Source organism: Geotrypetes seraphini, chromosome 1 (assembly GCF_902459505.1).
Source record: "Geotrypetes seraphini chromosome 1, aGeoSer1.1, whole genome shotgun sequence".
Taxonomy (NCBI): Eukaryota; Metazoa; Chordata; class Amphibia; order Gymnophiona; family Dermophiidae; genus Geotrypetes; species Geotrypetes seraphini.
The window spans coordinates 173,186,986-173,259,074 of record NC_047084.1 but is presented as its reverse complement, the minus strand read 5'-3'; the positions used below and the strand labels follow the sequence as shown (position 1 = coordinate 173,259,074).

General features: G+C 43.4%; 1 protein-coding gene across 14 annotated transcripts; it reads right to left on the bottom strand.

The window, feature by feature from the left end:
* Positions 1–24,707: 24,707 nt before the first annotated feature.
* On the bottom strand, positions 24,708–59,808 carry NPY5R (neuropeptide Y receptor Y5). 14 transcript variants are annotated; one of them, XM_033941639.1, is made up of 5 exons: positions 59,566–59,707; positions 59,317–59,449; positions 29,909–30,070; positions 28,625–28,864; positions 24,708–26,188 (listed from the first exon to the last, which is right to left on the bottom strand). In XM_033941639.1, exon 5 carries the CDS (start codon positions 26,179–26,181, stop codon positions 24,823–24,825), a length of 1,359 nt encoding a protein of 452 aa, XP_033797530.1. In that variant the 5' UTR covers positions 26,182–26,188; positions 28,625–28,864; positions 29,909–30,070; positions 59,317–59,449; positions 59,566–59,707; the 3' UTR covers positions 24,708–24,822. The 14 variants fall into 14 exon arrangements, with proteins under 14 accessions (XP_033797530.1, XP_033797560.1, XP_033797578.1 ...); XM_033941669.1 differs by having other exon boundaries at positions 28,668–28,864; XM_033941687.1 differs by having other exon boundaries at positions 28,709–28,864.
* Positions 59,809–72,089: the final 12,281 nt, after the last annotated feature.

The following is a 72,089-nucleotide window of genomic DNA, read 5'->3' as shown; positions in this document are numbered from 1 at the left end:
CAGAATAGTTAAGCTCTGGAACATGTTGCCAGAGGATGTGGTAAGAGCGGATGATGTAGCTGGTTTTAAGAAAGGTTTGGACAAGTTCCTGGAGAAAAGTCACTGCTTGCCCTGGATCGGTAGCATGGAATATTGCTACTTCTTGGGTTTTGGCTAGGTACTAGTAACTTGGATTGGCCACCGTGAGAATGGGCTACTGGGTTTGATGGACCATTGGTCTGATCTAGTAAGGCTATTCTTATGTTCTTATATGTGAGTTTGGGGTATGTTTGGGAAGAATGGTCTGGGATATACGTGTGTTTGTAGAGTGTGGTTTGTATATTTGTCTATGTGTGCTTGTAGAAAGTATGTGTAAAGTGTGTGGGACATTTGGCTGCTTCATATATAAAATGTGTATGTTAGATAGACGTTTATGCAAGTGTGTTTACAAAGGGTATATGGGAAGATAGTAACATTTATATGGTGGTATGCTTATGCTTGCTTCTCCTTATAGTCAGTATATATATATGGTATGAGTATATGTATATAGGATAAAGATATAGGTGGGAGTAGTGTGCATACATGTGGATATTTGTAGTGGATTACTTCATGTATGGGATAAGGTTGAAATATATTTGGGGAGCTGTTTAGATGTTTATATTTGGGGAATTCTGGGGAGTGTTAGGAATGGGTATTTGTGAGGCAGTTGTGGGTATATGACAAGGTATATGAGGGGTGTATGGGTATGAGTTGTGAGTATGTGTCGGTAAGTATGTTTGGCATGTGTGGTGCAAGTAAGAAAATTATACTACAGATTAGCGTATGGGGGTTTGAAGTAGGAGTTTGAAGAGGGATGTAGTATGTGGAGATATGTGTGTACCAGTCTTAGAAACTGTGGGGTCCTGTGCATACCATTTCACTGGGGCCCCCTGTCCAGCCCCACTCCTGCCTCATGTAGACCTTGCCTATCCCCAGCTGACAAGAATTTTTTTAAATTTCAAATACTTGTATACAGAAAAATTGATTCAAATAAGCACAAACCTAGTATCAAACACTCTTCCCCAAATCAGCCATCTGTCTCTGCCACTGAATACAATTCAGAAACATCTATGGTGCCCCTATCCAAAAGCTAATATATTCCTGCTAATAAATTCAAAATAAAACACTCTTTTCTGCCTTTGTTGTCTGGACATTTTGCTTTTCCATCATCTTGGTCCCAGTTTCTCTTTTCTGCTTTTTTGTCTGTCTTCTTTCCATTGTCTTCTGACCATTTTTCTTTTCTCTCTTATTCCATTACCTCACTACACCTGTCTCTAAACTATTGTCTTTTCTCTTTCAGTAAATGCCACCTTATGGAAGCTAAGATCCATCAGAAAATACTTTGACGCCCCCTCATTCCGCCTACTTGTGCAATCCTCCATCTTAAGTCTAGTCGACTATTGCAACATTATCTACCTGGGATCTTTCAAAAAAACCACACAAAGATTGTGAATTATTCAAAACACGGCAATCCGACTGATCTTCGGACTAAAAAAATGGGAACACATAACTCCCTACTACCACAAACTTCACTGGCTACCCCTAGAAGCAAGAGTGCTATTCAAATTTGCCTGTTTCTGCTACAAATCCATCCTTGGCTCGGCCCCCCTTTACTTAGTACCCCATTTTATCCTAGACCGCCCATCCAAACTCACACGTAGAACCCACCTGTTTAGCTACCCTACCCTAAGGACCTGCCGTTACAAAAGATATCTAAATAGAACTCTTGCCTTCCAAGCAGGTCATCACAATAACTGGCTGGCCCACATCATCTCACGCACTTCATCCTACTTAAACTTCAGGAAGCTACTAAAAACTAATCTTTTCACCCGATTCATACCCTAAGACCCTATGCTCACCCTGGCCCCTTCTATCTCTCTTTGTCCTTTATGCAGATTGTCCTGACCTTCTTCCCTGTACCATTTCATTGCCATAACTGTACCCATCTTTCTTTCTGTTTGTACCATTTTTTTTCTCTCTGTTGTACCATTTTTTCTCTGCCACCTAATTTTCTCTGATTGTAGCATTGTACCATTTTCGCTGATTGTCCAGCCCTTCTTCGTTGTAAACCGCCTAGAACTACTATGGCTTTGGCGGTATATAAGAAATAAAATTATTATTATTATTATTATTTCAGCTCTTTCCACCCTTTTTGTCTGCCTCTTTCTCACCCTCTCTCTCCCTACCCCCAAGGACCAACATTATTCTCTTTTTTTCTGTTCTTCTCTCCCCTTTGATGCTGAACAATGGGACGGAAAGAGGAAAGAGATGCTGCATCTCTCCCTCCCTTCTACTACCAGACCAAACATTTCTGCCTCTCTTCACGCCCTTTGGCTGCAAAAACTCAAGGGAGCAGTACAGTTTAGGGAGTGAAAAACAACAGCTCTGTAGAATTTCCTCTTGTCTGCTAGCTTTTAAAGATTTATGAGAAGGGCCCAATATATCTAGGAGATTTCAGTTGTGTTATTCCTTGTCAGATGGGTCTGAGAACAGTCTTCAAAATAATCCTGGTGCTAGAGCATTAAAATTGTATTTGAAAGATTTAAGGTTGTGTGATGCATGAACTAAGGCACATAAAAGTAAAAGGAATATATAATTTTTGTGTCTGCATAAATCCTACTCACATATTGATTTTTTGGTGGGTTTTTTTCACTGACCTGCTGGGTTTGTTAATAGCCTGTGATATTTCTTATGTTTTATTCTTGGATCACAGTCAGATTTGTTTGCATTTAGATGGATTAGGAGGCAGCAATTCTTAAAACTTTATCGATAAACTAATTGATTCTTGGAATGTGGGATGCTGCTAAAACTGTCTTACAGGAACAATACATTTTTATCTCCTGCTTAAAAAAAAATATTAAACTTGTAGATTGAGAGACAAGCTTCCAGAGCGAGAAAATGCCCATAAAAAGTACAAAGGTGATGATCTGTTGAAGAATATAATTAATACTAAAGGAGAGATTTAGAACTTTAGAGAAAGTGCAGATGGCTCACAATTTGAAATTAATTAAAAGGCACTTTTTATGAGTATGCACAAAGTTGAATACATGGCTGTTAGAGTAAAAGTAAGTTGACAAGATAAAAACCAGCGTTGCCAAAGTAAACTGCAACCGTAAGCCTAACTAGACTGTAATGGGGTAAATTCAAGAAAGAGTGCCAAAATTTAGGTGCTGGGATGATGTACACTAAGTGCAAATTCTGTAACGGGAATTACTTATGGAATTGCCATTATAGAATACTCAGATATCAAAAAAGGGAACAAATTAAATTAATAATGAACCCTGCCAAGGATCACTGTTTCCAATATCTCAGGGTTTCAACAGTACAAAATAAGTTAAAAATAAAAGTGCAAGATACATATAATTTGTGAAAGAAGTGCTCAGTGCCACTGGTTTCTCCTACTGAGAGGAAAGGATGTCAACATTTGCCGAGCAGCAATATGCCGAGCAGCTGCTTTACAGGTTTCCACGTTATTGTCCTTCTTAGGACAGACGTTTTAGGTTCTCTGCATTGATGTACCTCTACATCTTAAACCCCTGACGAAGGAGTGTTTTCCGAAACACGGACCGTGTTGGGTCCTGAGGACCATTTCTTTGGAACGCTACATATGACTTTTATACCTTGTACATTGGTTCTGCAGTATTTTCTTTTTGTTTTGTTGCTTGACTTTTATACTGCAAATTGGTTGGATTGTTTTTTTGTGCCTGCCCCCATTCCTGCAAGCTCTGCCTGCATCCGCACAAGCCTCAAACACTTTAAAATCATGTGTTTGAGGCTTGTGCAGTTAAGGCAAAGCTTACAGGAATGAGACAGCGACAAAACTTGCGGGGATGGGACAGTGAAATTGAGTTCCTGCGGGGTGGGGATAAATTTGTCCCCGTGCCTTTCCCTAGTCATGAGCTTTCAAGGACCAGCATCCACTTGGTCAGATGCATGAAATGAACTTCTGGACATTGGTACATACGTAGGAGAACATTTGGGGAAGAGAGGGATAGAAAGATAAAGTATTTGAAAAGGTAGGGCAGGTTGTTGAAAGTCTCCTAAGGAAGTCTGATGGGTGGTGGAAGGGGTGCTACTATGCACCAGGGATATTTTTTTTTGGGGGGAGGCTGGATTGGAGAAGGAAGGGGGTACTAAACTTCCCAAGAATAGTTTTCTATTTTGGGGTGGGGGAGTAAGCAAGAAGGGGCCACAAGACTACCAGAGATTATTGCAAAAATCTATTTAGGGTATGATGGTTGGACTAGGGGGGGAAATGGGGTTCAGCTAGACACACACTCCTCTCAACCAACCCTTCTATGATACTCTGGACCTGGCGCAAAGTTTTTCATGTTGTGCACGCATCAAAAACTTTTTGTTTTAATTGTATGGCCACAGAATTGATAATGACCACATTGCCATTCATTTCAATGTGGTGTGCATTTGTGGTTTCTGCACTAAATACCTTTCTCCATTGCTTGGCCAGTAACAATCATTTTAAACCCATGGTAACCACATGATTAGATTTGTGATAACGTTCCCCATCAACCTCTGAGACCTGAGGAAAATAGTCCACTATGAAGCAGGTGGAAGACAGCGGGAGGCTGCCCTCTCCTGGTGCTCTCCAGAGTAGAAGTACGTGGCTCTTCTCTCATCAGCTGAAGTCTCCTAAGGAAAGATGAGTCTTAGTATCGGTATCAAGGTGGTACAAATTCTCAGGTCAAGGAGATAGGCCAGGTTTTTGGTTTTGTTTTCAAGTTTCAAGTTCAAGTTTATTTATGGCTTGAAATACCGACCATCACATGTATCTGGATGGTTTACAATATTAAAAATTAGAAAAATTCTGTTTTTATCAGCAATGTGAAAGAGGAGGATTTCAGCAATTTCCTGTGTGGTTAAGGTAGAAAAAAAACAACAAAACTGCGAGCATTGGAAGGTCTGATTTCCTGCTACTGTGCTAAAGAGGCCTGAGGACTTGCTTGTCAATGGATTTGCTATTTTTCTACTCCAGAAATAAATTGCTGAAGATTTGAAACTGTGGGAAGAAGATTGTTCTTCTTGTAATTTTCAAAACATTTCTTCTGTGCTGCCAAACAGAAGTGAGGTGTCTGTGTTAAGAGCTATCATCGTGGCAAATTTTTATTCTAAAAGCAGCCCTGACCCTCCCCCCACCCAGTACAAGCAGTGCTCACATAGGACACACAGACACATATACTCAAGAGGGTCTGGAAAGCATATGCCATGCTCTGCATGCTTTCACACTCCTGTATAATAACCCTTGTTACTTCCCAATGCAAATATAACTTTACTGTATCTTTTGTTTATTCATGCTCTTCATTGCTTGGTAAGAAAGTAGTAGCCTAGTGATTAGAACACTGGGCTCCAAGCCAGAGAAGCCAGGGTTCCGATCCTGTTTCTGCCACTGGCACTCCTTGTGACACCTGGTAAGTGAGAGGATTTTATTGTCCAAAGGGATTGCTTCTCTGCTGCAGACTTATGTACCTTCTTGTTCTTTGAGATCACAAGACAGAGCTTTTTTGGCTGTTCCTACTCTTCGTTTTGTCACCAAAGCTGCAAATCGATCACATATGTTCCAAGTAGCTGGACCTTTACTATGGAACTTGGTTCCAGATTCTGTCCATTTGCCCTCTGATTTTTTGGCATTTCGGAAAAGTTTGAAAGCTTTTTTTTTTTTCACTTGCCTTTTCAAATTTGGTTACTTTGTAATCTTGTAATTGCTTGGCTTTTTATTTTAAGGCATATGTGCAAATTGTTTATTGTATGCTGTTATTTTAATAATCTGCCATGTTCTGTTTTAGTATGTATGTAATGTTTTGTTTTAATTATGTATATATCGTTGTTATCCGTATAGATCAGTGGTCTCAAATTCAAACCCTTAGTGGGGCCACATTTTGGATTTGTAGGTAATTGGAGGGCCGCAGAAAAAATAGTTAATGTCTTATTAAAGAAATGACAACTTTGCATGAGGTAAAACTCTTTATAGTTTATAAATCTTTCCTTTAACAGTTAAAGGAAAGATTTATAAACTATAAAGAGTTTTACCTTATGCAAAATTGTCATTAACTATTTTTTCTGTGGCCCTCCAAGTACCCTATTTTTTCTGCAGCTCTCACATTTAAAGTTTAATATCTTTCTTTTCTCAAAACTGACACATTTCAAACACTATATTGAAAATAAAATCATTTTCCCTACCTTTGTTGTCTGGTGACTTTATTTTTCTGTGCATTTAACTATGTTTCCAGGGTCTTCTTGTCCTTTGACTGGTTTTCTCTCCGTCTTCACTTTCTGCCTTGCATCCATCTTTGGCATTAACTTAATATTCAATTTTTCTGCTTTCTTTTCAAAATCTACATTTCCATGTCTTACCTTTCCTTCTATCTCTCTCTTCTTCTGTCCCTATTTCCATGTTCTGACATCTCTTTCTTTCCTTTCTCTCCCTCCCTCCTTCCTTCCTTTCCCCTGGTCTGGCATCTGTCTCCTTCCCTCCCCAAACTTTTTATTTCTTTCACCATGCCCCCTTCTTTCTTTCTCTCTCTATTCATGCCCCCATTCTTTCTATATGTCTGTCTTTCTCTCTCTCTCTTTGCCCCCTTTCTTTCTTTTTTTCTTTCTCCATGCCCGCCCCTTTCTGTCTGTCCTGTTTCCCTTCTTTCTTTCTGTCTCCCTGTGCCCCCTTTCTTTCTTTACTTCTCCCTGCCCTCCCCCAAGCCACCACCATTGGGGAACAGGCCGCCACCGCCACAATCGGGGAACAGGCTGCCGCCACCACAATCGGGGAACAGGCCAGCGCTGAGGTCTTAACTCTCCCTGCTTATCTTCCCCAGCGCGGGGCCGACCAATCCACACCCGGAACTTCCTCCCCGACTTTAGAATTGACGTCGAGTGGCGAGAATTGGTCGGCTCCGAGCTGGGGAAGATATGCAAGGAGAGCTAAGACCTCGGGTGCTGGCCTGTTCCCCAATTGCAGTGGCTTGGGGGAGGGCAGTGAGAAGGGAAGCATATTGGGGACTCCCTGCTTTAGGCGAGGACAGATTGCGGGCCGCAAAATAGTCCCTGGGGGGCTGCATGCAGCCCATGGGCTGCGTGTTTGAGACCGCTGGTATAGATGGATGATATGCGGGCAATAAGTGTTTTAAATACTACTACTATTGCAGGGTCTCAAACATTTTTAACTCTCGCACACTAAATGGAGCAAATGTTTTTCATGGCACATTATAATTGAAATTATAAAATTGCAAAACCAACAAAAAATTAAGAGGTCCTTTTATCAAGGCACAGAATACCACGCGTTAAACCGCCTGCCATGCTAGTCGCTAACGCCTCCATTGACAAGGCATTAGTATTTTGGCTTGCCGCAGGGGTTAACGCGTGATGAAATGTCTGACGTGCTAACCCCCGTAGCGCGCCTTGATAAAAGGAGCCCTAAATGTGAGAGTTATTTATCTAAAGTTCATTAAACTATATATGGGTAATTGTAACAACGGTGAAACTAAAGTAGATAGAACAGAATTTGCTATGCGATGAATGTGCTTGTTTTTCAGTGCAATTTAACTCATAATGTGACTCAATAGTTGACAAGCAAACATACATTTCAATATCCACCATCTGCAGTTGTTCTCTTTTTTTAAATTTAATTTCTGTCGGAGCTGAAAATCCAAGTTTGCAAAGATAAGATTCAAATGGAAACAAAGCCTTGAAATTGCTTTGTTGCTCAAGTTAAGATAGCTACTGCATTAAAAAAAACCTAAAATTACTTGTTGTTAGTTTTCAAGGACCAGTTACATCAAAGAATGATGCTTGTTGGGCGGTTGTGTCCTTATGCACACATTAACAGACTCTTGCATATGCAATGTACATGTCATCTATTAAGAACATAAGAATAGCCTTACTGGATCAGACCAATGGTCCATCAAGCCCAATAGTCCGTTCTCACAGTGGCCAATCCAGGTCACTAGTACCTGGCCAAAACCCAAAGAGTAGCAACATTCCATGCTACCGATCCAGGGCAAGCAGTGGCTTCCCCCATGTCTTTCTCAATAACAGACTATGGACTTTTCCTCCAGTAATTTGTCCAAACCTTTCTTAAAACCAGCTACGCTAACCGCTCTTACCACAATCTTTGGCAATGCATTCCAGAATTTAATTATTCTCTGAGTGAAAAAATATTTCCCCCTTATTGATTTTAAAAGTATTCCCCTGAAACTTCATCGAGTGTCCCCTAGTCTTTGTAATTTTTGACGAGTGAAAAATCGGTCCACTTGTACCCATTCTACTCCACTCAGGATTTTGTAGACTTCAATCATATCTCCCCTCAGCCGTCTCCCCTCAGCCGACAAGCTCAAGAGCCCTAACCTTTGTAGTCTTTCCTCATACGAGAGGAGTACCATCCTCTTTATCATCTTCATCACTCTTCTTTGAATCTTTTCTAGTGCCACTATATCTTTCTTGAGATAAGGAGACCAGAATTGAGCACAATACTTCAGGTGAGGTCGCACCATGGAGTGATACAGGGGTATTATAACATTCTTAGTCTTGTTAACCATCCTTTTAAAATAATTCCTAGCATCCTGTTTGCTTTCTTGGCTGCTGCTGCACATTGGGCAGCAGGTTTCATCATATTGTCTATGATGACACCCAGATCCTTTTCTTGGTCCTCACTAGCTGTTTTTGTACTGATCCCTGCAGTACCTGAACCTATAATCATAACAGCTCTGACACTCGTAGGAATTTTATGAGCGTCAGAGCTGTTACCGCCACGCTTGGCGCTAAAAAGCTGTGCTACATTTTTGTAAAGGGGGGCGAGGGGGGGGGGGTAAATGAAGGAGGCACTGCAGCCCATGTCCTAATCGGACGCCATCTTGTTCTCAGTCACACATCCATTTCTCATGACAATACTCATCCAGCTGTAAAAATGAGCAGTTTAGAATATTTCTTTTGCAGGCTTCAGCATGAGCTGTCATTGACAACTTATTGCAGTCTTGTGCTCACTTGCCCTGCACACATCCTCAGATAAATTCTACACACACACATGCTTCCTCAGCTATCCTTTACCTTTCTAGAGTTGCCCAGTTCAGTTCCTTTTCTTATAGGTAAATGCTCCGACGTTCACAGGAATTCTATGAGGATATGTGTGAAAATCGTGAATGCATGGAGCAACTCTAGCCAGGCCCATATGCACAGCCTCAACCTCTCCTGTGGCTCTCTTCTATGCATTCATGCATGCACACAATGCTTCTAATGTAGATGATAATGACAATGATGATGATAAAGTATTTTTCGCTAAAGTGTTTGTAATAGAAATTCCCTTGATTGATATCTGCAGACCCAGTCAAAAGACATCAGTAATATTTCAGTCTTGGCCTGATTTGACAGATCATTTTATTCAGACTGAGCAATCCACTTTCTGCCCGTGCAGTTGTTCAACACCTTTTTAGCTGTTCTGGTTTAATACTCGTAATGACTCACAAGCACACTTGCATGAGTGGCAGTCATTTTCAAAATTTAGTTTTACTAAAAGCAAAGTGGATTGAATTGTAGAGCAATAAAATTGTTGGGATGAAAACATTAACAATAGTTGATTTCATTGTGGTAATGACAGTTTTACTTTTTATTCAAAAAGAATTTTATTAGACAATAACATTTTATTAGGCAATAAAATTTTTCTTTTATGGTTTATATTTTTTTAAGTTAACTATTGTAAACTGGCTCGAGCTTTCTTAGAATGAAGACTCGGTATATAAAGCTAAGTATTAAATTAGATTAGATTTTTACTTTTAAGTACATTTTTATAATGCATTCTTCACTGTACTTTTGCTTAGTATTAAAAATACATATATTTTTACTTTTACTTAAGTTCTTTGATCAAGTACTTTAAACAATACTGGTCATAGCATGCTGTCCCTGCTTGGCTTTTCAATTTAAACATTTCATTCACATCTATATGCTTCAAATGATGTAAACTATTTATAGGTCCTTTTACTAACTCCCTCTTTTACAAAGGTGCGCTAAGCTTTTTAATGCACGCTAAATATTAGCGCAAGCTAATCACATGCTAAACGCTAATGCATGCAAGTTATCTTATGCATGCATTAGTGGTTAGCGCCCACGTTGATTTAGCGCATGCTAAATCCACACTAAAACGCTTAGCGCGCCTTTGTAAAAGAGGGCCTAAGTGCGGTAGCTGATTTAGCATGCACTAACTGATTTAGCGGATGCTAATCGATTTAGCACGCACTAAACACTAACGCGCCTTTGTAAAAGAGGGGTTTTTTTTTCAAATGGTATAAAAAAAGTTTTAAATAAAGTGCTGATTTTTGAAGCAGATGGATATCTCAAAACGGCCAAAAATATGTCCCTTGGCCAAAAATGTCTAAAACAAGATTCTTGAATGTTTTCTATAAGGTTTGCTCAAAAAGCAAGGGAGCATGTTGCGGGCATGTTTTGGGTAGGATTAGGGTGGCCCCAAAATTAAGACATCTTTTTAGACTTGGATGTGTCTTCCTGTTCCGTTATCATTGAAAGAAGTGCATTTTTATCTGGACCTGTTTCAGATTTTTAAAAGATGCTCTGAATGACCGCTGGCCACTGGATGGATTTAGGCTTGAACCCTCCTTAATCTCACAGTGGATGCTGTCCCTCAAAACTGAAAAAGGTTACAAGACACAATGAAAGTATCAGGTATTTTATTCTGTTCCTGGAGACTCGGAATAGAAAATAAAGGAAATATGGTGGGAATTATACCTGAGTGCCATTGATTAAAGTCCACTACACTGACCACTAGATTTCCCCCTATGATCTTCAGGGATGTCTTTTGTCTGTGTGGCCTTTTCTCTTAAAATGATGAAAGAAAGATGTTCTAATGCTTGGGGGGGGGCATTGGGGGAATTTATAATTTGGATGTGTCACTTTAGAAAATGACTCTTCTTTGCAGACATCTTCTGTGCAAATATTACATTACATTACATTAGTGATTTCTATTCCGCCATTACCTTGCGGTTCAAAGCAGATTACATAAGGAGTTATCTGGACATCTTAGTCATTTTCAAATGAGAAACCCGTGTTTTTCCTTTTCAAAAATAGCTCTAAATGGGACCTTTTTTTATGTAATGAGCAAAATGTCTCAATTTTGACTTGGATGTGTTTTTTAAAAAAATGCCCTTCCACACATTCTATCATTGCAAACTGAGATAGCCTATTTCTATATGCATACTATTTGCATGTAATGATTGATTTATAGGGGGGGGGTGTTAAATGGTTTTACTTTTTTTTCTCTGATTAGACAAAGTGTGAAAAATTGCACACATTTTCTTTCTTTGTAGCAAAAACACTACATCACCACAGTCTGAGTTCTCTGTAGCTTTTGTGATGTGCAGTAGATCAATTAATTTCTTGCCCTTTTGTAAAGCTTTTTGCTTTCATTTCACTAATGAGCATGGTGAACTTTGTTATGTATGCAGACTGGGATGGTTACCATGGAAACCTTTATTTGATAGGCAAAAATGTTTTGAAACTCTTTTATCATTTAGTTGGCTTTTGTTTTGACTTATCAAGGTTTTAAGAAAATGTGGAAAGTTCCCCTTTCTAAACACCAACTGTCATCGTCTGACTACTGGTACACATTCATATAAGCCATTTGCTATAACCGAAAAATTTTTGAGCATTCCCATCAAGCTGTTCACAATTAGTCTACTACAGAATACCATGGATTTTATGGCATCTGCAGAACAGCATGGTTACCATGACAACTCGTACCAAATGTTATTTCTTCACACTTACATAGTAATAAAATGATTTTTCTTTATTTTAGATTCTTATTTTTCAGTTTTGTTTATATTTCTGAAAGTTATTTAAAACATTTTTGTAAAATGAGTAGTTTTCCTTTCATAAACACTGGGAGTTGTGGCTACTGCCAGTATGTCCTCATGAACTCCCACTAGCAGACCACTGTATTTTCCACAAAAAAGTAGAGTTCATCAAAGTTTCTTTGTTCTTATTATTATTACTGTTGTCAGAATGCACTGTCAGTCAATCAACATGGCATATCAGGATTTCTCCCATTTTTACACTGGGTTTTCTAGTTCCAAACAAAAACATGCTTCATTTAAATTCAAAAAGGAAAAAACACTCCAGCAATTAGTCCAAACCACAACTCCCACAATGCCCTTCATTTACCTTCTGATTTAGGCACTTGTACAGTTTCATTGATTAGCTCAGACCACAATTCCCATAATGCCCTTCATTCACATTCCGGTTTAGGCAGCTGTGCATTTCATTAGCAAATTCAATAATTCATTCTGTTTTCTCAATAACAAATATCGCAGTTCAAAAAGAAAACTTTTTTCAAAACAGGATGAGGCTTTCAGTAGCCTAATACTGTCTGCGGTCCAGCCAGCATGGTGGAGCAGAAGGAAACCTCCCCCCCCCCCGAAGAAAACACAATTTATGTTCCATTCTTGCCTTTAGGCTGCAGCCTGCATCACTCAAACCCACTCCATGAATTTCCAAAATAGCACTAATGACCCCTAGTGGTAGTCTCATGGTACTATTACTGGGGGCATCCTTCTATATAAAACAATTTTATTTCAGTAGGCATTTGTTGAAAGTTTAAATTAATCTGCTTAATGCCAACAATTTAACAGATGTTTAAATCTGAGGCCCACCTTGATCTTCAGTTCAGACCCAAGCCAAACAGCCTTCTGTCCCTCCCAACCTCATTGGCCCTGAGGAGAGATGCTTAACTAATCCTCTTATCTGAGAATTAACTGTGCATACGTTCTGTTTTGAAGTTTTATTACCGTAGTTGTCACTAAGTGAATCATGGTTATCAATGTGGTACTGATATATAGTAATAGTGTCTGGGTGTTTGACTTTGGCTAGAGTCCTGAGCATCCACAATGTCTATGTGCTTGAGAAGATAAAAGGTGATGAGAAAAAGGATTTGCATATATGTGCATACTGCAGATGGGCAGACTGGATGGGCCATTTGGCCTTTATCTGCCATCATGTTTCTATGTGTGAAATTCAGTAATATGCATAAGAAGATGCGTATAAGAGATGGTGTGACACGGTAGATAATAGAGAATATTCCAGACCCCAAGGGGAAAGGCAGCACTGACTAATTTATTTAACACTTTCTATGGTTTTAAGAAGGGTTTGGACAAATTCCTAGAGGAAAAGTCCATAGTCTGTTATTGAGAAAGACTTGGGGGAAGCCACTGTTTGCCCTGGATCGGTAGCATGGAATGTTGCTACTGTATGGGTTTTGGCCAGGTACTAGTGACCTGGATTGGCCACCATGAGAACAGGCTACCGGGCTTGATGGTCTGACCCAGTAAGGCTATTATGCAAGATCTAAAAACATTTCTCTTTACAGAAGCATATAAACAGTATTAAGCTGTTTCAACTTTAAATCAATTATACCTTTCTTGCTCTTCTACACTACTGGAAGCAAGTCCTTGGATAAGAATGCAAAATGTTTGTGGTCTCCCCTTTCTCCCACTCAACTATTATTGTACTGTAGTTCTACCTATTACCCCTCACTATCATGTATTGTTCATGGGCAGTGGAATGCTGTCTTGTCTGGCCACAGCAAAATCCTGTAGCATCTCTCCTGATTCACCCATCCACCTCCTCCCAGCACTGTAGTTTTAAATTTTTGGGCAGCCGCTCATGGGTGGGTAAAGTGTACATGAATGATGGCACATGACGCAAAAGGGTCCAAAAAATGTATTAAGTTTATTTATTTCCATAACAAATCATCAAAAGATTATTTGCATCACCGGAAGGATGTTTTTACAGGCGCCAAACGCTGGCATTTCTGACAAAGAATCCCCACATGATAATTCTTTGCTCACCAATATATATTTTCTATCCAGTCTGACATCATACTTGCCAGCCAATCACCTAATAGAGGCTGTCCTTAAGTTTGAACAAATAAATTCTTTTTTGACATCGAAATAAAAGTTTCAGAAATCATATTTTGTTTACATGAATTTCTAAATATGCATAAACATATTATAACATACCCAATACCCTTTTTGTCATTCTCAAACCTTAAATCAAACTGTTTATCTATTTCAAGAGAGCCTGCATTTGTTTTCAGCATCTGCTGAAAAGTTCATGTCCCTGTCAGCACAGAGGAGGAGGAGGGGCTATTCCCCCCTGCTCTGAGTCTCTCAAAGACTGGTACAGTGTTTCTGATTCTAACTATTTCCAGATGTTGTTCTCAGATTTCTCCTTAAAGTTTCTTGCATCTTATATATTATACTAGTCTTATAGCCCATTACATTAACGGGTGCTAGAATATATGTGTGTGTGTCTGTCTTTATTTCTTTCTCTCACTCTCCTTAGCCGCTTTGTTTCTTTTTCCTTGGCTGTCCATCACCACCCCTTGCCTGCTCCCCTGTCCATTCTCCCTTCCTTTTACCTCCCCTGTGCCCACCACCACCCCTTCACTGCTCTCCTTATGCAGCAGCAGACCTTCTCCCTTTGTTTTACCTCCCCCCCTGTCCAGCAGCACCTCTTTCCTTCTCCCCCTGTCCAACATTAGGCCTCCGATCCTTTTTCTTCACCCCCCCCTGTCGATCAGCACCTCTTTCCTTCTCCCCCTGTCCAGCAGTAGGCGTCCCTTCTTTTTTCTCCCCCCTCCTCCTTCTTATCCCTATGATACACTTACCTTGTTCTGCCCCTGATCAGAAGTTCCCGACAGCCGCCCAGTTGCACCCATTGGAAAAGTTCCCTCTGCTGCATCCCACACCCCTCCTGACGCGACTCACGCTGTCTTTCTTTCTGTCTGTCTCTGTCCCTGGCCCCCTTTGTCTGTCTGTCTTTCTGTGTATCTCCCTGCCCCTGTGTCTTTCTTCTTTTCTTTCTGTCTCCCTTCCTCCCTCTGTCTGTCTGTCCAAAGCAGCATTCCCTCCCCCTCCATTTCCCTCCCCCACACCAGTTCCCTGTGCAGCAGCATTAGCGTTTCCTCTACCCCCCTTTCCCTTCCCACGGTCCCAACTACAAATCTGGTGATTCCAGCAGTGTGTGCAGCAGTCTCCACACGCTGCTTCGGGTCCTTCTACTGCCCTGATTTACTCTGGCACGTCCCTGATGACATCATCAGAGACGCGGCAGAGCAAATCAGGGCAGTAGAAGGGCCCGAAGCAGCGTGTGAAGACTGCTGCACACGCTGCTGGAATCGCCAGGTTTGTAGTCATGCCCGCGGAAAAGGACTTAGGTCCCGGGCGGCGGGGTCAGTTTAAGAGCCGGGGCGGAAAGTTGCTGGGCTCCTCGGTGGGGGCACTGAGCGGCCGTGATCCCTCTCCTCCAAGACACCCCCCCCCCCCGCTGGAGGAACGGAGATCGGTGGCTGGCTGCAGTCCCGGCTTGTGGAGGCGATCGGCGGCTGGTGACCTACTGATCACGGAACATACAGATAGGAGTGCGCATGCGCGGCTAGCGTTTTATTATATAGGATAAAACATTTAAATATGAGTACAAATCATTTTATCACATATCGTTACCACATATCACACACATTTGTTCGGGGCCCCATTCACACATCCAACACGGTATATTGCATTCATACGATACATATAACTTTGTATTCAAAAATATGAAACTCTATATCTTTCACCAGCCAGGCTGAGAGGTCTGGTATTAATTAAAACCATGAGGCTCAAGGCGGGAAACTGAACAAAGACACAGAAGAGACAAAGACCGAAAACAAGATGGAGTAAAGCCAAGAAGAAGATACTTTTTCAAGTACCTTTCTTATTTCTAATCTTAATGTATATTTTCTGTAAACCGCTTAGAACCTAACGGATGTAGCGGTATATAAGAAATAAATTACATTACATTACATTACATTACTTGCAGAAAGACAGAAAACCATATGGAGTCATTGATATCTCTATGTATGTATTATGTATATCTATACTTGATTTCCTCTATGATCTGGCTTAATAGCAAAATACATAACAAGACTATTGTTATGCTTTTCCTTAATATTAATCTGTAGTGTGTTTTTCTGGCCTTATTCAGATTTTCATGCGCCCAATTTTCCATACGTTTCTATTGGGTGTGGCCTTAACTTTCATATATACTTCTAACTAGTTTACCCAGAACCATATGAAAAGCAGGCATTTTTGTAGGAAAAATCTACAAAATACTGCACCCTCATGTCCTACACACTATCCTTTCCATAGTGCCCCTTGAGCCCACAAGTGCTACTGTTCAAGTGTCAAGGAGCAGGCCTGCCTCCAGAAATAGAATGAAAGATTCTGGGGCAGGCCTGCTCATTGACAAATGCGACGGCTACCTGAAGATTTAAGGTAGAACTCAGGCACATGGGAGTGTGGGTGGGCACCAAATTTTGGGGGAGGCCATGGCTCCTATGCCCCCCCCCCCTGTTCCAATGTCTATATTGTTATAAAAGGTGGCATACAAATGATTCACAATAAATTGCTTCATTCATCATGTGAAGGGATCTCTTACCCTAGACTGCTTGATTGGCTTGTGGCTGTGGGTAAGATCCATTTGGTAGGCTGTTTGCATCGATTGGCCCCGCCCCCAACACTGAAGAATGCTCAGGAGCCATGTTTTTTTCACTGCCTGGAAAACACGGAAAAGCAGCGCATCAAACAATGAGTTTGATTTGCCATTTTTTCTAAACAGTATATTTGTGCACAGTATATTTATGGTGGCTTTATTATTTGCAGGTTTCCTGCTATATGAGCCTTTGCAGCCATGAAGAAGTGGAATGTCAGCCACGAAACGATCATAGGCTGGCTGCATATAGTTTTTCCTGAACTTGCAGTTTAAGTTTATAGTTGCTGCTAGCACAGTTTTGCACAGTGGAATTAGATATATGATTGATTCTCATGTTTTTCTTTTTGCACTTCTCTAGATATATATATATATAAAATCGGAGGTATGTATGTGTGTATGTATGTGTGTGTGTATGTGCCGCGATCACGCAAAAACGGCTTGACCGATTTGAACGAAACTTGGTATGCAGATCCCTCACTACCTGGGATGATATGTTCTGGGGGTCTCGCGGCCCACCTGCACACGTGGGCGGAGCTACAAACATAAAATCAGATTTCACCCATTCATGTCAATGGAAAAAATGTAAAAAGCTGCCATTCTCACAGTAATTCAAAAACGGCTTGACCGATTTGAACGAAACTTGGAATGCAGATCCCTCACTACCTGAGGTGATATGTTCTGGATGTCTCGCGGCCCCCCTGCACACGTGGGCGGAGCTACAAACAGAAAATCAGATTTCACCCATTCATGTCAATGGAAAAAATGTAAAAAGCTGCCATTCTCACAGTAATTCACAAACGGCTTGACCGATTTGAACGAAACTTGGTATGCAGATCCCTCACTACCTGGGGTGATATGTTCTGGGGGTCTCGCGGCCCTCCTGCACACGTGGGCGGAGCTACAAACAGAAAATCTGATTTCACCCATTCATGTCAATGGAAAAAATGTAAAAAGCTGCCATTCTCACTGTAATTCAAAAACAGCTTGACCAATTTGGACGAAACTTGGTATGCAGATCCCTCACTACCTTGGGTGATATGTTCTGGGGGTCTCGCGGCCCCACCTGCACACGTGGGTGGAGCTACAAACAGAAAATCAGATTTCACCCATTCATGTCAATGGAACAAATATAAAAAGCTGCCATTCTCACTGTAATTCAAAAACGGCTTGACCGATTTGGACGAAACTTGGTATGCAGAACCCTCACTACCTGGGGTGATATGTTCTGGGGGTCTCGCGGCCCACCTGCACACATGGGCGGAGCTACAAACAGAAAATCAGATTTCACCCATTCATGTCAATGGAAAATATGTAAAAAGCTGCCATTCTCACATTAATTCAAAAACGGCTTCACCGATTTGAACGAAACTTGGTATGCTGATCCCTCACTACCTGGGTTGATATGTTCTGGGGGGGTCTCGCGGCCCACAACTCTATGTTGCTTGCTCAAGGGTGGGTTCACCCAAGAATTTATATGTTATTGCTCCAGGAGGTGAAACTAAAATTGTTGTTTATAATCACGTTTTGCGTTAGTTGTATTGTATTCATTTTGTCAAATATTTTACATTATTATTTGAATATTGTACTTTTTATTAAGCTGTAAAAAAATACTTTCATTCACCACTATAAAGTATCTTTATTTGAATCCATTTACAGTGTTATTGCTATAATTAAATACCCATGCAACGCCGGGGCATCAGCTAGTATATATATATAGTAGCCACAAAATTTTTTTCTGCCTATGATGGTTGGGTGGTTTTTTTCCCCATCATGTATAACTGAGGCTTTTTCTTTCATTGGCTTTCATATGGTATCAGAGTTCAGTGCTTGTTGCTGGGTGTTCAGTTCTCTTTTGGGGAGATTTTGTAATCGGTATATAGATTGACTTTGTAATCGGTATATACTGTACCCCCTTTTCCGTCTTTTCAAGTTATAAAGGGTGGGCCAAAAGTAGGAATACATTATTTATCCATTATTTTTATTTTACAGGTGTCACAAATAACATTCGTGTGAAGTTTTTGTATCACTTACATCATTTTGCTTTTACTTGATTATCATTCAGTACTGTATTATACCTATTAAATACCTGTAAAATAAAAGAAAATAATGAATAAATACTTATATCTACTTTTGGACCACCCTGTATAGTACTTCTCTACTCTCCTATTTTAGAATATAAGCTGCCTAGATGGTTTGTCTGATTAGCAGAGTAGAAAAACTTCATAAACTTGATAAAGTCTTTATTATAGTGAGTTTTTCCAATTTTGCTCAAGCATGGAAAAAAATGCAAAAATTCTCATAATCCCACACTAAGAAGCAATGGGAGCCAGCCTTCATCAAAAGTAAAATTTATTTCGGTCTACGGAGAGCCAATGCAAATAAAATTGGAAATATGTATTAGAAGCAATGGGAGCCAGCCTTCATCAAAAGTAAAATTTATTTCGGTCTACGGAGAGCCAATGCAAATAAAATTGGAAATATGTATTAGAAATGGAATGGTAGGGAATATTGTGACTTCTCATCTTGCTCATTAGGAATGACTTTTCATGCCTTGTAGAGGTTATGGGCTCCTTTTATCAAGGTGCGCTATGGGAGTTAGCGCGTCAGACATTTCATCACGCGCTAACCCCCGCGGCATACCAAAAATCTAACGCCTCGTCAATGGAGGCATTAGCGACTAGCGCTGCAGGCGGTTGAAGCACGGTATTCCGTGCGTTAACCGTCTACCGCAGCTTGATAAAAGGAGCCCAATGTTTTGGGGATTTCTGTCTCCTAAATATCTGATTTTTTAATACTTGGAATTTTTTTGCTGGGTAGTTACACAATAGGTGCTCAAAATATTTTGGGTTATTTGAACTTCAAGAGAATTTTATTCAGTGGAATGACAGTTCACCTCAGAGATTAGCTATGCAGATAGTTTTGAAGACCAAGTTTACTATTTACCTACCCCCCCTTTTACTAAGCCACGATAGAAGTTTCTACCATGGATCTGAGCGCTGTATAGTGTGCTGTATAAGAGCCTGATTCTGTATAATACGTTTAAAGTTAGGCGTGGTTTGGACATCCTAGTAGGCGCGATTCTACAAAAGTTAGAAGTCCTTTACAGAATCGCACTCAGTGTGAGTTGGATGTCCATATTTGTAGACATCCTAGAGAATCGCATTTTAGGCGGAAGTTAGACGTCTATAACATTGTAATGTTTCATTATTAGAATGTTATTAGAATGGCGATTTTATGCTGTTTTTCATTAAAATTGTAAGCAGTGAAATGCTGGCACCACTATAGTTTATCTTTTTAATCTGATTTTTTTTAATCTTTTTTTTTTTTAAATTTCTCTTGTCACAGGGAGTGAGTGGGATTTGAACCAGAAATGTCAGGGTAGAAGGTTGTAGGTCTAACCAGTGTGTCACAGAGTGAGCTAGCAAGCTGTATAGCAATTGTAAAACTAGGTCTTATAGGCATTGTAAAGCAGTTCTACTTTTGAGCGTGGTTTGGGCGATCGTTAGATGGGACTTAAGTGGGCTTTGGACATCTCCAATGCATTCTACTAAATAGGTTTATGGGGCTTTTATTTTTGCTTTATTAAGCTCAAAATACATTTAATAATGCACCACTTAAACAGGGCACATAAAAACAGATATATTGCATGCAAAATATTCTAATTTTGTGGGAAAACAGCAATGATATTTACTAATTATAGGAAAAGATCTATTAACAAGCACAGCTCATGGCAAAAGATATCTTTATATTGCTTACTTAAAAAGCTTCTCCTTTTCTGAGTAAAGAGTACTGCAATGTGCAAAGTCTTGAAAGAGATGCATTAAGCAAGCAAAGCTCAAGAAAAAAAAATAATACTGTATATATTGCATAGCTGACTTCATTTATAAAAGGTTAAGATCAGAAAAAGAGATACAGACCTTACCAAGGCTTCTATTCCAGAGCAAATGGATGTCTCCAGCTGCACAATAGTGACCTCATTGTGAGATCATCAAGCTGCACCTGGAAGGTAGAATGCACTAATAAAATAGGAATATGTGCTGGGGGAGCTGATCATGCTTGGGATTTGAACCCATGACCTTTGGAAGATAAGAACAGTGCCTTTACTCATTGAGCCACACAAGCTTCCAGGGTAGGAAGAGGCACCTGAATGGAAGCTGCTGTAACTCAATGGGTAAGAGCCCAGTTCTCATCTGATGGGAATGGGCATATTGAGATCCCACAGGGACAGGGATAAATTTGTCCCCCGTGTTATTCTCTAATTTCATATTAATATTTTAGACATTTTAGTCCTAGATGGAGCTCAAATGAAGAATCTCTCCAGGAAAAAAAATTCCAGTCTTTTATTATTAATTTATGCTTGATCTGAGGCAGTAGATCTGCCTCTGAAAATTTGAAGCAGCACTTCTAGAATGTTATAAACAAAGCACAGATATCAATTTATTAATTTCATAAGAATTTGTACAAAAGATTTTTATCCATGCAGTGTTATAGACTAAAAGTCAAAGGAACAAAAAGTCATATCTACAAATCAGGTACACAAAACAACATTCTGTGCATGCTGCACAAAAGAAAAATATGATTCTTTTTCTAGATCATGAACAACTGAAGACAAATGGAATAATGAAACAATGATCAAGATGATAAAGCTAAGCCAAAGTACTTAATCTGACATAAGAAGCAAGCAAAAGACACTAGTTAATTATTAATTCTTTTGTTGGAGTGGATGTCATTTCCTTAAACAAAAAAAAAACAAAAAACAGAATAAAAGAAAAGGAAGATTACATTTTTTGTTGTTGTTGCTAAGATATGAAAACAGTAAAACAATGAACAAATATGCTTGTTAAAGTAAGAAAACTCCAAGGAGACCAGAAATCATAATCCTTGTCATTCCCAAAGTCATTTTCTAAATTCTCAGATATGATGCTACACAAACAATAAAAATATGTATAGAGACCTAAAAGGGAAAAGTTCTCACCCCAACCAACCATCTTCCCAAATTCTGAACATTATTTTGCCACTGTAAGCTGAAAAGTGTTACCTTATTTTGTTTCGTGCCAATTTGTGGAAATAAAATTCTCTGTTTTGACATTGTTTAAGATCATTGATTGAACCATATCCACTTCATTCTTTTCCTGGTTGGGGCGAGAACTTTTCAGTACCCACTTGTCTTCACGATTGCCATGTGAAAATATCTGCAGTTCAACATGTATATCGCATATACAAGGGTGATTTGAAAAGTTTGGTAAAAACTCAAGTTAAACAACGTAGTCTCCATCGAGGGTTATATACCTAGTCCAACAAGTTTCCAGTTTTTTCGTAAGCTATTTTTCCTATTGTCAGCATAGCTGTTGCTAGCAATCAGCATTTTCAGTTGGCATAACTAATATAATATATTCTTTATGCAATCATTCTGGCTGTGCTTCTTATTTGAATCTACTTCCTGGTGAATCTTCAGTGAAGGAACTGAACCTGGGACCCGGCGTATGGAAGGGCGCCTCTCACATAACCCCTACCACCTCACCTTGTGGGGGCCACACACTATCAATCCTTACACCTATGATACAAAAAAAAAAAATGGAAACTCACTGGACTAAGAGTATAATCCTCAATGGAGACTATGTTGTTTAACTTGCTTTTTTACCAAACCTTTCAAACCACCCTCATACATATAAACACTCTGGTTGATATTCAAAATGATTTAACCAGCCAGAAATGGCTCCTGGCTGGTTCAATAGCATTTTAGCGTCTAACTGCAGATAATCAATGAAAGATAACTATTTCCTCACTGAATACCTGCAGTTAGTGGCTAGCCACTAAAGGGCAAATTCTATAAGAAGCGCCCAATAGTTAGGCGCCTAATTAGGCACTGTTCAGGGCGATTCAAGTAAAATTGGGTGCTATTTAATGAATCACGCTGAGCAGAACCTATTTTGGAGGTGCCCAAGAAATAGGCCAGCTCTAGGCACAACTAAAAGTTAAGCGCCTAGCTGAGCGCATAAGCACGCTTAAGAGCAATGATTCTGCAATAAGGCGCCTAACATGCAGCCACGCCCATGCCTTACATGCATAGCCCCTATTTTTTTGAAGGCCACCTAAATTTGTAGAGGCGCCTTGTTACAGAATTGCGCTTTCTTGATAGGCGCCTATGTTTCAATCAGTGCTGATTAAAAAGATTAATTGAGCTTGTTATTCAATTTAGATAGGCGCCTATCTAGTTGGGCGCCTCCAAAATAGGTGCCTAACTTTAGGCGCTGGTTACAGAATTTGGGCCTAACTGGATATTGGGCTCATTTCCAAAAAAGAGAAATGTCCAAAAACTGGCATAAAGGGGCAGATGGACATTTATCTCACCAAACCTTCCAATTTGCTATTTTCAAAACCCATTTTGTAGATGGATTTCGATGGTGGTTTTCTGCAGTGTGTCTAAATCTGAAGAGGTATAGCTTGGGTGGGACTAGGGCAGGCTTATGATTTGGATGTTTTTCTGCAATAAACATTTTAGAAAACGTCCAGGACACAATTTATATGTTTAGGACTAGACAATGAATAAATGCACATAAGGTATCCAAACTGACCACTGGCGGGAATAAGGCATGACTCCCCCCCCAAGTGGTCACTGACTCCATCCCACCCCACAAAGATGTGAATGAAACAGTATATATGTGCCTATATAATAGCTTCAGATGCTCAGGCCAACCCTAGTAGAGCAGCAAGCAGGTTCCTGGAGTAGCCTAGTGGTCAATGCAGTAGACTGCGGAGAAGACCCAGGCCCATATCCCATTCTAACTAGGAAAGTGTAAGCCCTCCAAAACCCACCCTAATCCCAATGTATCTACATCTAGGTGACACCTGCAGGCATAAGGGCTATTAGTGTGGTGTACAGTTAGGTCCAGTAGGTTTTGGGTAGGTTATGGAGGACTTACCATACAATATAAGGTGGTTATGCATGCCTGGAGAAGAGACGGCTCAGGGGAGTTATGACAGAGGTGTACGAAATACTGAATGGAGTGCAGCAGGTAGATGTGAGTCACTTGTTTACTCTTTCCCAAAATACTAGGACTAGGGGGTAAGTAACAAAACTACCGTACTAAGTAGTAGATTTAAAACAAAATGGGAAACTTGAAACTTCTTCACTCAATGTGTAATTAAACTCTGGAATTTGTTGCTGAAAAAATGTGGTGAAAGCAGTTTGTTTAGCAGGGTTTTAAAAAGTTTGGATAACTTCCTTAAAAGAGAAGTTCATAAGCCATTAAGGTGCATTTGGGGAAATCTACTGCTTATTTTAAGCAGCATAAATCTGTTTTACTCTTTGGGATCTTACCAGATACTCCAGGATGGCCACTTTTGGAAACAGGATACCGGGCTTGATGGATCTGCAGTCTGTCCCAGTGTGGCAGCTCTTATGTTCAGTGTCCAACTTTGGTGCTGGCATTTACACCAGGTTTTAGCAGGCATTAACTCCAACACTCAAAATTAGGTCAGAGATCTGCATTTAAGCACTATTCTATAAAGGGAATGCACCCCCCTTTATAGAATCTCTCTCTGTGGTGATTTTTTTTTTGGTGCCATGTATTGAATCTATTCTAATGCAACAAACACACCAGTTTTATTTATTCAATTTTCTATACCGTTCTCCCAAGGGAGCTCAGAATGGTTTACATTAATTTATTCAGGTACTCAAGCATTTTTCTCTGTCTGTCCCGGTGGGCTCACAATCTATCTAATGTACCTGGGGCAATGGGGGGATTAAGTGGCTTTCCCAGGGTCACAAGGAGCAGCATGGGTTTGAACCCACAACCTCAGGGTGCTGAGGCTGTAGCTTTAACCACTGCTCCACATACATGCATAAATGCCAATTTGTGATGTCATTCATACATATGTGCCTATTCGATAAATTAATGTTTAATACTCAACTCTTATAGTAATATTACCTTGCTCACTTATCAATGCCAACAAATACAGATGTAGATAGAAGTGAGACAATATAAACCATATACTGTATAGCTTTATCTTATACTTTTTTAATAGGTCATCAGATGTGCTTTCCGCATTTGATCACTTTTAATCAATGGAAATGTGTGCAAAGCTGAACAGAAATACTGAAACTTGTTTATAAAAGTCTGCTGTACATTAGAAACAACAAACCACAAAAGTGCAATGCTTTTCTTTTATTTCCACAGAACAGAACATATTTTAAAAGCTTCCACTTCATTGTTTCCTGTACAAAGGCTGGAATATTTACAATACTGTTTCCCTCTCGCCCTAGGATTATGATATCTGAAAACACTGAATAAGTGACATCAAATCATCCTTGATTCCATTGTTTAAGAAGCCATATAATATGGGATTCAGACAGCAGGATATCATGCCCAGCAAGTGACAAATGCAGAATACCAATTTAAAATGTCGATTGGAAATGAGGTTAGCATTAAAATCTGTCACAAGGTGAAAGAGATGCAGTGGCATCCAGCTGACAGCAAAGGCTAAGATCAATACTGTCAGCCTGCAGAAAACCCGACGAGATCTTTTCTTTATTCTGGTGATGGATTTGGATGTACACATCACATTTTGTAGGTCTGAACTTTCTTCTGTTTTCATCTCAAAGCATATAGGTACCCCAGGTAAAAACACACTGGAAGGCAATGTCTGGCTCCTGTCAGTCGTGGAGGTTTCTGGAACCTCTTCTCCCAAGGTATTATCTTGGCGACACCTTAAGATGGCTGGAACCACACTGGCAGACTTTTTACTATATCTTCTCCTGTGTTTTCTCACAAATGAGTAACTCCATATGTGCATGCTGGAGCTTTCCGCCTGAGACTGGCTGATCTTAGGTTGCTGAAGTGTCAAGTTTATCATTTCATTTTCTTCAAACCTGCTCTCTCTGTTTGGAAGCCTGGAACTTATACTTCTGCAGATACTTGTGTGACTGATGATTAAGCAAATCATGGGCAAAATATACTGCACAAGTAATAGGGAAATAGTGAATGCAATTCTGTATGAATCAGAAGGCCATGATTCAATGCACAAGAATCTGTTCTTCAGTGACTCTAGGTGGAAGCTTCCAGAAGTTTCACCGAGATCAATAACCTTGTGAAAAACTGGCAAAGGAGAGCACATGGTGAATCCAAGAGTCCAGACGGTTGCTATTAAAAAGTAGCCATGGTTTGCAGTTAGATTGGTAGAAAGAGGATTTTTTATCATGTGGTACCTGACCATAGCAATAGAGATTAACATTAGCGTTGAGATCAGAACAGATACACACTGAAGGAAAGGTACCACATGGCACAAGATTTCTCCAAAAATCCACTGATCCAGTAAGACACACGTCAGGGTGAAAGGTGAGCAAAAAAGCACAACCAAAATGTCAGAAAAAGCCAAGTTTCCAATGAGGAAAGTTATTATAGTCTTTTGCTTGCGCTTTCTGAAGACAGCAAACAGGATAAGTACATTTCCCACAAAACCAAGAAGGCTTACAAATGTGTACAACCCAATGAGAAAATATCGGATGTCATCAACACTGCTATTATAGTCTTCCCAAGTAGGAAAATGAGAATTTGTTGAGGTAGAAGTGCTGTTTTCTTCCTTGATAACAGTCTTGTTATTATAGTCTTTGATGTCTAAATCCATGTTAGAACTAAAATTAGAAAAATAATAGTTAGCAACTATGGAATAAAAATGCATCATTTGCTATCAAATTCTGTAGAAAATTAGATTCTAGGTTTTTTTTTTCTTTATACTAATCTTAGAACACATATTTGTTTATCACAATAGTAAATTAATTTTCAACTCACTTTAAAATAACTAAGGGCTCCTTTTACTAAGCTGCGATAGCGATTTTAGCGCGCGCTTAGCTGGTGTTAGTTCTAGCCACGTAGAGCAGGTTTAGCGCGCGCGACAATTCTGCATGTGCTAAAAACGCTATCGCAGCTTAGTAAAAGGAGCACTAAGCGTTCCTTTTCCAAACCTGTGTTAACAAGTCCCATGCGGCAAATGTGATGCAGCCCATTCAATTTCTATGGGGCTGCGTTGCATTTGCTGCACCGATATTCACTACAGCAGCTTTGTAAAAGGAGACCTAAAAGATTTGGGGCCCAATATTCAAAGAATTTATGCTCCTAACTTTGAGATTTTTGAAAATTTACTAGGGCTGAATGCATAAATTTTTACTCAAAATTTCACTACACTTGTAAATTTAGGAACATGAAAAGTGGGTAGCAAAAGGGGTGGATTTAAAGTGGGGAAACAAAGTTAGAACCTTAGCACTGATTTTCAGGATTAGGTTTATAAATGAGGCTCATAAATCTAGGTGAACAAATGGCAGGTTTACATTTATGAGCTTAACTTTTAACCTTCTAAATAAAGATGAATTCCAAGTTGAAAAGTTATGCTTTTTAAATCTGGCCAAAAAAAAGGGCACAAATTAAAACTGGGTTTTACTAAACTGTGGAAGAGCTTCTTACCAGAGGCCGGCGGGGTAAATACTCTGACGCTCATAGGAATTGAATGAGTGTCGGAGCATTTAACTCGCTGGCCTGCAGTAAGAAGCTCTTCTGTGATTTAGTAAAAGGAGCCCTAAGAAACCTTAGATGAGCTTAAGCGGCCACATAGCAATGCCCTAGGGCCACGATAGGCACATGAAATGTAGGCCAGCAAAACGATGGCCTACATTTCAAATAGACATGGCCGCTAAACTGATCGCGACAAGGAAATCTCCCTGCCACGATCAGCTGTGCAGCATCAGCAGGGAACTCCTGAACCCCACCACAAGTCGGCCAGCAGGAGGGATGACCTGTCCCTCCTGCCGCCACCCCAACCCCCCTCCCCCACCCCCACTGTCCACGGCAGAAGAGATGCCCACTCCTCTCCTGCTGGAACCTCTGAAACAACTCCTGGCAGGAGGGATGCCCAATCCCAATAGGTATATATGGGCAAATGAAGAAGCCACAGCCATAGCCATATAAAAACATGTTTTGTATCGCTAAAAATATCAGCGAAACAATTAATGGCATGTCTGAAGCCCTAAAGAATTTGTAAATTTGACGAATTAGTTCACATTGGTCTGCTGGTATATATATATACGAGATAAATTTGCATGCATTGCCTCCTTGAGATACAAATCTATCTCATGCATATTTATTGTGGATATCCTGATATCCTGACCAGGCTCCGGCTCTCGAGGACCAGAATTGCCTACCCCTGACCTAACCTAATAACTCCTCAGTTTTAAATGGATGGGGAGAAGAAAAGTTGATCATGAATGTCTGATGAGCGTTTGAAGTCGCTACTTATAATTAGCATTTCAAAATTTGAACCTCAGTTTAATAAGATTTTAAAAACACAAAAACAGTTTCATCATTCACATTAATGGCTTTATTATAATTTGTGATGAACATTATGAGAATTTGCTGGTAGTGTTCGTATTCATTAATATACGATAATGTAATCTCACATACTCTGTAATTAGTTTATAAAATTTTCTGTTTTCAATAAAACTCATATATCTAGAGTTCTTTATCTTTCTTTCTTTTTTTTTTTTTACTGCAGCCCGCTGAAAAATGCTGAAGTACTCAATGTGGCCCTCGTAGCAAAAAGTTTGGAGACCCCTGACAGCAATTTTGTGTGCAACCGTTCATTTACAATTGGTGCTTAGCATCCATATTTTTGTGCCTAATTTTGGGTGCACTTTCTTGAATCTGCCCTTAATGCATGTAACAGCTTAGCAGGACTGTAAGGAATAGTCAGGCTTTCCAAATACTGGCGGACCCCCAATTGTAGAGCCTTAAAGACGAGAATCAGGATTTTAAATACTATCTTGTACTGAATGAATAGGTAACCAATCCAACTTTTTCAACAGAGGAGTTACACGATCAGACTTCCTAGCCATACTTTACAAATGAACAACTGTATTCTGAAGAGTCTGATGCTTTCTCATACTATTTTGTGAAGTTCCAGTTTAAATGTTACAGAAATCTAACCAAGAAATTAATAAAGCTTTTAAAAGTAAATGAAATGCATTTTTAATAAAGTAGCGTCCTATCAAATGAAGTTCATGCAAGATGAAAACACCTGCCCTTATTAATGATGACACTCGTGATCTGAGAATCAATTATTACTCCAAGATAGAATAATGAATCTTCTAGCATGATCCATGTACCAAACAAGATCAGGTGTACCAATGGTTGGCAGGAATGCCCCATTAACCAACACGTTGTAGTTTTGTCTGGATTCGGCACTAAACAATGAGTCTGTAGCCAGGAAGTGGATAAAGTTCTCCAAGCCTATAATGGTGGAAGGTCTAAATCATCAGGGCCTGCAGAATAGAGAAACAATATGTCATTCACTAATATCTGTGCCATGATGCCCTGATCGCCTCTCCCCCCCTAATCTACCCGACCACCTGCAGGATCTCCCCATGACTACCTTAGGAAGCTCTGGTAGTCCAGTGGTCTCTTTGGGAGCATGTATGAACCCCACAGATTCCTGGTCCATGCAACTGATTCATTGCAATGCATGCCAGAACTTTCTGTGGCAGTCTTGCGAGGCTTCCACAGGAGGTCCCAGGAACCATATTATGGTTGGAACCAGCACGAGCAAGGGACTTGATTGGCCTCTAATACAAAATAAATACTTGTATGTAATATGTAGATCATTTTGATTGTAACCACAGAAAGACAGTATATCAAATTCCATACCAAAGAAAGAAACATGAATGTTAAAATCCCCTAAAATAAGAGAGCTAGGAAATCTTATGGATTTCATTGCCAGTGATTGCAAACATGTATTCCAGATAGCAGAGAACAATGATGGCATACAGTTGAAAAGTAAGAGATGAAAGAAAAGGAAGAAAGTGAAATTTTAGTAACCAAGATTTCAGGATAAGGAAAGTGAACAAATACTTCAGTTACTTCTAAAATGTCTGAAGAGATAATCGTCAAATCTCCTCTTCTCCTCGACATTATCGGGAGGGATAGAGCAATAAACCCAGGTGGTAAACAGTTATAGATAGGTATCTTCGCCTTCCCTCAACCAGGTTTCACAGAGGTAAAGCAATTGAAAAACTGATATCAAAACAAAATCATACAGTAAAACCATCTTCAAATGAAGAGATCTACAATTTAAGAGTCCTAAGGACAAAGATGTCTGGCTCAAAGGAGAAGGTAAGAGCGCATAAACTGGGTAGCACAAGTTCCAATATGGGCATCGCTCTGAAATATGAGCCAGAAGGCATCCCCCCACCCCATAGGACTGGAATCGAACAGGCCTCATCTGAAAATAGATTAAAAGAGACAAAGCAGTACACAAAAAGGGACAGCAGAAAAGAAAATTTCATAATAGACAACTGTCGTCCACTCACCATAGCGGCCAGTGTTTATTCGCCGCCAGGAGCTCACCTTGCTCCTTTTGTGTGCCTTTTCAACTTGTGCCCGTGGAATGCTGCAGAGGTCTTGAATGAGCGACTCTTGAGGAAATTAAAAAGCCATGGGTTAGGAAGCAATGTCCTATTGCGGATAAAGAACTGGGTAAAAGACAGGAAATAGAGAGTAGGGTTAAATTGTCAATACCTTTTACGGATATTCAATGATATGACTGTTTTTGTGCGATTGTCTTTCCTGTTAAATATGGCTTTCTTTTTTTAATTTTTAAATTTGTTTGTAAATTTGTAATCTGCCTAGACCTTATCTTCAGATTGGGCGGTCTAGAAAGTTTTCAACAAACCATGGTCTCCTTTTACTAACATTAACGCGCTGAATTGCCGCACGCGCTAGACCTTAATGCCAGCATTGAGCTGGCGTTAGTTCTAGCCGTGCAGGGCATGGTGTAGCCCACGGTAATATCCCACGCGCGCTAAAAACGCTAGCACACCTTAATAAAAGGAGCCTCATACCCTAATGCAGGGGTGTCCAATGTCGGTCCTCGAGTGCCGCAATCCAGTCGGGTTTTCAGGATTTCCCCAATGAATATGTATGAGATCTATTAGCATACAATGAAAGCAGTGCATGCAAATAGATCTCATGCATATTCATTGGGGAAATCCTGAAAACCCGACTGGATTGCAGCCCTCGAGGACCGACATTGGACACCCCTGCCCTAATGGAAAAGGGGTTCAGCAAGCCTGTGGCATCGCAACACAAAAGGATTTGAGGAGGCACAGGGGAAGCAACTCATTGAGGGAGGCAAGTCAAAGTGACGTTTCTGTACATCAGCCACCATCCATCCACTGAAGCTGAGGGGGGACAGGTCCAGGACGAATATCAGGAAGTTCTGTTTCACGCAGCGAGTGGTGGACACCTAGAATGCTCTCCCAGAGGAAGTAATTGCAGAATCCACCGTTCTAGGATTTAAGGTAAACTAGATGCACATCTAAATCTATGCCAGGGTACACCTGGCGGGGCCTCCGCGTGTGCGGATCACCGGACTTGATGGACCCAGGGTCTGATCCGGAGATGGCAATTCTTATGTTCTTATGTTCTTTAAATCAACTATAAAAGCGACAGTAAGTCTTAAAGGCCTTAGAAACCCCTGTATCCAGTTTCAGCCACACAGAGAGCAAGTATTATTTCATAGCACTGTTCAATTAATTCTACCATACAGGAATGAAGTGGTTCTCGACCCAGGCTGGGTTGAAAAGTACTGCTACAGAGGATGGAACAGAAACTCCGTATAAACCTGTCACTCCCAGTTCAGTAAACCTCTCCACGTTCCTCATCAATGCAACAAGGATATAATTCAGCATACAAAAATATATAATTATGAAAACTCTAGTATCTTGGGAATACAGTCATCTTCCACTGGAAACGCTTGTGAAGTAATACAAAACCCTGCAAAAAAGACACTTGGAACTGAGCAAACACCATGCCAAAATAGTGCTTTCATGATTCAAACTGCAATAACCAAAACTGTGAAACGATAATGCTGCAATTATTGCACTAGGTGCTGAAAAAAAAATCAATGAATCAAATTGCTAGAGATCCCTAATCAGGAACTACACATGGGCTGAATCCTTCATCTTGGGCACGTGGGATAGGCCTGGGATCGGCACGTGGGATCTCTTGGAGAGAGAAAGATATGATGGTTACTGCGGATGGGCAGACTACATGGGCCATTTGGCCTTTATCTGCCGTCATGTTTCTATACAGAATATGGATTTACCCTCATATAATACAGAATAAGAGATCAAAAATTAAACAAAATAACATGCAGACAACAAAACTGAAATAGAAACTACCTAAAAAGTGCAGTACTAGAAAAAGAAAACATGAAATGCATTTCATCCTGTATTTTCGTATAAAAATCAGATGTGTACAAATCCCAAGCTAACAGGCCCTAAAAATTGAAAAATGTTTTTCTTTTCTGTCTTTGTTGTCTTATTTTTTTCATTCTCCGTTGTATTGTTTTGTTTTTTTAAAATTAGCATTCTAAGTGCTTTTTCAGGGTCTCCTTTCATTTCTTCTTTCCTTCTGTTGTCTTCCATTCTTCCTCTACATGTCTTTGATACTGTTTCCTTTTTTCTCTTTTTTTGTTTTCTGCTTGCCCCACCCACTTTGGTTCAGCAGCATCAGCACTCTCTACCTTCCTCCTTTCTAGCATCCCTTTTCCTCTTCCCTCAAGCTTGCTCTCCTCTTGGAACTGTCACCACTGTGAAAACAAAACAAAAAAAACCTAACTAACTAAAGGAAAGGGCAGCTGACACAGAGCAGAGACTCCTGGTGCAGCTCTCAGGCCCTGCCAGTCGCTCCCTCATAGCAGCAGGAAGTGTACATCAGGAGGTGGGGCCTATAGAGCCAGACAGAACTGCAGCATGATTCTATGTTATGTGCTGCCCTTTACTTTAGTTATTTGCTTGTTTGTTTTTTTTCACAGTGCTGACAGTCTCAGAGCAGGAAGAAGCTTTGGTAAGAAGGCAAGTTTGGGGAAGGGAACAGACCGTGTGTGTGGGGAGGAGGGGGAGAAAGAACCATATTTGGGGAGGCAAGCCATATTTTTCAGATGGCAAGTCATATTTTTAGGATGGCCACCCCATAGTGACAGCTATACAGCAAACAAACAAGTGAGGTCCAAAAAAAAATGAGGAGAACCAAGGAGACAAATCTTTAAAAGCAATCTCACTTTATTCCAAATGGTCAACACTTAAAAAAACAACAGTCTCAATAATGCCAGATGAAGGTCCAAAAAAGGTCTATGGACTTCTCAGGGACCTTCCTGTGATCCCAAATCCAGTCATCAAGCTGACTCCCCCTTCCCAAATGAAGAAAGCCTATGTACATCATAAAGCATGTCCAGGATGGTACAGGGACAAAATGACCACCATTTCCATGAAAATTTCTTTAGTTATGGTGGGGAACAGAAACCTCCAGAAGCATATGCTCCGGCCCTTGGGCACTCACTATGGCTTTCCTGTATAACATGATGCTATCCCCATCACACACAGGGCAAAAGGAACCTGCCACTGTACTTCAGGCCCCACGGTGTCAATTGGCCCATAGCAAAGAAGCTCCTGTTTGTGCCACTCCAGTACAACTGCAGAACCATGGATTTTCCATCCCCCCCAAAGAGGCAGTATCAGTTTCCCTGAGTCTAATTTAAAAAGCCTGACACAAGCCTGAGTAAGATTGGGCAAGACCATTGAGCCTCAGTCTTGCTTGCTTGCTTTCTTTAAAATAACCCCTCCCCCCTTTTATTCTCCGACAGGGTAGAAATAGCAAAAAAAAAAAAAAAAAAAAATCCAGATCCCTAGGGCAAGAGGATTTACCCCTGATGCTTGTTACTTGGCCCTAAAGGTCTTGATGCAGCTTGAGACATGGGGGGAAAGAATGCTGACAAAGCTCTGGGCCATCAAGGAAGAACTAGAAACCCTCTTTTATCTCAACCAGTAGCTGTCTGTGTCTGAGGTTCTGGGAGTCTGTCCCTCAGTTTGAAAATTTCAAACCTAAAACCAAGAGACATAGACTGAAGCTTGAGGAGTCTGGTTCAAATGTAGACAAAATAAACAAACAACTCCACAAAAGAGATTCTGCTGCATCAGTGCACCTCTACCATCTACTGGAGTCCAAGAAAAACTGGAATGTTACTGCTGTACCACTCTTTATATTGGTGATGTCATCAAAATCTTCAAATCTATGTCTCCATCTGCTGGTAGGAGGAATTAACTCATAAATCTAGACTAATTTAACAGGATAATAAAGAATGTAGTTTTTGAAAACTGTCCAACAAACATGCACAAGAAAAGGATAATGCTATAACAGGGCACCCACTAAAAGTGCTGGTTATGGTGCTTATTTTAAACCTTTTCCATTATAAAAGATTAGTGCAAAGGTTGATCACTTAACATCAGAACAGCCTTACTGGGTCAGACCAATGATCCTTCAAGCCCAGTAGCCCGTTCTCACGGTGGCCAATCCAAGTCCCTAGTACCTGGCCAAAACACAAGGAGAAGCTACATTCCATGCTACCAATCCAGGGCAAGCAGTGGCTTCCCCCATGTCTTTCTCAACAACAAACTATGGACCATTCCTCCAGGAAATTGTCCAAACCTTTCTTAAAACCAGCTACGCTATTCGCTCTTACCACAACCTCTGGCCACTTTTCCAGAATTTAACTATTTTCTGAGTGAAAAAATATTTACTCCTATTGGTTTTAAAAGAATTTCACTGTAACTTCATTGAGTGTCCCCTAGTCTTTAATTTTTCACGTAGTGAAAAATCGATCCACATGTACCCATTCTACTCCACTCAGGATTTTGTAGACTTCAATCATATCGTCTCTTTTCCAAGCCTATGAGCATCTTCTGGTGTAAATGCCCATGCCTAGATATTAATACATATTTAAACAAATGTTAGAATTCTATAATTCATGCACATACCTATGCATTCCATCCATGGAAATATATATTTCGCTGTTTCTGTTCTCCTATGATTCCTTAATAAAAATAACACACAAAAAAAACCCCATGGTATATATTGTTCTGCTAGGTGTTAGTCTATAAAAGGTCACTTACATGTGAAAATGACTGCAATATTGTCATTTGCATGCCTTCCTGCTTTCTAAAATATTACATTAGTATGCAAACTTTGGTGTTTCTGAAACCATGCATATAAGTTTCAAGGAAACATTAGGCACCCACTACACATACTGTTCCTGAATTTTGTTTTCAAAGCAATTTTATGCGTGCATGCTTTCTTTGAATGTATTCCCTTAATGATGCTATGGTTTATGGTTTATTAAACTTTATATACCGCCTTTTAGAAGTAGTAGCAAAGTGGTTTACAATTAATAAATTGGGAAAGTAGAAAAGAACTACAAATTATGCATAGGAAAGCAACGGTATAGTGGAAAGGCAAAGACAAGAAACAGAGGAATGGGAACAAACTTACGAAAATTAAAAGATCAACTCCAGTTATGCAGGTCCCAGACAATATTCAGTGCTGGGGCCGATGTTACAGAGAATGGGGTGAAACCAATTCGTTTAGCAGTGTTTTTTTAAAAAAAAGTTTGGATAATTTCCTAAAAGAGAACTCCATAGGTCTTTATTGAGATGGCTTGGGGAAATCCACTGCTTATTCTTAGGATAAGCAGCATAAAACATGTTTTACTACTTCAGATCTAGCTAGGTACTTGGGACCTGGGTTGGACATAGTTGGAAACAGGATACTGGGCTTGATGGACCTTTGGTCTGTCCCAGTGTGGCAATTCTTATGTTTTTATGTGAGCCAAGTATAGGATAATCAAGGTATTGTGACATCACTGATGAGGCTGGTTCTCAGGCATTGGTGGAATGAGGCATTATGACATCACAATCTCAGCTCAGCAATGTTGCTGCACTCTGGGCTTCTACCTGGGTTGGACACTGTTGGTCTGTCCCAGTATGGCAATTCTTATTTTCTTATGCTTTTGAGCTATCCTAAATTCACCCGCTTAGCTGTGTGAATCCAGTGTGATTATTGCTGGCACCCATACAAACCCCAACTCCTCCCTGACCCCCTTGTACTGCCCCTGATCTGCCCATTTTTTTGTTGAGCGGTCTGTGGAAATATTCAGCACCATTATCTGGTTAAGTGCCACTGAATAGCACCATTTAGACAGTGATAAACGATTTAACCAAGCAGAAGAGGTTTCTGCCCACTTAAATATCAGGCCAATATTCAAAATGATTTATCTACTTATCTATATACTGTGACAGGGAAAAGTCGGGAATCCCTAAAACCCTTGGGTTTCAGCCTGCAAGCCATGAAACCCGCCCTGTCCCTGACAATAAACCTAAGAGTAAGATTAGTCAAGGACAGGAAAAGGCACGAGGAATTAAAGATATTCCAAGTCCAAAGGCTTATTCGCCCTTGCGTAATAAAGGTCCTGTGAATAAAAGTTCAGTTCCATATTCCACATTTCCCACACTAGGTAAAGACAAGGGGTGTGTGTGGGGTGGGGGTGGGGGTGGAACAAACAGGAGCAAAGAACACAGGAGAAAATTCTAGGGCAGTGTCTCAAACTTTCTCGAGCCGGGGCACACTAAAGGTAGTGGCCACGGCTTGAGGCACCCAGAAGTGCGAGGACATCACCGTGATGACATCACGCATATATGTAATATCATCATGTTGATGTCTTCGCCTGTGCAGGGGCCCTCCAGATGCCAGTAGGGGGTGCCAGCAGGGAAGAGGGCCAGAGAGAAGGAGAGGCACTGGCGCCAGCAGTGTTTCTCAACTACTTCAAGCTAAGTACCCCCTAAGTCTACCAAATATCAACTGAGTACCCAACCACAGACCTCCCTATGCCCACCCAAGCTCTGTCCCAAATTTCATCCCCTTTACTAATAATAATGCAATTTTTCCCATTCATTTTTCATATACACACACAATATATTCAGCAGATATAAATTCTCAAAACTGACATATTTCAATCACTATATTGAAAATAAAATCAATTTACCTACTGGCGATCCTCTGTAGGCTGCTTTAATTGGCTTTAAAAGTGAGACCAGGAGGCCAGGGGGGAAGCCGGAGAATGCTAGAGAGAAGGGGGAAACATGCAGGCCTTTGGCGAATCGGACAGCGCTGGTGATGTCCCGCATAGGGAAGTCAGCTGGCAGGTGCCTCTCTTCCTCCTTAATGTGCCGTGGTACACTTGGAATCTCAGGAGGCACACTAGTGTGCCTTGGCACACAGTTTGAGATACACTGCTCTAGTGCATACAAACCGACTGCCTAAGCAGCTGCCAATCAAAGCCTCAGTTTTACCTGTGGAGGTACCCTGTTTCTCCGAAAATAAGACCTATCCCGAAAATAAGCCCTAGCATGATTTTTAAAGATGCTCCTACCCCCACAATAAGCCCTGGTTAAGATCGATCCCTGAAGCCCCCCCCAAAATGTCCACGACACTTCCTGACTCCATCCTTGACACTAGTGCTGCCTCTTTGAAGGCTCTGGCGGGGAACGCCACGAAGCAGTCCATTCAGAGCACCGCTGCCATTGCTGTTTTTAGAGGCCTCAGAGGTATGGTATGTCTGTCTCATGGTGGGTGGGTCGGTGTTCTGCTGCACAGGGGGATGGGAGGGAGGGATAGAAAGATGCTGCACAAGGGGATGGGTGAGAGGGGAGAAAAGATGATGCACATGGGAGGGGGGGAAGAAAAGAAAGAGGAAGAATTTTGGGGAGGAGATGATTGTTGTATATGAAAAAAATAAGACTTCCCCTGAAAATAAGCCCTAATGCATTTTTTGGACCCCAAATTAATATGAAACTGTCGGGGTCACGTGATGACGCTGAGCTGAGCGGCGGCTCCTGGCTCAAGCTCCGACCCTCTCGCGCCCTAATCTCCGCGATTTAATGCCTTTTCGCCCTGCTCTTCTAAGTTTTGCCGGCGCACATAGAGCGGACAGCAGGGGGGAGCTAACGGCTGCTTCGGCGGCTTTCTGCACCGGTTGCCAGGCGAGTTATGCCTGTGAAGACCCCGCGGCCGACTCGAACCCAACGCGTGCACGGAGCACCTAAGATGGCGGCCGGAACTGTGACCCCGCCGAGAGTGCTACTCCAAGAAGACGCGGTCCAGGAGCTGACCCGCACCATATCGGCAGCGATTGATGAGCGGCTTACTAAGCTCCAGGCAACTGTGGAGGATGTGCGAGATTGCCTGGAGCGACATGGGCAGCGCCTCCAGAACGCGGAGTCTCGCATCGCCACCCAAGAGGACCGCTCTGGAGTGCTGGAAACGCAGGTCCGGGACCTGCAGGCTCAATGTGTGACTCTCCATGAGCGCCTGGAGGACCAAGAGAACCGCGGCCGCCGCAATAATATTCGCCTGGTGGGCCTGGCAGAAAATATACGCGACGCTGAATTGCGCGAGCTTGTGGAGAGGTGGCTGCCTGGCGCTGTGGGTTTTACCCCGGAAGGATCACGCACCGTGGTGGAGAGGGTGCATCGCCTGGGTCAGCGCCGCGAGGGCGAAGGCAGACCTCGCCCTGTCATTGCCAGGTATTTGAACTTTGCTGACAAGGCCCAGGTCATGGCGCTGTATAGGAAAAAGGGCACGTTGGAACGGGAGGGTGCTAAGATCCTACTCTTCAATGATTATTCTGCCGAGGTGGCTGCTCGTCGGCGCGCCCTGGCACCTCACTGCACCGAGCTTCGCAACAGGGGCCTCCGCTTTGTGGTGCAATACCCGGCGCGGGTCCGGGTCTTTGAGGCCGGGGGACCAAAGATCTACGAAGATGCGGAGGCGCTGCAGGCTTTCATCAGATCTCTGGCACCCATACCTCCGGGCCCTTAATTGGTTCATCAGCTATTCAGCTTGGTTTTGCTTCCCTTTGACGTTCTTCGGACTCTGTGTTTCCGGATGTTGATGACTGCACCAGGGGTCGGTTGGTCCTGAGCTCTAACCATGTGCCTCCCTTTCGGGGGGGCACTGTAGCCTCCCATGGCATCCTCCTCTGCCCAGTTCTGAGCAGCCCTGCTGGGTATTGTTGGAGGATACTGCCACCATGATGCTCTAGCTGCTACTTCATTTTGGCATTTGCCCTGGCTGTGCATAGCCAGATCCTTGGACTGGTCTGCTATATCTCTCTTTTGTCTGCAGAGATTCCGGATTCTGGACCTTGGGTGTTTGAGATATCAATCTATGCCCCTTGCTTTCTGTTGTGTTTTGGTTTCTTGTGTTGCCCTTGGACTTGTTCTCGGGGGAGGTTTGCTACTGTGGGTGGGGTGTTTTTCTGAGGCTGTATGGGTCTCTTTGCGCGAGGGGGTTGGGGGGGGCTTTTTGTTCCATGTTTTTAGAATGGGGATGGGGCTGGTCTGGGCGTTGGGTGGGCAAGAGGGGGGGTAGCGAGAGGGAGAGCGGGAGGGGTAGTGAATGTATGGTATGGTGGGTTCTGATTGTGTGGGGTATGCTTGGGCGTGTTTGTTGGTGTGATCGGCATAGAGGGTGGGGAGGTGGGGTTGGGTGGGGGGGCAGGGTTCCTCTAGTTCAGTGGGGCATGTGGGGTTTCATTGCCGGTGCTTGGGGGTTTAGCTGGGAGACCCTCGGGGACCTTGGGAGGAACAGTTGGGACGCGGCGTTAGTGTTCAGTTCTTCCCATGGCTATGGCTGACTTGATGTGTCTTACGCTGAACGTGGCGGGCATCAACTCGCCAGTAAAGCGTACGAAGGTTCTGTCGTTCTTGAAGAAGGAAAAGGTCTCTGTGGCTTTCCTACAGGAGACTCATCTCACGGCATGCGAACATCAGAAACTGCAGCGTGACTGGGTGGGAGAGGTAGCAGCGTCCTCTTATTCATCTCGACAACGGGGGGTGGCTATCCTCATACATAAAGCGGTGATGTCGATCACACAGAGAGTTATCAGGGACCCTCAGGGCCGCTTCGTCATCTGGGTGGGGACTTTGAATGATAGACCTGTAGTGCTCTGTAATGTTTATGCTCCTAATGTCTACACTCCCTCCTTCTTCTCTACTTTAGGGGCCCAATTGCTAGCATTGCCAAATTATGAACTTCTGTTGGGCGGGGATTTCAACATCACTAGCGACCCTTCCATTGACTGTAAGCCCCCGAGACCAGTGGCGGCGGACAATGAGCGTCGGGGGGTGAACCTCCTGATGGGAGAGCTGGACCTACAGGATGTATGGAGGGTGTATCATCCTGGGGAGGTGGATTTTACCTTTTTCTCCGGGGTCCACCAATGTCATTCTCGACTGGACTATTTCTTACTCCCCTCTCGTTCTATCGGGCGGGTAGTGCGCACCCACATTCTGGACGTCCCTTTTAGCGATCACGATGCTGTGACTATGACTCTCAAGTGGGGAGGTGGATCTCAGAATGACCGTATTTGGCGTCTCAATCCATCCCTGTATCTTGACGAGGAATTTCACACTTACCTAATCGAGGAGTGGTCTAAGTACAAGCTAACGAATGAAGGGTCCGAGGTCTCGGATACCACATTCTGGGAAGCGGCCAAGGCTTATCTCCGCGGCTGCATAATAGCCTATTCTATTCGCAAGCGCAGGCTTAGGGATGCGGAACTCACGTCATTGGCAAAACAGATGAGGGAATGCCGATTGTACCTTCTGAGGCATAGCTCCGAGGAAGCCCGACAGTCATATCTCCGGCTGCGCAAACAAATTGATGCTCTCCTTTCTGAGCGGGCTTTAACTCATCTTGATGTGTACAAGTTTCAACTTTATAGGTGGGGTAATCGAGCGGGGAAGCTCTTGGCCAATCTGGTTCGCCCGCACCGGCGCGCTGCTTGCATCTCCCATATTCGGGACTCCTCGAATGTGTCGCATCGGACGGAGGCGGCTATTCAGACCCAATTCGTACGCTTTTATAGTGATCTCTATAGCGCGGGCGCTTACGATATAGAGCAACGTGATAATTTCTTTCGCGACCTGAAACTCCCTACCGCATCTGAGGCACACCGAAACTTACTCAATGCTCCTATTACTTGCCAAGAGATTTCCGCGGCCATTGGTCGTCTGAAGCTTGCTAAAGCTGCAGGACCGGATGGTATGGGACCCGAGTTCTATAAGATCTTACAACATCTTGTGGGCCCTGCTCTCTGCGCTATGTTTGGGGATATGCAGGCCTCGGATAGACTCCTCCCGGAGCAGAACCACGCCCATGTTGTGGTGCTTCCTAAACCGGGCAGGGACCCCACCGTGGTGGGCTCGTATAGACCCATATCCCTGCTCAATCAGGATATGAAACTTCTCACGGCTATCTTGGCTAAGCGTCTGGCTCAGGTTGTCCCCTTGCTTGTACATCCTAACCAGGTGGGCTTTGTGCCCGGTCGTTTCTCTTCGGCTAACATCCTTAAGGCGTTGGTGGCTTTGCGGGAGGGCAGGGGTCGATCGGGGGACGACTTGCTGGCCAGTCTGGACGCTGAAAAAGCCTTCGATAAGGTTGTTTGGCCTTACCTCTTCTGGGTCCTCAGCCGTTTTGGCATCACAGGCTCTTTTCTTGACTGGGTGGTCCGTTTGTATACGGCCCCTACCGCACAGCTCCTCATTAACCGACAACGTACGGCCTCTTTCCCTTTGCGGCGGGGCACCCGGCAGGGGTGTCCCTTATCACCGCTGCTGTTTATACTTTCGCTTGAACCGCTGGCGGCTAAGATACGTGATGCCCCGGGTGTGGAGGGCATCCGGGTGGGGGCGGAGGTCTGCAAGATTACCATGTTTGCGGATGACATGCTGCTTTTTGTCAGCAATGCCCAGGATTCTATCCCTCGCATCACTTCCTTTATTGACTCTTTCGGTGCTTTCTCTGGACTGTGCATCAATTTCAGCAAGTCTGAGGCGCTCCCGGTTACTGCGCCATGTGCATCGCGAGCTTTGCCTTCCTTCCCTTTTCGCTGGGCGACGGGGGAGCTCAAATATCTTGGGATTTTTCTTAGCGCTGACTGGGCCGCGGTTTATCGCAGTAACATCGTCAATCGCCTTGCTCAACTACGGGATGCTTGCCATCGATGGGGTGAGCTCCCTTTGTCGCTCTTTGGTCGTATTGCCTTAGTGAAAATGGTCCTGTTGCCCAAGATTCTTTACCTTTTACAGATGATTCCCTTGTGGGTGCGAGCGTCCGAAGAAAGAGCCTACAGGTCCTTTGTTGGCTCCTTTATCTGGCGAAACCGGAGGGCCCGCGTGGGGTTTTGGAGACTTACGCAGAGTAGAGCCCGGGGTGGGTTAGCGCTCCCGGATATTCGGTTATATAATGTCGCGGCCCTGATGCGATGGGTGCATGAACTCTACACGATGGGTTCACGCTTTGCTCCCCCGAGATTGTTCGACTCCTGGGTGGCGCCGCACTGCGCGCTGGCTTGTCTTGACGTCCCTGGGTGGCGGCGCCCCAGGCTGGGCTGTAATTCTCTTTGGCTGGATCCGTTGCGGCGCGCGCTGCTTTGGTGGCGGCGCCAGATAGGGGGAGGACCGCGGGATAACTGGGCTTTTCATTTTGTTCGGGGGAATCCTGAGTTCCAACCGGGTGTGGGTGCGGCACGTGGCCTGGAGGCCATTTTTGGACCTGGCTTCTGCCTGGGACATATTGCAGCGTTGACTCCCGAGAATGGGGTGTTCCCCTCTCTTGCTGACCTCCGCCGTCACTGGGCTCTCCCTGACATGCCTTTCTTTGCTTATTTGCAATTACGCCACTTTTACGAGACCTACCGAAAGGGCGCCCCTACTGGCGGCGGTCTCCTGAAGGTCGATCACATTTTTTTCTCTCTCCCCGCCTCTATGAATTCCCTCTCTACTTGGTATAGGATGGCACGGGAGGAACGGCCGGACCCCCGACTCCTTCATTTGGCTTCTCAGTGGACAGAGGAGCTTGGGGAGCAGGTTGGGGTTGAGATGCTGGTAGCATGCTTTGCCAGCATCCCTCGTGGGGTGCGCAATGTTTCCCTACAGGAGATACAGTTTAAACTCCTACATCGCACATACTTCACTGGGGTACGGGGCAAGAGGGCGGGCCTGTGGGATTCTGACCTTTGTGTTAAATGTCACCGTATGCGTGGCACCCTTATTCATATGATACTAGAATGCCCGCAGCTAGCAGCTTACTGGAATGGGGTGTTGGAATTTCTGACTCGGGTTGTGCAGTTGCCTTTTCAATGGTCCTATACACTTATTCTCTTGGGGTGTGAGGGGGAGGTGTTAGACCAGGGCCTTAGTCTGGAGCACTGGCGATTTCTCTACATTGCTTTGCTGGTGGCCAAACGTGGGGTGCTCCGTCTCTGGATGGCTGATGATGCGCCTGAGGTACTAGTGTGGAAGCGCTCTTTGCTTGAGGTGGCCCGCTGGGAGCTCCGTGTTCACTCAGAACCGTTGACGGCGTCCCGGCGCCTGTACCGTTCTCTATGGGATGCTACTATGCTGGAAATTGGCTCTTTGTGAATGCCTATGTGTTTCATCCACACTCACTCACTCTCTATGGACTGGGGGGGCTGGGGGGGGAGGGGTGTCTGGCTTTTCGTTTCCTTGGATGGTTGATAGTATGTGTGGCTGTCTGTTGGTATGGTTGGGGCGTGAATGGAGACTGGAAGGGTTGGTATGCCTGTATAGGTTGGGGTTCTGGGGTCACTTGGGGATTCTGTTGTATTGAAAATGTTGATTTGTACTGCTCAGCTTATCCGCATTCTGTGCCCTTTGCTTATGCGGGCTGTGACGGGGTAGTGCCTTGCCTGGCCCTGGTTGGGGTCTGGTGGGGATGGCTATCCCTCCTCCTCTGAGGGGGTGCTCTCATGGTTGTTTTGCTTGAGGTTTTGCCTGATATCGGCCCTGACTGTAATGCAATGTTATTCTTGGCTGTGCAGTGCTTCTCTGTTCAATAAAAATTATTTCAAACAAAAAAATATGAAACTGTCTTATTTTTGTGGAAATGTAACCAGTGGGTTACAAAATAAATATATGTTATAGCTGACCCAGGGCAGGAGAGATCTGACAGGTTTTTTCTCTAATATTTTAAAGTAAAAAGTTTTTTTGTTGTTGTTCAACAAAGATAATGCTGTAGATGTGCAGGGTGCAGGCATTCTCATAGAATGTCAGTGCATGATGGTGATTGGCTGGAACAAGCCAGGAAACTGGTTGAGTGTGGTAGTTAGGAAAAGAGAAGATCTTGAAGAGAGGAGAGTTTGTGAACGAGTGCTCTGTGAGAAAAAGACATTTAGGGCTCCTTTTACAAAGCCGTGCTAGGGCCTTAACGCGCGGAATAGCGCATGCTAGCCGCTACCGCCTCCTTTTGAGCAGGCGGTAGATTTTTGGCAAGTGCGCGCTAACCGGGTGCGTGCGTTAAAACCGCTAGTGCATCTTTGTAAAAGGAGCCCTTAGTTAGAAAATAAACTTGTATAAGAGAGTGAAGTTTAGGTTCATTAGACAGACATTTTATTTTATGTAGTTAGGTTCCTGTGCTTAGGCAGGCTTATTCCATAGCTACCCACACTGTTAGGGAGATAGTTTCTCTCCTTTTTATTTATTTTAGGATAAGTTTAGGAAGAAGAACAAGTGAAAATATACAAGAAAGAAGAAGGAATGGAAATTAAAGCTGGAAGAAAAGCCAAGTGCACGAAGATTAAAGAGAGACTTTTTACAAAGACAGTACCTGTAAAACCCCCATACTAATTATTTGTGAATATAGTTATAATACTGGATCCAGTTAGTTGGGTTAATAGGAGACAAATGTACACAGATTTAACTTGTTGAAATTCTTAAATCGGTTTTAAAGGGTTTTTAAATATTTTGAGCAAACTGCAATTAAAGAATCTTTTGCAACTTAAAAAGAAAAAAAAACATTTGTGCTATTTGTAACATTGAGTCTGATTCTCAATTAATTTTTTAATTTCATCCCAGTCAGGTTCTTCGTGACAAATAACTCAGTCAAGATCTAATTGGTGCATTTTTCTGTTCAGATCTCATCTGTACACTGTACATCCAGCCTGAAGTAACTTGGCTATATGACTACATTAAAGATAAAGTAAAGCTGATAGGCTAGGGCACAATAAATTATTTAACATCTTTTGTGGCTTCGTTATAGTTCAGGGATCTCAAAGTCCCTTCTTGAGGGCTGCAATCCAGTCGGGGTTTCAGGATTTCCCCAATGAATATGCATTGAAAGCAGTGCATGCACATAGATCTCATGCATATTCATTGGGGAAATCCTGAAAACCCGACTGGATTGCAGCCCTCAAGGAGGGACTTTGAGACCCCTGTTATAGTTGTCCTTTATCTTTATTTTCTGTTGTTTTAGCACCCACACATCCAGGGAAGGGTGGGAGGGAAGGTTTGTTTTTGCTCTCTAATGGAAGAATTGGATGAGAATGAAGGTTCATTTTTCTGTATTGTTATTGGTTGATTAACTATAAGTGCTTATTATTATATGTATGTATATTGTTTTGCACTTGTGTTGGCTTTGAAAAATTAATAAAGATTAAAAAAAGATAAAGTAAAGCTGGTGTTACAGAAACAGACTGAGACTGGTTACAGAAACACGGTAGTTAAGCAGGCAAAGAAGCTGACACAAGGCAGAGAGAGCCTCATTCTAGGAGAGAGCTTCAATAACATCAGGCAGCTGAAACCAGAATGCTCCATTCCTTTGAGGCAGCAGGGCAGATGCCTAACTATCACAGCCACTAAAGGGAGAAAGGCCGACAAAAGGAACCAGGCTAAAGAACCCTTAAAACCCAGCCAAGCAGATAAGTCATTTCGGCATATAGAACTAATACCACATGAGCAGGAGATAGAAATGCTTTCACTGTCTGGGGAATGAGCCATGGTTAGAGGAAAGTATGGTGTGTGAGGAATGTGTTTCTGTTTGCACAGATGATGGCAGAGAAATGCAATGGGAGCCAGAAGTGCAGACTTAATGTATGCGTGGTTGCAGTATGAGTGTGGTGTTTGAGTGTTAAGCCAAGGTGAAAGTAAGGCTAACATATTGTCACAGTATTTTTTGTTACAGAGAAAATTCTCAGTGAGAAGAAGGGATTACTTAACCCTTTCCTGCCAGAGCCAGTAAAAGCAGTGAAGAGTCCTAGTGTTTAGAGCCGAAAGAGTGCTTTTAAACCTTATTACCAGAGTTAATGAAGGGATGACAGTTTCTAACAGTAAATAAAGTGAGAATAATTTAGCCTAGTGTGCACTGCTATGAGAATCCCTTGGGGATTTGTATAGTGGTCAGTTAACACAGGAGGAATAAAACACAGGAGGAATAAAAGGGAACTGAAGACACTTATAAATTAAGCCAAGCTAAAGCCATGCTGGAACCCCAAGGGGTGGAGTGGAAAGCCCATACTGAACTGTGCAGTAAAGCCTGTTTAAACAAGAACTGACAAAAGCCAACCTAAGGCTTAGTTTAGTTTAGTTAAAGAATGCAGAACTTGGGAGGGCTTATGTTTTGCTGTTTGAAAGTTCATAAGGAAGAAATGTTTTGGGGTTTAATTTGAACTGCTATCCTGAGGAAGCAGCATGTGAAATCAGACTGTAAGAATATTATTGTTTATGGCATTGATGATGCACTAAGGGCTCCTTTTACTAAGCTGCGGTAGCGTTTTTAGCGTGCGCTGAAGATTAGCGCACGCTAACCCCCGCGCTATGCGGAAAAACTAACGCCAGCTCTATGGAGGCGTTAGCATCTAGTGCGTGCAACGCGCTAAAACCACTAGCGCAGCTTAGTAAAAGGAGCCCTAAGTTTGGGGTGCAAATGAAGACTCCTGCATGAACACTTTTGTGTTCTGAAGTTTGTGGAATAAACAAGAAAGTACACACTTATTTTTGCAAGACATATTTTGAGATTGCAATCCTATTTGGCCACTGCAGTTCCGCTCAGCTGTTGCAATGTGAGGATTAAGGTTAAGCCTCGCATTTCCCTTACTCCTCGCCAAAATACATACAAAGAAACAAAAGGAACACACCAGTGGCATAGCCATGGGGCGCCTTGGTGAAGTGGGACTCTCCCAGTTTGGGTTCAGGCCCGCTCCAAAATTGCCCCATCCACTGAATGGCTGGTGAAGATGCTCAAGTCCTGCAGGTTAAAGAGATCTACTGCCTGAACCATCTCTTATGCTCCCTTAGCAGTGAACAAGTTGGCAGCATGCTTTGCAGCAATCCCTGTGCTTGCTCAGTTCATGGAAGCTGGAAAGCACACTTGATTTACTCATTCCTGAGGGTGACATAGGGGGCAATTCGCGTGGTGGATCTCTTTGGCTGGTGGGGCTTGGGCATCCCCGCCAGTAATAGATATGACTTCTACTGCAGAGGCGAGTTGGGGAGAGAGAACAGAGAGGAAATGCATAGCCCCCCTCCCCTCAGTCCTCCCCTACGACCTCCCTCTTCAAAACAGACTGCTAGTTGCATACCCACTTACACCCACACACAGATTGCTAGTTACATACACACACTCTCTCTCAAGGGTTAAAAAGAATTCCATGAGGTGTGCACAGTATGTTTTCCCCACTTATTAATTTCTTTTTCATTATGATCTACAAAAGGATGGGTTCATGAATCTGCTATTTAAGGAAGTCACTCATGAGTCATGAAGTAAAAACAAAGCATAGCAGAGTGAAAAAATGATTTTATTGCAAAACTGCCTTGTGTGGATTTTTTTTTTAATGCCTTAGACATAAAGGCTACAGAGCTTAATTGGTTCAGTCATAACATTCTGTAACGTGTCAATGCCACACTAAAAAAACACCACTGCATTTCATCTCTAATACATTAGATCCTAGCACACACTAATATCAGGGCACCAGGTCCAAGCTTTCTGTTAAATAATAAAGAGTTAAAACACAGTGTATCAGGGAATCAATGGCGTTTCCCAGTACTCATTAATTTCTTCTCCCTTTCTTTGAGCGAGTCATCTTCAAATCCAGTACTCATCCATGACACGCACAAACCTAAGAAATGGCTGCCTTGAGGCATCTACCCATCACATTGCTGTTCTCTGGATTACAGTAAATACCAGCAAGGTTAATTGAGCCTTCCGTCACTGTGAGGCAGATAAAATAATTAGTAACTGTAACTACATAATAAATGTGTTGGTTATAGAATGCTTTTTATAAGAGACTTATAAAACACCATTTTAAAAATATGTAATGGCTCAGGAAATTATATATACTGTAAGGTAAACAGTGAAAGAGAAGCTGAAGGAACTTAAGGAAGTTCTGGTGAATCCACTCGTAGGCAGAACGCGGTTTTGTTTTGGGAGGGCCTAAAAGCTCTGCCCAGCAGGATCCTGCAGCATGTCTCTTTCCATCTCCCAACTTCCCCAACCGCCTCCTCCTGGTCACAGTATTGTAAAGAAGAACACCAGATTTATCTGGTGTGATATAACATTAGCTGAGCTGATGTCACCGGCTGGTAATATTTATTGAATGATGGTGTGTGTAAAATGGGGGGGGGGGGGCAGAGGGTGAGGGGAATATATGAGGTGTTGTCAAGGGTCTGTAGAATAAGGATTGACAAGTTTATAAGAGGAGGTAAGAAAGGGTTAATAGAGCTTGTAAGAAAGAAAAATGATTAGGGAGGTTTCTAAGGTGATGGGGTGGAGCAGTCACGTGATTGGTTGGATGTTGTGGCAGTTTGGAGTGAATTCTGTGAGGAAAGGGGAACAGTAGAGTAGTCTCTTCAGGAAAAGATTATCCCTCCCTCCCGTTTGTGCTGGTGTTATGTTTTGTGTCAGTGTTATGGGGTGGGGTGGGGGGTGTACATGTTATATATCAACTTTGTGGGTTTGGTGGAGCTTATGGGGTTGGGGGGAGGTGGTCGCAGCTGTGGGTGGGGCGGAAAATGGGGTTTGGCCCACTTGTATCTGGGAGATGAGCAGTTAATAAATAAATAAATAAATGTAACACTCATAGGCATTACCGCTGCGAAGGGAAGCATGGCCTTGCGTCACCATGGATCATGTTTGGTGGGAGGGGAAGCATGGCCTTGCGTCACCGAGGGTCATGTTTGGGGGAATGTTATAAATTTAAAGACTTAACAGGAGCTAGTTTCGACACCGAATAGCTCCCTGGGGGTTTGTTGGTTTTTGAACACAGATTGTATTGTAAGTGGAGATAATATTCAGACACATAATAAAGCTGCAGCCAAATATTTATTCCAATAAAACTGAGTTGTGTGATTATTGATTGATTAGCTTTCAGTTGCAGGTGATGGGAATGTGAATGCTAATGTTATGTTAAATCTTTGGGCAGCTGCCACGCAGTGTCAACGAGCAGGCCTTTATCAGAAGTCTTCATTCTGCAGCGACGTTAGTTGATGTTGCACGGCGGCTGCCTGAAGACTTATGGCAACCAGGAGGAGGTAGGTGGGGGACTAGAGCCGCCCATAACTGATTCATTTGACCAACTGCCAATTTTTAGGGGGCCTCCCCCATCCCCATGACTCCGCTGGCTGAGCTTTTCAATACTTCTCTAGAATTGGGACTGGAGAAAGGTGGATGTGGTCCCTCTCCACATAAGCGGAAGTAAGGAAAAAGTAGGGAACTACAGGCCAGTAAGTCTGATTTCTGTTGTAAGTAAACTAATGGAAAAAATTAAAAGAGAATAATGAAGTTTCTGGAATCCAGTGGATTAAAGGACCCGAGACAACATGAGTTTACTAGAGGCAGGTCTTATCAGACAAATCTGATCTATTTCTTTGACTGGGTGACCAGAAAATTAGATAGAGGGAGTGCACTAGATGTAGTATATTTAGATTTTAGCAAAGCCTTTAACAGTGTTCCACATAGGTGTCTAATAAATCAACTGAGTGCCATTGGGATGGGCCCCAAAGTGGTGGACTGTGTCAGGAATTGGTTGAGTGGAAGGCAACAGAAGGTACTGATTAGTGGAGATCGCTCTGAGGAAAGGGATGTTGCCAGTGGTATGCCCCAAGGTTCGGTTATTAGGCCTGATCTTTTTATAAGCAAAATTGCTGAAGGGCTGTCAAGTAAAGATTTGCCTCTTTGTGGATAATACCAAAATATGCAATAGAGTATGCAACTCTGATGATGTGAATAACATGAGGAAGAACCTAGCGAAGCTTGAAAATGGTCTAAAATTTGGCAGCTAAGATTTAATAATAATAATAATTTTATTCTTATATACCGCCATACCGAAAAAGTTCTAGGTGGTTCACAACAAGGTGAGCTAATACATGGGATACAGATAAAATACAAATTAGAATAATGGACTTAAGAACAGATAAAGACAGAAAGCATTTACAATATAATGCAGAAAGTGCAAGATATAATGCTAAAAAGTGCAAGGTAATTGACGTGGGCTGCAAAAACCCAAGGGAATATTAGTTTAAGAGATGAATTTTTGTGCACGAAAGAGGACTTGGGTATGGTTGTATGTGATGATCTTAAGGTGGCCAAACAGGTTGAAAATGTGACAGCGAAAGCTAGAAGGATGCTAGAGTGCATAGGAAGAGGTATGGCCAATAGGAAAACAGAGATATTAAAGTCCCTATATAAGTTTCTGGTGAAAACTTCTTTAGAATATTCTGGTGACCGTGACCCCCCACCTTCAAAATGATATAAACAGGATGGAGTCGATCCAGAGGAAGAATACAAAAATGGTTGGTGGTCTTGGTCATAAGGTATATGGGGCGAACGTAAAGATCTCAATATGTATACTTTGGAGGAAATGCATGAGAGGGGAGATATGACAGAGAAGTTTAAATATAGTACCTTTGTGACATAAATGTGCATGAGGCAAATCTCATTTGAAAGGAAGCTCTGGAATGAAAGGGCATAGGGTGAAGTTAAGAGGTGATAGGCTCAGGAGTAAAATATGAAAATACTTTTTTACAGAAAGGGTGGTGGATGCATAGAATATTTATTTATTTATTAAATTTTCTATACCATTCTCCCAGGGGAGCTCAGAATGGTTTACATGAATTTATTCAGGAACTCAAGCGTTTTTTCCTGTCTGTCCCAGCAGGCTCACAATCTATTTAATGTACCTGGGGGTAGGGGGGAGGTGAGATTAAGTGACTTGCTCAGGGTCACAAGAAGCAGTGTGGGATTGAGCCCACAACCTCAGGGTGCTGAGGCTGTAGCTTTAACCACTGCGCCCACATAGCCCCACTGGTAGAGGTAGTGGAGACAATGACTGTGTCTGAATTCAAGAAAGTGTGGGAGAAGCATGTGGGATATCTTAGGGAGAGGAGATAGTAGATGCTGTAGATGGGCAGACTGAATGGGCCTTTTGGCCATTATCTGCCATCATCTTTCTATGTTCTATGTTTCTAACAACGTTAACAAGGTTGCTGGTATCATAAGGAAAAATAGTTCTCCTTTATACAACCCACATACTATATAATTCAGAGCTGAGTCACATGTAGCAGATACTAAGTATTTGTAGGAATATATACTAATCTTTCTTACCACACAAAAATATGACTGACTTTGCATTTTATTATGTATATATTTTACATTTATAATCCAGCTATAAGCTAGGTAGATTACAATAAACACACACAAGACAGGGAAAATACTTAGAGTGATATTTATTTATTTATTCAATTTTTTTATACCATTCTCCCAGGGGAGCTCAGAACGGTTTACCCCAAGCCCTTCGCCGGAACCCCACAATTACCAGCAGGAGGGAACCCAAGCCCTCCTGCCAGACAACCTGCCCCCCAAACCCCAAAACCCTCACAGGCAGGATGGATCCCAACCCTCCTGCTGGACAACCTAACATAGTAACATAGTAGATGACGGCAGATAAAGACCCAAATGGTCCATCCAGTCTGCCCAACCTGATTCAATTTAAATTTTTTTTTTTTTCTTCTTAGCTATTTCTGGGCGAGAATCCAAAGCTTTACCCGGTACTGTGCTTGGGTTCCAACTGCCGAAATCTCTGTTAAGACTTACTCCAGTCCATCTACACCCTCCCAGCCATTGAAGCCCTCCCCTGCCCATCCTCCTCCAAACGGCCATACACAGACACAGACTGTACAAGTCTGCCCAGTAACTGGCCTAGTTCAATCTTTAATATTATTTTCTGATTCTAAATCTTCTGTGTTCATCCCACGCTTCTTTGAACTCAGTCACAGTTTTACTCTCCACCACCTCTCTCGGGAGCGCATTCCAGGCATCCACCACCCTCTCCGTAAAGTAGAATTTCCTAACATTGCCCCTGAATCTACCACCCCTCAACCTCAAATTATGTCCTCTGGTTTTACCATTTTCCTTTCTCTGGAAAAGATTTTGTTCTACGTTAATACCCTTAATAACCTCCCCCCTGAACCCCAAACTCCTCAACAGCAGGAGGGATCCGGACAACCTCCCCCCCCCGAATCCCGAACTCCTCAACAGCAGGAGAGAGCCCAAGCCCTCCCCACCCCGCCTCCACTAGCCTTAATCGCTGACCGGATGGATGAGTTCTTCCTCCGGCCGGCAGGCCCGCCATCCTCTGAATGGCAAGCCTGACTCTTCCTGCATTTCCCAGGTACCATCTTGGTGGGAGTGCTGGCACCTCCCCCCCCCCACACCATACTCGTACCCTAAATCTTTTCCAGTATTAGCAACTTCTCTGGCCTGCTGCTTGCACTGGCATGGCTCCCTTCTGAAATCACTTTTGGAGAAGTGGCTCGCGCTGGTGAAGATTTAAAGAGGTAAGAGGGAAGGGAGGGCATGAGGTGCAGAGAGGAGGGTGTGGGGGGTGGGCACCACCACCCTGGGTGCCTCCTACCCTCATTATGCCAGTGGTCATATCTCTGTATTATTCTCATTTGAGATGTAGATCCCTAGATGGTAAACTCTGTCACTGCTGACACAGAGTTCTTTTTAGAGCTGGCATGCTGTGTACAAGCAGAGGTATATCATTAGGGGTACTCTTGAAAAAATGAATCGGCAGCCCTTGGGAGCAGAGAGAGATCAGGGCAGAAGATTAACAGCCTTTGGGAACAGCTCAGGGCAGAAGGAAAGGGGCTGCGGAGGCACCTTCGGTGTCTGAGGGCCGAGAAGAGCAGAGGCAGCCCTGTTACTGGTGGTTGCCGAGCCCTGTTGAGGATTGGCAACTTGGAGCCCCAGCAGGAAGCTACCCCAGAGGCTCCTCTCAAAGGAAAGGAAGGCTGCCGAAGTGTGGAGCGGCACTAGTAGCCCAACAAAGGCGCCTGGCCATTGGGGTGCGATCAACGCCTGCGGTCCAGCAAGGAAGAAGGCTTCCTGAAGACTAATGGTGGAGGTGGAGCACTGTTGGGAGGGCCAGTGACCCTCAGAGCTAAGGGATAACCACTGGGTCAAGCCCACCAGCCAGGAAGGTCAACACCCACCTATCCTTAAATGCTTCCATGAATTGGGTGAGAACTTGGGGACTGGGCAAGGGTGGATTGGAAAGGGAAGGAAGGATCTAAGTACACAGCCAAGCCCACTTAGTGACTAAGCTAAGAAGCTTGGGAGGAGCCTATAACCACAATGTTGGCAGTCAGAACTGAAAGGGGCTTAAAGGTTTTGGAGATGCTAGATATGACCTGAGAGTTAAAGGTTCAAGAGACTATAAACAGAGGGTTTATCTGAATAGTATACAAATGCTGTTGAATTATCTGCACATGCTGGTTTAAGCATGGAAGTACTAGAATTGTAAAAAACTTTTCCTAACAATTTGTTTATTGATTAGGCCTATGTACATAAATCAAATAAATCAGTTTAACTTATTAGCCAACCTTGTTCTTAGAAGTTGTTTGGATTTCTCTTGGGAGGGGAGGGGGGGGAAGAAGAGGATGAATCTACCCGCTTATACATCTTTTTTTCCAGGTGGAAGCACTGAGTACTAACCAAGTGAAGGACCAACGGAAACTCCAGCCAGGTTGGACCCCAGATCCAGAGCTGCCCTGAAGGAAGCCTGACACATGCATACTCCATCTTCCCCATATTTTCCAGGCCCCAGCAATGCAAACTGAACACGTTACCATGCAAACTGCCTTGTACAATTGTGAATGTGCAAAATCATGTAACTGTTCCCATTTATTTTCCTTTCTTTCCATACTCCAGGTGTTAAGAGCCATCCCCTCGAGACCTGGCTCATGACACCCATCAGGCAGACATACATGTTTCTGGAAAAGCAATACAACAGGACTTATCCATGGACCAGGTCAGCCATAGAGTGCCTCTTCAGACTCCTAAAGAGCCACTTCAAGTGTCTCAACAGGACCAGAGGTGTACTCCTATACAGCCTTCAGAAACAATGGTGTAGCTAAGACTGAATGGGTTCTGGGCAGAAAAAATGAGATAGGTCCCTTATAACACCATTGCCTCCAAGGTAGTGGGGACTAGGGGGAGGTGAAAGGAGGATGCACATTTCCCCAAGTTGACATATTGCAATTAACAAATTCAGAAAAAAAAATCTTTCTTCTGCATTTGCTGTCCGAGCATTTCTTTGGTCCTCGTGTTTCTCTTCTGCTTTTCTTCAATCTCTCCTGTTCTTTTGGCACTTCTTCTGTGTCCAGCATTAATCTTTTCTGTGTGTTTCTATCCGTCCTGTCCAGTGTCTACCCTCTGTGTCCCTGTCCCTATTTTCTCCTCATGTTCAGTATCTCTTCTCTGTGACCCTGTCCTTTCCCTTGTGTCTGGTATTGCCCCTCTGTGTCCCAAGCAAGCAGCTCTGCAGGCCAAATGTTGGGCCTGCTCTCACTGCAGTGCCAGATATTCCTACTGGAGGTGATATTGTCCTGTAGTAAGTCCAATTGCTCACACTGCAGCTCTACAAGTTCATACTGCAGCATAACACTTTCCCTTTTCACCTTCAGCTATGTGTACTGCAGCTCTAGCTGCAGGCCCATTTTCTCCTAAATGGCCCCCAGATCATTTGTCATTGTGAGGTTTGGGGTGGGGGGCACCTATTCCTGTACCAATCATTGAAAGTGATCCTCATCTACATTCTAACCTAGATGGAATGGTGAGGGAAGGTGCAAGGATGCTGGGCTTTCTGGCTGACTCATAGCTGGCACTTCCTCCCACTGGTACTTGAGGATGACAGCTCCTTTTGCTGATCTTTGGAAGATGGAGGTTCCTCTGTCTTCTCTTCCAGCTATGGAGGTTCCTAAGGCTGACCTTCCTCTGATGGTGCATTTCCTGGATGCCCCTCAGGTGATCCTGTGTCCTGTTTCCTGGAAGTACCTTCTCCTGCAGATAAGGAGTAATAAAAATGTCCATGAGTCAAACTGTACTCTCAAAAATCATGCAGTCTACCTCCTCTCTGTTACAGATATGTTACTGGAATATCTACCTGATGCTATTACACCTGGCTATGAGTAAGCAGCATGCCATTATCTCCTAACCTGTCATCTTTACTGTGTGAGATATATGCCAATGATGATATGGGTCTTTCTGCACCAGTGACATCTGGTTGCCAAACCTCTGAGTCACCCTGAGGCATATCCCTTTTTGCTCCTCTAGCACTGACTCAATCACTATAACAATATGTTCCCATCAGGTTTCATAATTTCCTCTGTTACGGGTTTGTGAGTCCTAATTAACAATGGTGCCCTTCTGTGGCTTTGGGGAAACCCCCGTATACCTCATATCTCATCTCGTACATTGCTAAAATAATACACATACTCCTATCAAGGAGGGTGAGGTGGTATTGAAACAAGGAGACAAATATGCCACAATACTCACTTTCATGGCCCCTTGGCCGATGTGAATCATGCTCCGAGACTCCCTCAATGGCGAACTGCTCCAGTATCTGGAGCACCCTCATCTCTGGGGGGCTTAGAACCTACTGCAGGACTGGAGAGAGCTGGCTAATGAGCACCTGCTTGTGGTGTTTGGCCTCCTTCATAGAAACATAGAAACATGATGGCAGATAAAGACCAAATGGCCCATCCGCAGTAACCATTATATTCTTCCTCTCTCTAAGAGATCCCACGTGCCTCTTCCATACTTTCTTGAATTCCAACACAGTCTTTGTCTCCACCATCTCCTCTGGAAAACTGTTCCACACATCTACCACCCTTTCTGGAAAAAAGTATTTCCTTAGATTATTCCGGAGCCTGTCACCTCTTAACTTCATCCTATGCCCTCTCATTGCAGAGTTTCCTTTCAAATGAAAGAGACTCGACTCAAGGGCATTCACATTATGCAGGTATTTAAAGGTCTCTGTCGTATCTTCCCTCTCCCACCTTTCTTTCAAAGTATACAGATTGAGATCTTTAAGTCTGTCCCCATACGCCTTTTGATGAAGACACATACCATTTTAGCAGCCTTTTTATATCTTTTTGAAGGTGTGGCCTCCATAATCTATATATATAAAATCGGAGGTATGTTTGTGTGTATGTGCCGCGATCACGCAAAAACGGCTTGACCGATTTGAACGAAACTTGGTATGCAGATCCCTCACTACCTGGGATGATATGTTCTGGGGGTCTCGCGGCCCACCTGCACACGTGGGCGGAGCTACAAACATAAAATCAGATTTCACTCATTCATGTCAATGGAAAAAATGTAAAAAGCTGCCATTCTCACAGTAATTCAAAAACGGCTTGACCAATTTGAACAAAAATTGGTATGCAGATCCTTCACTACCTGGGGTGATATGTTCTGGGTGTCTCGCGGCCCCCCTGCACACATGGGCGGAGCTACAAACAGAAAATCAGATTTCACCCATTCATGTCAATGGAACAAATGTAAAAAGCTGCCATTCTCACAGTAATTCACAAACGGCTTGACCAATTTGAACGAAACTTGGTATGCAGATCCCTCACTACCTGGGGTGATATGTTCTGGGGGGTCTCGCGGCCCTCCTGCACACGTGGGCGGAGCTACAAACAGAAAATCAGATTTCACCCATTCATGTCAATGGAACAAATGTAAAAAGCTGCCATTCTCACTGTAATTCAAAAACGGCTTGACCGATTTGGACGAAACTTGGTATGCAGATCCCTCACTACCTGGGGTGATATGTTCTGGGGGGTCTCATGGCCCACCTGCACACGTGGGCGGAGCTACAAACAGAAAATCAGATTTCACCCATTCATGTCAATGGAAAATATGTAAAAAGCTGCCATTCTCACATTAATTCAAAAACGGCTTCACCGATTTGAACGAAACTTGGTATGCTGATCCCTCACTACCTGGGTTGATATGTTCTGGGGGTCTCGCGGCCCACAACTCTATGTTGCTTGCTCAAGGGTGGGTTCACCCAAGAATTTATATGTTCTTGCTCCAGGAGGTGAAACTAAAATTGTTGTTTATAATCACGTTTTGCGTTAGTTGTATTGTATTCATTTTGTCAAATATTTCACATTATTATTTGAATATTGTACTTTTTATTAAGCTGTAAAAAAATACTTTCATTCACCACTATAAAGTATCTTTATTTGAATCCATTTACAGTGTTATTGCTATAATTAAATACCCGTGCAACGCCGGGGCATCAGCTAGTTGTATATAATATTCTAAATAAGGTGTCACCAGTCTTATACAGGAGCATCAATGCCTCCTTTTTCCTACTGGCCATACCTCTCCCTATGCACCCTAGCATCCTTCTAGCTTTCACCGTCACTTTTTTAACCTGTTTGGCCACCTTAAGATCATCACATACAATCACACCCAAGTCCCGCTCTTCCATCGTGCACATAAGTTCTTCACCCCCTAAACTATACCTTCATTATTTCATTCAATTCTGATCATCAACCACAAAGTTCTATAAAAATCCCTAAAAATTGTGCACACAATTTTGGTAAAAACAAAGAAATCCAATGAATCTGCAGTAAAAGGTGAACTCCAAAAACAAGAAAAAAAGCTGCAGAATGAAATGTACAAGGTACAGGAATCTTTATTAAAAAAGCCTACAAAATTGTAATGCTTAAAAAATGGCTCTCATATACAGTACATGAAATACAGACCCAACACGGTCTGTGTTTCGGAGAAACATTCCTTCCTCAGGGGTCTAGGATATCCAATGTATCACATGTAGAGAGTGAACGTGGAAAACAACGTTGTGTTAAAATCATCAAAATTTTTGTATCGGAAGCAAGAAATTCTCCTTCTGAGCAGGGACTCAAAAAGGTATGCGAAGGGAGGCAGGTAAAAAAAAAACCTGTCAGATTCTGTCGGTACAGACGACGGGAGGCATCCTTCCTATCTCAGCCAGACTCCACCAGGCCATACGGCAGGCCCGGCGGAGGCCTGCAACAAGCCCGGGAGGGGGTGGGCGGGTGTGCGATGACCCGAATATAAGCCAAGGCCCCCTGTTTCTGGTCCATTTATGTGGCCCAAAACTCTCGGTTTATATTCGAGTATAAACGGTAGCAGAATCAGAAAAGGTTCGAAGAGCAACCAAAATAATAAAGGGGATAGAACGCCTCTCATATGAGGAAAGGCTAAAAAAGGTTGGGACTCTTTATCTTGGAAAAAAAAAAACCTGAGGTGTGGGGGGGATATGTTTGAAGTCTAAAAGATCCCGAGTGGCACAGAACAGGTAAAAGTGAATCGATTTTTTTACTCTTTTAAAAATTACAAAGACTAGGGAACACTCAGTGAATTTACAGGGAAATACCTTGAAATCAAATAGGAGGGAAAAAAATTTTTCACTTGGGGGAAATCATTGCAAGAGGATGTGGTAACAGCTGTTAGTGTAGCTGGATTTTAAAAAAGATTTGGATAAGTTCCTGGAAGAAAAGTCCATAGCCTGCTACTGAGACAGACATGGGGGGAAGCTACTGCTTAGCCTGGAATCAGTAGCATGGAATGTTGTTACTTTTTGGAATTCTGCCAGGTACCTGGATTGGCCACTGTTGGAAAGCAGGATGCTGGTTATATGGAACATCAGGCTGTCCCAGTATAGCTTTTCTTATAATTATCTCTAATAGATAGAAATGAAAAACTACTTGAAGACTTATCTTGCGGTTCAGAGCATATCTAGCTGTCTGGTCTGCATTTATTGGAGGACTGTGTGACTGTAAGTGTGTGAAGCATAGCCTTTCCGGCATCCTGGGGGAATCTCCAATCCTGGCCTCTGCCTGAAAAACAAATATTGTGTACCCAGCCAGCTTTAATGCACTGGAGCGTCAACTAGATGATCGCCTAGTGAAGTCTAAAACAGGGCCAGGGCTACATACTCACCAATACAGATAACATAGGGATGCAGATGACATGTTATTACTATACATATATATAGATAAAGTTTTTAACACAAAAATATTTATAAAAATTTAACAGTGATGCAAACAAACCCTAAGTTGCAAATCTTACCTAATCCTCCTCGCTATAAGAAAGAAAGTTTTGTTGACAAAACACAATGAATCTCATTTGCAAGACTGGGAAACAATGTCAATGTCAAAGTGTGTCAAATCTGTCACACTTTAAGCAACCAAGAAGTTTAAGTAAGTACTTTGGCAGAAAAGGCTTGGAAGATATAGGGCTCCGATTACGAAGCTGCGCTAGCGATTTTAGTGCGCTCTATAATACCCCGCGCGCTAGATGCTAACGCCTCCATAGAGCTGGCGTTAGTATTTTCCGTGTAGCGCGGGGTTAGCACAGGCGGCATTGTAGCGCGCGCTAAAACCGCTAGCGCACCTTTGTAAAAGGAGCCCGTAGGTTTCTTTCACAGAGGGCAATCTCTCCGAATAGGCTATTTTTCTGTATGCCATGACCGACATGAATCTGGTAATGTGCATAGCAAAACCTCCGAATGAATTATTTTCTGGCAGTGATCTATGTGAATTTCTCCTATAAAGACGGGGTGAATTCATCAGTTGCACAAAGGCATAAACTGAAACTAATGACCACACATCTTTATTACACCTGATCAAACAATGAGCTGCTTGTTCCTCCAGGTTTTGGTCTCAGTCGGCAGTGGCTTTCATACCTTTGATGCTTTCACAGCAAAAGTTGAAATGACAGGCGAGAAACGAAACACACAGCTGCAGCCAGAAAATATAGGGGACTACAGGCAACGCTAACAACCAGCAGCAAAGTGTTAGCATGAATTCTGAGAAGAACTGAAAAATAAAAATGCTGTCAGCGTCACCCTCCAGGAATCCACAGTCAGACAACCTCGACACACTCCATAATAGTGCCCAAAACTCCAATATATGCAAGGAAAAAGGAAACGTACCTTTACTCGATTTTCACCCCACTTAGTGAATCTTGTCTGGATTATCAGCAGAGAGAACGAATGAATAAATGAATGGGATGGAGGGATGAAAACGTGAGAGACACGAAAGGGACGAGGGTGAAAAAGCAGTGGCATTTCTCCGGTGTGGGATTGTGAAGATTGAAGAAGAGAGCTAGAGACGCCCCCTTAAAGCTGAACTCCACCTTATCCTGGCATCACATGGTGTGCACTGAGCTGTAGAGTCATCTACAAACGCATCACCTTTAAATCACCCGTCTGGGGGGGTGTTGCCTAGTAATTTCTGAAAGAAACGCAATTAAGTGTAGAAGCATAGTTTGAACTGAGAACAACTTTGGAAGGAGAGAAGTCTCATCAGCTGCCTGTCCTGGAGCGTTCCTACAGTTTCTTTGCAAGTCAGCGCCATCTTGTGGTTAAAAGCAGCCCTCATTTCTTAAATCACCTTATTTTCAACTTTGGTAAACACTTTCATAGAATACTTTTGACTCGGTAGGTATATATGATTTATCAGTAAAGAAGTAAAAACCTTAATCATGAGGTAAAAAGTCTCCATTTTATAGTATTAAAGAGGGCCATTTTCAACAGTGGCATACTAAAGGGGGGACGACCGCCCCGGGCACCTCTCCTCCTATCTGCCCCCACCCCCATCCTTTCCCACTTCTCTCTTGCCGTGCACACGCCTTCACCTTGCCACCACCATACCTAACTCTTCACCAGCGTGAGCAGCAGCTCCAACCTGCTGCTGGTGTCGGCCCTGGTGCCTCCCTTCTGACGTTACTTCCAGGTCCCGCGGCTAGGAAGTGATGTCAGAGGGAAAGCCGACGCCAGCTCGGGCAGCAAGTTGGAGATGCTGCTCCCGCTGGGGAAGCTAAACAGGTACAGGGAAAGGGAAGGGGTAGGCACGCGTGTGGGGCGGAGAAAAGGGTGAGGCGGCGCCACCACCCTGGGTGCCTCCCACCCTCGCTATGCCTGTGGGGGTTTTTTTGTGTGTTTTATTCTGGAAGTAAAGGTGCTGTAATCAGATACAGGGTTCATCTTGTGGTTGAAGCTGCAAATTTGGCAACATAGCATGGAGGATGCATAGGGCTCGATTCACTGATCTGCCCGTCCGTGGCCGATCTGCGGCAGGCTGACGAATTCACGTAGGGCCAGCATGCAAATGGGGGTGATCGGAGGAACGCCCCCCACCGACCGCTAGTGAGTGATCCTGACGCATGCGCAGATCATCTGCTTTTCCTGTAGATGGTCTGCGCATGCTCTCCGCGCTAGAAACCGACATCTGCAAAATGTTGGGTTTAGGGGTGGGAGGGAGAAAAGGCATAAGAATAAGCAGGAGGCGGATAGGGCTGTGACTGCTTTTTACTTTTCACGAGCCCGTGGTTTTAACTTTTTTTTATGTCAGCAGAGCAGGAGATGCTTTACTCGGGGCAGAGAGCAGGGCTGGTGGAAGTTGGCTGGGATTTCAGCTGTAAATGAGTTGGAAGTTGGAGAATAAAAACACTCAGAGAATTTAAACTTGGCGGCTTCTGAATTTTTGCCTGCCCACACGGCTTCTGAAACTCAGGAGCTGGAGAGTCGGGGCAGAGAACAGGGTGGTCTGAGCAGGGTTTTTGCGCAAGCAACTGGTGCTTGTTTTAGGATCGGCCAGCCAGTCGGTGTGCCTGAAAAATGTTTAGTGAATCGCGTCCTTCCTACTTTGCATGCCGTTTCCCCTCATTTGCATGCAGGGACCAGAGGAGAGGTTAGTGAATCAAATTGGAGGAAAATCGTGATCAGTACACAATCAGTTGCTTAGTGAATCTAGCCCAATGGCTGATACTAAATTTGTGAAAACAAAAAGAGGACACATGACCCAGCCCAAACTCCAACCACAGCCCCGCCCACACCACCCATTTTCTTGGTCCCTGTTTCCATCCTCTGTACCCTTTTAGTGCTTCTCTCTCTCTCTCCCTTCAACCCTCATCCCTCAAAGGTGCTTTTTTTCTCTCTCTACTTCCAACCCCCCTCTCCTGTGGGTGCTTCTTTCTTTCTCTTTCTCTCTCTTTCTCTTTCCAACCCCCTCGTCCCCACACACACCTGGACGCCCCTCTCCATCCTATCTCTTCTCCTGCTGTTTCTGTCTCTCCCCTCCCATCCAGCACTACTCTACTCCATGCTTTTTTCTCTAGCACTCTCTCCTTTCCATAATGCTTCTCCAGTCCTCCTCCTGCCGTCTATTCTGTTTATCTAAAGTTGCCAGATTTCCTCTATTAAAACTGAGGACAGCTAGTCCCACCCCATTCAGCCCTCAGCCCTGCCCCGTATTGCCTCCAGCTCCACTCCATTCTGCCCCCCCCAACCCGACACGAACATCCCCAAGATTGGGACGATGTCTGGAGGGTGTCCACGCATGCGCAGACATCAACACAATGATGTCACATGCATGCATGTATATGTATGACATCATCGCATCGATGTACGCACATGCGCAGACGCCTTCTAGACACGGCCCTGAGGTCAGGGATTTCCAAATCTCAGACAAACTGCTGGGTTTTGGAAATCCCTACAGGCACTTGGACAGTCTCTAAAAAGAGGACATCTCCGGGTTTTCCCAGATGACTTGTAAGTTTGTAACCCTATGTTTATCTCTCTCTCTCCTTCCCTCTGTGATGTTTCTCCCTCCCTCTCTCCATCCCTCCATGCTGTTTATCCAGCCCCAATCCATGCTGCTTCTCCAGTCCCCTCCCTCCCTTCACCCATGCTGTTTCTCCAACCTCCTCCCTCCTCCCTTCATGCTGTTTCTCCAGACCTCCCTCTTTGCTGTTTCTCCAGCTGCTTCCCCTCATGATCTCTCTAGCTCCTGACTCCCTCACCTTCCTCCTCCCCGGGCCCAGCTGCTGTAATTGAATTCTTGGGTGGACGGCAGCAGCAACAACTAAGCCTACTACCGCCAGCCTGCTCTGGATGCTGCCTCTCCGCAAGTCCCGCGTAGTCTCTGTGAGTCCTGTCTATCCAGGAACAGGAAGTCACTGTAGAGAGGCAGCTTCCAGGGCAGGCTGGCAGTCGCAGGTTTACCTCATTGCTGCTGCCAGCTGCCCGATGATTAAATTACAGCGGCTAGGCCCGCGGAGGAGGTAGGTGGGGGAGTCGGGAAAGCCAGCTAAACCCCGTCAGATTCCCCTGACAGATTCCCAGATAGTCCTCGAAAAAGACCAAGACGGGAGTCGGGAAAGCCAGCTAAACCCGGACAGATTCCCAGACAGTCCTTGAAAAAGACCCAGACGTCTGGTAAACCTAGGTCTTGCTCCAGTTATGTTTGCAAATATTCTTTATCTTATTCAGCAAAGAACAGCCCTCTGTTTCCTGCTCCAAATCCTCCAGTGAACAGGAAAGGAGGGTGAGGAGGAGAGGGTGAGTCTGCAGTGGATAAAGCAGAGGGTTTTCTACCCTGAAATCCAAACCCTTCCCTCCTTTTGTTTCATGCAGAGAACACGAGAAATGAAGGGTGGGTGAGGAGTGAGGTTGGAATAAACAGTGCTCAGCTGAAAGGAAGAACTATGCTGATTGCAGCCTTGTTACTTATATAGGCTTCACCATGCACCATTGACATCTCTGGTAAATGCATGAATAGGTGAAGCTGATTTAAGTAGTGATGTAAGTATAAATTTTCATTTTTTGTTTTCTTGGAGGCAGAAATAAACAATGGAGGTTTATTCCCGTAGGAATCCTTTTATTAAATCATGGTAGAGGTTTCTACCGTGGTCGGCGAGGTAGATGCTCCGATGCTCGTAGTAATTCTGTGAGCATTGGAGCATTTAACTCGCTGGCCCACGGTAGAAATCTCTACTTTGATTCAGTAAAAGCCAGCGTTAATTCCTTATGTAAAGCCCTTGCCTATTATACATAGCACTTAAATCTATATATATAAAATCGGAGGTATGTATGTGTGTATGTATGTATGTGCCGCGATCACGCAAAAACGGCTTGACCGATTTGAACGAAACTTGGTATGCAGATCCCTCACTACCTGGGGTGATATGTTCTTGGGGTCTCGCAGCCCACCTGCACACGTGGGCGGAGCTACAAACAGAAAATCTGATTTCACCCATTCATGTCAATGGAAAAAATGTAAAAAGCTGCCATTCTCACATTAATTCAAAAACGGCTTGACCGATTTGAACGAAACTTGGTATGCAGATCCCTCACTACCTGGGGTGATATGTTCTGGGGGTCTCGCTGCCCACAACTCTATGTTGCTTGCTCAAGGGTGGGTTCACCCAAGAATTTATATGTTCTTGCTCCAGGAGGTGAAACTAAAATTGTTGTTTATAATCACGTTTTGCGTTAGTTGTATTGTATTCATTTTGTCAAATATTTCACATTATTATTTGAATATTGTACTTTTTATTAAGCTGTAAAAAAATACTTTCATTCACCACTATAAAGTATCTTTATTTGAATCCATTTACAGTGTTATTGCTATAATTAAATACCCGTGCAACGCCGGGGCATCAGCTAGTAAATTTAAAAAACTACAAGAATGCCTGCCTCTGAGCTAATGTAAAACTCAGTGGGGATTTTTTTTTCTCATATAGGTTTTTCTTTTCTAAAATAGATAATGCATGGCTAGATTATTGTCCCGCCCAAACCTAGGATCACCAGACGTCTTTTTAGAAGACTGTCTGGGGTTCAGGACGGACTTTCCAAAACCCGGAAGCTTGTCCGGGTTTTGGAAAGCTACGACGAGCTCCAGCTGTATCTAAAGGGCATCGGAGCATGTGCAGATGACGTCACACACGTCTGCGCATGCTCCAGGCCCTCCAGGCGAGGCCGGAGCTTGTCGGGGAAGAAGAGAGGAGGTTTGTGGGGGGCAAGGCTGAACTGGGAAGGGCTGGGGCAGAGCCGAAGGAAGGTGGAACTGAGCGGGGGGGTGAGGGGGGGGGTGGTGGAGACAGAACAGGGGGGGGGGGGGCCATGCATCCGGATTTTTGCGACCTGAAAAATGGTAACCTTACCTAAACCTCTCCTTCACCGTGCACCACTGACAAGTTTGCATGGTGTAGATCACCAGTAAATATGAGCTTTCTGAAATCACCTTTTCCACATGTGTAGAGTCTACATGTTTACATACTGCTATTTATGCATGGAATGTTTCTAAATAACCCTCTTTATGGGGAAGGGGTAAAACGCGGACCTCACAGACCTGACGGACCTCACGGATCTAAACCCGCACGTTCTTAAAAATCTGAGGTCCGTGCCGCTTGTAGTTAAGTTTCTGGCTCTGACAGACCTCGGTGACAATTTAGCACTGACGGATCCGTCTCAGCATAGAGAGGGAAAAGTATTAGGATCCGTCAGCACTACAATGTCATCGAGGTCTGTCAGAGCCGATTTACTGGGGCTGCAGGAAACCAGTTTAAAGGATTCGTTTTAGAGCCGCTCCAGCACTAGTCTCTGGCTCCGACAGACCTCGGTGACATTTTAGCGCTGACGGATCCTAATACTTTTCCCTCCCTATGCTGAGACGGATCCGTCAGCACTAAATTGTCACCGAGGTCTGTCAGAGCCAGAAACTAACTACAAACGGCACGGACCTCAGATTTTTAAGGACGTGCGGGTTTAGATCCGCGACGTCCACGTTTTACCCCTTCCCCTCTTTATGTCTTTGAATCATTGCATTAATCTTAATGGGGTTGATATTCAAGGCGATGCAGTAAACCCCCACGAATTTGCGGTTCTCGAATCACGGACTCAGTCTTTCGCGGCATTTTCTGACTGCCTCTTCTGGGAACTAAAGTCAGGCTACACCAATCAGGAGCTGCTTTGACTTGAATTTCGGGGGAGTACTATATAACCAGGGAGAAACAGCTCCTGAATGGTTAAATTGCTTATTCAGGACTAACTGATCATTTTCAGTGGCACTTACTTAAGTGGTTAGTGTCAAACTTAAAAATGGCTATGGGGGAGGGGTTCTGGAGATGGAGTCAACACATGGCCAGTTAAGTGCCAATATTCAGCACTAAACTGGCCAAGATCACTGCATAAAAGCCAGTCCTATCTTTGGCCCTCTTACTAAGCTGCGGTAGAGATTTCTACCACAAACCAGAGCGCTACATTCTCCGACACTGTTCCGATGCTCAAAGGAATTCTATGAACATCAAAGCATTGTTGGAGCATTTAGCACTCCAGGCAGCAGTAGAGCAGCTTAGCAAAAGGGGGGAGGGAGTTATGCAGTGCGCTATAGCTGATTAAGCACCCTATATCACATTTAACTGTCTATGCTTTAGCCAGCTCCACAAAGCTGGAAGTTCAATGCCGAAGCCTGGACATGGCCTGGTGTTGAATTTCCAGCTGCAGTCCGCAAAACACTGAGCACCGCTGGCTACATATCAATCCCAATGTGCAGAAGGGGCCCTTTTACTCGACTGCGCTAGTTAAAGGACTTAGCGCATCCTTATGCAGGACTTTTCCGCCTGCTAATTCTGTTCCAAGTGCAGCCGTAAAATAGCCATGTTTCTATTTGTTGAATTTTTGGCCATGTGCTAATGTTAACATTACCTTGTGTCCACTGAAAAAAAATTAACATGGGAGCTCTTATTGCCTCCTATTTAGGAGGCAGAAGGGGCGCTAAAGGGAGTGTTACCAGACGTCCGGGAAAATCCAAATATGTCCTCTTTTTAGAGAACTGGCCGGGCTCCCAGACGTACTTTCCAAAACTTGGCATTTGTATGGGTTTTGGAAAAGCCCCGATGAGCTCCTACTGCAGCTGGAGGGCCTCTGAGCATGCGCATGCTCCAGACCCTCCGGACGCGGCTGGAGCTCGTCCGGAAGAGAGGAGGCTTTGTGGGTCCAGGGCTTGGGCAGAACTGAGCAGGGCTGTGGCAGAGCAGAGTGCAGCTAGAGGCGGAGTGGGGTGAGGTCATGTGTCCGGAGTTTCCTGGAGAAAAATATGTTAACCCTAGCTAAAGCCTCCCGTGTTAGGTCAGTCTTATTCAGTTAGAGAATGCTACTGTCAGTACACTAATTGAATAGCATTACCACGCCCATTCTTTGCCCCTGACATGCCTCCACAAATATACCATGAACCTAGGGCAGTGTTCTTCAACCACTGGTCCGTGGATCGGTGCCAGTCCACAGAAATTTCCTGCCAGTCCATAGGGCCGGCACATACATCAGGCCCAAAACAGTGTTCTTCAACCGCCGGTCCACGGTGCGATAGACGTTATCTTCAAGCCAGCTCCCTCTTCCTCACTGATTCAGTGCACAAAGCCACGAGCAGTGGCTCCTACGTGCGTCCTGTGTCTGAACCGGAAGCCTTCTCTCTGACGTCGCAATGTCAGAGGGAAGGCTTCCAGATGAGGCGCGGGACGCGCAAGGAGCCGCTGCCCGCAGCTTTGTGCACTGCATCATTGAGGAAGAGGGAGCCGGCCTAAAGATAACACCGGGGGCGGCATAAAATGGCCAGGCGGGAGCAGGCCAGAAGGTAAAGCATAGCAAGGAGGGAGGGAGACAACAAAGGTAGGGGGGGGAATGATTTTATTTTTGAATTTAGTGATTGAATTATGTCAGTTCTGAGAATTTACATCTGCTGTTAGTGTGCTTTGTGTAGTTTAATTTTGTGGTTATTATGTGTTGTTAATAAGATTATATTGTGTGTATCTATGAAAAATGAATGGAAAAAATAGTGTTACAATTAGTACTATTATGGGGCGAGGTCTGGGATGGAAATTGGGTAGAGATGGGGGGGGTCTTGCCCACGACTTAGCCCAGTGTTCTTCAACCGCCGGTCCGTGGACCGATGCCGGTTCACAAAATAATTCTTTTATTTCTGCCGGTCCATAGGTGTAAAAAGTTTGAAGAACACTGACCTAGGGCACACAAATGGCAAAACTAACGTAGAATACTTAATGCATATTAGTAAAAGGGCTCCTAAGTTCTTTAAAATCCTCACAATTCTATATCCAGAAACATGCATAAGTACAAGGGGTCACTGAAAAGTTCTCAGCCCAAACAACAAAGCTGGGGCAATCTCCATCAAGGGCTATACACTTAGGTGATTTTTCCACTTTTTTCGTTCTGTATTTTTCCAACAAGAGTAAAAAAAGTGGAAAATCACTGGACTAACCCCCTCTTCTATGAAACTGTGCTAGCTGTTTCTAGCGCGTGGAGCCGTGCTGAATGGCCCGCGCTGCTCTCGACGCTCATAAGCTGGATGGGGGAAGAAGATAGAGTTAGTGAGATAGTAGAGGGTGAAGGAAAGGGGTGGCATGCTGTGGGTAGACATAGTGAAAAGAGGGAATTTGAGGACTGCATAGTAAGAACAAATTTAATTTAGACGGAGGCAAAAAATAAAGAAGGAAGACCAGAGAAGGAAAGGGAAGAGAGAGAGGAGAGAGAGATGCCAGAGAACGGGGAAGGAGACAGAGATATCAGATCTGAGTGGAGGAAATGAGAAGAGAGAGATGCTAAAAACCACAGGGGGGGAAGGAAAGAGAGATGAAAGGAGAAAGATGCCAGACCATGAGGGAATAGAGGGAAGATGATAGATGCCAGACCAAAAGGGGGGGGGGTCTAGAGGAGAGATGGCAGGGGGAGACAGACAGTTTCTGGAAGGGGCAGACAGTGGATGGAATGGGCAGATGCTGGATTGAAGAGACAGGGCAAACACTGGAAGGAAAAGAGTGAAAAGAAGATAAAAGCAGAAACCAGAGACAACAAAAGGTAGAAAAAAAATAATTTTATTTATATTTTGTCATTAGAATATATCAGATTTGAAATATGTATCCTGCTAGAGACATAACTGGGGACTGCAAAGCCCAGGCAGTGATTCTTTAGCTTCCAGCTGGCTTAGGGCTCTCTCGGACAAGGGGCACTCCCCTTACACTATTCCTGTGTGACTGCAGTATTCTGTTAGCATGATATTTCTGTGTAGCATTCTATAATAATTTGGCTTGTTCAGTTTTCTTGATAGTAGAGAGGATATATGTGAAGGGGAGGGGAGACAGGGGTTTTCTTGATAGTAGAGGGGATATATGTGAAGGGGAGGGGAGACAGGGGTTTTGTTGGTCCTTGCTCTGTATATCTATATTTATAAAATGAAAATTGTACAGAATATTGTTTCTTTTTATACTTTAATAAATTATGTTCAATATAAAATCATAACTGAGACTTGTGCGGATGGGATCAGATGGTTTGCAGGGACTGAGCTTGCGGAGATGGGGTGGAAATGTATTTTTTAAATTTCAGTCTTAGTAGTTTGCCGGTCCACAAAATAATTATTTTATTTCTGCTGGTCCACGGGTGTAAAAAGGTTGAAAAACACTGCTCTAGAGCAGAGTCGGTAGTTGCACTGAGGTGCAGGAAGGTCCCCCGATGACTCGTCTGCCGGCTTTGCTCCGAAAGAAGTAACTTATGTCGGAGGGGGTTGACCCGGCAGACGCAGTCATCGCGGGTCCTTGCTGCAATTCCCTGTGTCTGCCGGGTCAACCCCCCTCCGAAGTAACTTACTTCTTCAGGAGCAAAGCCTGGAGTCATGCGGGATCTTCCAGCACGCGGCTGCCGACTCTGCTCCAGAGCTAGTACGTCGGAGTGGGGTGGACCGGCAGCCGGCAGCTACAGTCATCGCGAGAAAGGAGCAGGACTGCTGGAATGAAAGAGTGGTGCAGGGAGAGAAACGGGGTAGGGTGGTATGGAAGGATGGTGCTGATGGAATTGATGTACAGGGAAAGGGGAGAGAGACATAAGGGGGAAGGATACTAGATGGAATTGGATTGGAGGGAAAGAAAGGGGGCAGATGCTTATTGAAGAGGGGAGGATGGAGAGAGAAAGGGCAGACATTGGATGGTAGTGTGGCAGGTAGAGGGGGAGCCTATGCTGGATGGAAGTGCAGATGGGAGAGATAAGGGAGCAAATGCAGGAAGGAAATGGGAGGAGAGAAAAAAGGAGCAGACGATGGAAGTGGACAGAGAGAGGAGAAGGTACTAGATGGAAGGGGGTAGAGAAAGAGGGCACATGATGGAAGGAGGGGATAAATAAAAGGAGGGCACATGATGGGGGAAAAGGATTGAGTTAGGGAAATACTGGAGGGGGTGAGGGAAAGAGGTGGTGAGCTGTAGGTAGACAGTAAAAAAGGAAATTGATGAGAGGGTAGTAAGAACGTAATCTAGATGGATGCAGAAAATAAATTGAAAAGGAAATTGAGGGAAGAAATGGATTTCAGAAGAGAGGTGTGGGAAAGGGAAGGAGAGGAGAGAGATGCCAGACCAATGGGGGTGAAAGGAGAGATGGAAGGGGGAGGCATACAGTTTCTGGAAGGGGCATAGAAGGAGAGAAGATGCCATATAGGGACAAAGAGACGGCAGACAGTGGATGGAAGGAAGAGAGTAACAAGAAGATGAGGAAAGCTGAAACCAGAAAAGACAAAGGTAGAACAAAAATTTTCTATTTATTTATTGCTTTAGGAGACATGTATCACTGTTTCTGTGGTGTTGCATTGTATGCAGAGTCCAGCTTCTTGCTGGTTCAATTTAACATTTGTCTATTTATTTCTATTTTATCCCCCCTTTTACAAAACTGTGGAGCGTTTTTTTAGTGCCAGTCGTGGTGATAGCAGCTCTGATGCTCAGAATTCTATGAGCATCAGAGCTGTTACCACCGTGGCTAAAATCCACACTACAGTTTTGTAAAAGGGGGAGGGTTAGTTTGTGATGACATATTCCATACTAGGCGAAGGTGTTTTCTGTGTTCTGTGTGTTCGAAAGACAAGGTTTTCTGTTAGGATTGACGGTGTAGGATTGATCTGTACTAGTCTGGCTTGTTTAGTTTTACAGTGGGTGTATTAATGTTGTACTGCTCACTGCAGTATGTAAGATGCTGTCTTTTCCTAGGTACTCATGTGTGACGTGTGGCTTGTTACTAAAAATCATGATTTTTGTTCAGATGGGGGGGGGGTGCCAAAAAATGATGGGCCCCGGGTGTCACATATGCTAGCTACACCACTGCTTAGGTGACCAAAAGAAAGCCTAAAGAAGCAGTGAGAGACCCATTTGAAACTGGAAGTGAAAGGTCACTTGGACACACAAAGTCAGAGGCGTGAAGAAAGTTCAAGAGGTTTATTACAGCATGCCGGACTCTAGTGCAGTGAACAGCCTGCTTACAAGAGTATTAGAAACAGGAAATGGACGGACTTTTATGCCCTTTTCACTAAACATATGCAAACTAATATATGCATAAACTACAATTTTCATTTGTTACTTCTATAACTTTCTACAATTATTATTGGTCCTAAGCCAGCACTTATGAAATGTTCAGGGATACAACTTATAGTCCTATAGGAAACTAGCTCATTTCTCTGCTTATCTAAATCTTACAGTTCTAAATGTTACATGTACAGGAGGGCAGGGTACATCATGGCTCAAACTCTTATCTATTTAGCTTATAATGTGGTAAGGCAGGGACATACATTTCAGGCAGATGATGTCAATAGATTGTACACTGTTTTCAGCTATGTAGGCCAGAGCAATATTTTAAACAACAGTTAACCATTTCATGACCCTACAGAAGGACTCAATGTAGGACCAATGTATCAATGTAGGACCAGGCTATCTGGGCCCTATATTCTGCCCATTAATTTCCACACTCTGGAGTTTATGCATGCTATATCTTGGAAGAAGAGAATATATGCGACTTCTCAGGTCCTCAGAAAGGAACTTTTGCAGCACAGGCGGCTCTTGTCGCTCTAAGATACTAAAAGCAGTGCCCATGTGTTGGTCTGAAGCTGTCAGGAGGATATAGAAAAGGGGGAAGGGGGGCAACCAGGCCAGGAATCAGGATGAACCACAACAGATTTATTAAACGTCTGTTCACATAACAGGAATGTAATGTTGGTGACAATAATACAGCATTGAGCAGGACCTGAAATGTGCCATATTTTGGCAATGTTATATTCGAATGTTGTGGGTTTTGAAATTTATTTCACAACATGTCAAACATCAAAAATAAATTTCAAAAACCACCACAGAATCACACAGCAAATTAGAAACCCCTGAAAATGACAGGTGAAGAGGAGAAAGACTGGTGTAGAGATCAGCACAGTTCTTCCTTACAGCTGAGCTCTGTTCTAGCCTCACCTCTCACCCACCCTTCTTTCCTCCCGTTCTCTGCATAGAACATGAGGAGGGGAGGGTTTGGATTATGGAGCTGAAAAAAACCCCTCTTCTTTGCTATATCCACTGTAAGCTTACCCTCTCCTCCTCACTCTCCTTTCCTGCTCACTGTAGGATATGGTTAAAAGCATTGGCAAATAAAATTGGAGAGAGACCCTGTGTACCCTCCATACGTTGTTGCCAAATTTGCAGCTTCATCTCACCCACTTCCCACCTTCCACCACTAGACCAACTCTGCATCTGATTACAGCTCATTTCTTTGTAGGAAAAAAAAAGTACTTATTAAAAATGGCCCTCTTTTATACCATAAACTAAGCCTTTTTTTTTTTTTTTTTTCTACCGATGAAGGCCCTCCCTGATAAA

Excerpts from the sequence above, each read along its gene's own strand:
- NPY5R (XM_033941622.1), bottom strand. The coding sequence starts at position 59,700 with ATGCCACTGCTTTTTCACCCTCGTCCCTTTCGTGTCTCTCACGTTTTC. Across the intron at positions 30,071-59,565 it reads GGGGTGAAAATCGAGTAAAG|TTCTTTATCCGCAATAGGAC; the intron begins GTACGTTTCCTT and ends TCTTTTACCCAG. Across the intron at positions 26,189-29,945 it reads AGGCACACAAAAGGAGCAAG|TTCTAACATGGATTTAGACA; the intron begins GTGAGCTCCTGG and ends TTCTAATTTTAG.